Below are 71800 nucleotides of genomic sequence, written 5' to 3'. Positions count from 1 at the left end.
CCCTCCTGGTGGTTTCATGGGCTGCAAAATTGTTTCCTGAATGAAATAACAGAGGTTGGTGACATTGGCCATGTATGCAAATGATCACAGTGTCCTACAAAGATTAATTGGTTCATGAATAAAGATGAGGAGCGGAGGTGTGCAGGGAGAAATCATTTATCAATTATATGCCTTGGAAAACTGAAAGATGATGCAGCCTTAACGGCTGAATGGGTTTGAAAGGGGGACTTGTAAATTGAGTTCTAATTCTGTTCTGCCACATTCATAATAAAGAGCTGTTACACTAATTGCATCCTTGTGTGGCTCATGAGCAACAGCACTCAGCTGCATCACACAATGAGCAACAGAGATCAGAGTTTAGTTAGATTTTAGTCCTCTTCTGCCTCATGTGGGAGGGATGCTCACTGGTTACCTTTGGCCTCATCAGTAGTAATAATGCACCAAAAAAAATGGCAAGAGCCTATCAGTAATTTTCATGAGATTATTTTGCATTTGAATCTGAATTTAAAGAACCAGTAAGGACAGCACAGACTCGCTTGGCTTTTATGTTCTGCTTCAGTCACACACATGCATCAGCATGATTACCCATCCCTGGAGGGACTCCCTGATTAACTGGAAACAAGAGAATTCTGGAGGATCAAAACCATAACAGACTATGCTAATCCCAAACAAGGAAAAAGATCTGAGGGATGTGGTTGCTGATAACAGCTGACCTTTGCTCCCCCTGCCCCTTGTGAGTGCTTGTTAACAGGTTTACTGTTACAAACAGACAGCACCAGCCTAGCATGGGCCTTAGCACACACTGAAATACAGACTCGGATCTGAGAATCTTGATGAGACCTGTTATTTAAAATCTTGCTGCTGGATACTGTGCAAGACCCAGGATCAAAGAAGACAGTCACACTTGGGTCACAGTTGAGTATAAAGGAAATCTCGTGACACTTGGGTTGCTGAAACCCAGGGGTGAGTGACACTTATGAGAGTCACTGGAGATTACTCAGTGGCACGCTACGTCTGGCTGCAGCAGTTCAAGAAGTTTCTCCTTTGACTTTTTTAATCTGACAGCTTTCCAGGGTCTGGCTCTCTTTCACCAAAAAGAGCAGCCTGCAGGAGCCCAGGCACCGCCCAGCATGTGCTGAGGGATCTTGAGCAATGATAGATACCCTGACTTAGCAGGGACACGGGTGTTGATCTCTGCTGCTGCCACCATTTTGGGCACTGACATCTTAAACCACCACACAAAGATGTGCCAGATGTGCCAGATGTGCCTGGCCTGGCTGAGGTACAGCACCCAGTTTCTGGCCAGGGGACACTGGTGTTACTGCATGTGAATGTGCAGAGGGAGAGGAGAGACAGCATCCAGCCAAAAGAGTGAAGATATCTCTTTAGAATGGTCTTTAACATGTGATTATATTTTTTAAAGCAATATAATAATGGCATCAGGAGGCTATATATATATTACCAGTCCTAATTCCCAGATGCATATTTTTCAACAAAGAAATCAAGAGAATACTTTGTTAATTGTCTGCTCTGAAAACAAAGACCTGCTCATCCCTCTTTAAATGAAAGCCTGTGCATCTCCCAAAGCGACCCTAAAAGTTAACACAAACCAACACTGAAATTGTCCCCCATTAGTACAAGGCCTCTGGCCATATTTGCTATGGCAACACTTGCAAGTATCAGGGCAGCACAGCCCATGGATTACCCAGTGAGAAGGAATAGTTAATCCAAGTGCAGCAAAATCTTTGACAGAATTTTTGACCAAGCAGCTCTCCACCAGGGAATGCTGAGTTAGCAGAAGTGAAAAGGGTTGTTGGAAATGATCAGTTTTGATGAATTTCCCAATTAGAGAAAAATAGATTTGTTCAAGAAAGGAGGATTTCAAATCTCCTCAAATTCAACTGAAACCTCACCTTGCAACAGTTTCTAAATTGAGTCTTATTTCTGCCAGGTTTTTAAAACAGTCTGTAGAAATGCAAGTTAATTTTCAGTAAAATAATTAAAATGTCTTAGAAAAAAAATCAAGCAGCATTTAAAATTCTCAAAATTAAATGTTTTTATTAACTCAATTGTTTTGACGGTTGCCCTTCACAGTGCTTTTTAAGACTGCATTTTTTCTTCCCACATAATCTGAGAAATACTTCCCAGGTTCTCAGAAGTTCTCAAAGGTTATTAAAAGATTTACTGCTGCAGGTAGAGTTTCCTCAAACACCCTTTTTCTTCTTTTTTTGTAGGAAGTATTTCCTTTGCATTCCAGAAACCAAAAAGCAAGAAGGAAATCAGTAGCTTTCAAACACTGTGTGAACAGTCTCTTTGCAATAAATTGGAGAATCTCCTGGAAAAGCCACCAACACTAAAAAAATTCTTACAACTACTGTTTGTCTAAAATTCTCTTCTTGGGTAGACAGTAGAAGGTGCTCCCTTTTCCCACTGAATTCACACCCTAAAACACGTAGAGATATAATCCTTTCCTTTCCTTCAATAAGAGCAACCCAACTCCATCAGCTTTTCAATCTCTTCTGTTAAACCTATCTCAGCAGATCAAATTTTTTTTTCATATCTGTGCATGAAACAATTCCACATGAAAGCGTGTCTGGATGAGCAAGTTTTTTCTCCTGTATTTTACTTTAATTGACAGGTTCCTTTTGCCTATGTGAGGAAAGATCATCTGAACCACTGGTTTAAAAATCAACCCTTCTGGCAGAGTGCTGCCCACTGCCCTTGCTGGGAATGGCCTCTGTACCCTATCAGAACTTCCTGTTTGTTTGAACAACATCTAAAAAGATAAAATAAGAACTCAAAAGTCTAGGTAAGGCATCAGTGATTTCACTTCTCATGAGCCTTTCTTTGCCTTTCCTTCTGGTGTCTGGTTTGTGCTTAACCCCAGTTTGGTGATTCTCAGTGTTGGTGTATTTTCACAGAGACATTAACCCCAGCGTACCCACTGGGGAGCGTGATTCACCTCGGTTGGCTTCAGTCACCTAAAACTCAGCTGTCTGGCTTCTTAGGACAGGGCTGCCCTTCTGAAACAATCAAAACAACAACAACAACAACATCAAACAAAACAAACAAACAAACAAAACCCCAGGGCTGTGTTTGACTTCCAAAGGCTCGGCTGCCTGCTTAGCTGGAGAATTGGCTCTGATCCAGACCACTCCAGAGCTGTTCTAGAGGATGTTCATGGATGCAATCTACTCTGCATTACCTAATCTCAGCTGCAGGGCTTGTTCCCAGGCATTTTTACCCAGGGCAGATCTATAACTCTAAACTACACCAAGAGCATCAAATCATTTATTTCCCCCATTCACATCCAGCTCTTGGCTGCCTGGTGTCCCCATTACGTACACATTGATTCACTCCTCAGCCCTCTTCTGGAATTAATTCCCTCTGGAAGAGGACTTAAACCAGGATAATTAGCTGTGTCTTTGTCAAGTTTGGATTTTTTTGTTCAAGCATGGAACAGAGATGAAGATCATCTATTCTGGACATACCAAATTCACACAGCTTTTCAGCATGTCCTGTACAGATACCCATGGATAGAGATATGAGAAACAAATCTTGGGGGCATGCAAAAATTAATACTAATCAGATGAAGAGTCACTTGTACTTTTTCTTGAAAAGTAACGCTTATGACATCCATGAGGAAAGTACATGGATGTCAAAGCACCACAAAAATGTATGTCCCACTTGCTCCTTGTTTTCTCTGCTAGTAAATGGCAGGAAAAGAAGGTTTCCTGTTCAGAATTTTTCTGTTTGAACTTAACCTCATTCCCACTGCTTTGAACCAGATTCATGCTTGGCTGTGATGCCTTATAAGAGAGATGGATGCACAGCATGCTGCAGGACCTCCACAAATATTAGAGGATTACAAAAGCTTTGTGCTTGATGTTCTTTCTTATGACTGTGGTTCGTAGCTGCAATAAAATAAAAGGCTGAGATGACAAAGTGATTTGTCAATATGAAAATGTTCAAAATGTATTTTATCCTCTCGTACATGGGCGACATCAATATGAGCAGCACCTCCCCAGGGAGCTCTGTCATATTGACTTAGCCACCAGGAGCTTGGGGTTGAAGTGAGAAGCAATATTAAATTTTAACTACTCTTTAAATAACATTTTTTAAATCAATAATGGGGGTCCTGAACCCTTGGCTTTCCTATTGCATTAGGTTTTGTTGTGAATGCCATGAAGATGAAGTTTTACCTGTTCTTTTTTACTTTTTTTATCTTGGTTCCAAAGAAGCATGTCTTCACTATTCCAAGGTAAAGATATACTTATGCTACTGGGTGTTCTAGAGTGTGGTGTGTGGGACAGGGAAAGTACTGATGCAAAATAATTCCAACTTGCATGAGAAAACATTTGTCAAAGGCTGACATATATTTATTGCCCTTGTAATTGGATACGTGGTTCAATTTAACTTAAAGATGGTGGGGGAAATGAAATTATTTTAAGTCTTCTTTGCATCCATAAATCCTGTGTTTTTAATCATATTAAGACTACTCTCTTTGGTCTAAGTACAAATCAATTCTGTTCATTCAGTACTTTTGAATGCCAATAAAGGGCATTTTGAAACTTAATGGGAAAAATAATTTGCTTCATTTGCCTTAAAACAAGATCTTAAATGAATTACTTCTTGAGGTAGAAAGAGAAACCATTTCAGAAAGTGCTAACAATCTGTTTTCTTTCCAAAGCAGCTTTTATGATGTTGTTTCCAGGCATAAATCATTTTTGAATAACCATTTGGTATTTGTACAATGTTTCAGGAGCAGCTTTATTGTTACCTATTGATAAACTTCAGAAATGCCCTGAAACCAAATGCTTTCTTAAAACATGAGAGCATATGTCAGAGATGAAGACAGGCAAAGAGCTTTTATTTTCTGCATGTACTACTGGTTTAAAACCTGAAATGTTTTAATAAGTAGAACTAAAAGGATAAGCTCCTCATGTGGTGATTTTAAGCAAAGCTGAACAACCTAGGATTAAATGCAACTTCCTCCCAGAACTACAATATCTACACAAATAAAATGTGAATTTTTTCTCGTATCCCTTCTGTGATTTTGCACCACTCTGCAGACCTGTGAGAGGTGACCACCATTGAGTTCATGCCTTAAAAAGAGGGTCTTTCCTTTCCCTTTGTGGTGCAATCATATTTTGTTGTGGATTGCTATGGAGGTGGGAGGGTTAAAGGAGGGGGAAACAAATGTGGTTTTACGTGAATTCAGTGGAACAATATTGCTCTGTGCTACTTGAAGATTTATTTATTTCATGTTTAAATAGAACACTGAATATCTGACTCTTAAAGAAGAATATAGTGCTTCCCACTGGAAAGCAGGAGCCTAATCCCCCCAGCCCCAGTTACGAAAATGGCTAAAATAATGAGATTCATCTGACCAGACTGAATTTTTTACACAGCTTTGTGTAGGAACAAGTCCCCTTCACCTTTCTGTACAGCTAGTGGGGAAAAATATGTGGATTTAGAAGGCAATTCATTTCAGGTTAGCACACACATCTAAATTAGCTCAGGTTAACCCAACCCCTAAAGTGCCTGTTTCTTTATTAAGATTTGCCCAGCTCAGATGAAGATATCAAACCCATCTAAGATTAACTGAAATGTAACTTACTCACAGGGTAAGATCTGAGTAAGGTAGTATGGGGATGGCAGCTGGACTTCCACCAAGAGGTAAAAGGGAAAGGAAAAAGATATGGGAAACGGGGACAGAGCCCAGTGGGACTCTGGCAGAACGCTGGAAGAAGGAATGAGAAGGCTTTTTTCAAGGACAAGCTGAAAGCAATCAGGGAAGAGGGCATGAGAACAGAAAGAAAAGAGGTATTTGAGATGACCAGGTTCAGCTATATAGGAACAGCAGGTAGGGCAAGGAAACTGGGGGTAGAGGGCTGATTCTGAGCTTGGTATAAGGGTAATAATTAAAGCTTTTGTCTGGGTGTTTTCTACAAAGAATGGGAAAGAAGACAGATGAAAGAGGGTACAATGCCAAATCAAAGCAGGGGGACTGAGAAGGGCAACAACTACAGTTTTGGCTGTTAATACTTGCCACACTGAACTGCAGGGAAACTAAGAATTTTGATCAGCTTATTCAGTGCACTCAGGTCTTATCACAAGAGCTAGGAAGGAATTGTAACACCTGTTCAGTACCTACCACACTTGGATGAAATATTTGTGCAACAAACAGTGGGATACAAGTACACATCAGCTTCTCCATTATGGTGCTCTCAGGCTGTGGGAATCATGCAATGAAACCAGATGCAGCAGGCCTTTTTTTGGCTCCTGTGTCAAAAGACTCCCTCAGCTATGAGAAGACATTCATTTTTAAAGTAGCCTCAAACATACACTTCAGAGTGCACTAAAGAAACAGGCAAAGTGCCCACCTTGCCTATCCCTGATTGTTTTTTGATGTTCTGTCAAATGGTGGTGGAGGCAAAAATAAGGTTGGCATGTTGTTGGTTCTGCATAAGAAACAACAGCGATTGCTTGGAGCCTGGCTGAAAGTAAAGATGAATCACCTGGTTGCCAGATGCTGTCAGGTTTCTGCTTGAAATCAGTCACAGCAACAAGCTGTGACAATCATGTTATGCTGCTTGAAAACTTTAGTTTTGAGAGCCCTGCCTGTTTTCTTTTCGGGACAGTCTTTGCAGACAGGGCTGGCAGGGACTTTGATCATGCCTGGTTTAAACAGTGCCACCAGTTCCACATGATTAGATGGCTGAGAGCCAACCCAGCCCAGGAAATGGAAAGAGGGGTCTGACATTCCCCTGAGTCTCCTTCTTCTACACACACACAAATTATTTTAATTACCTATCCAATGCAATTTTTTACTGCATGACTTGCAGGACACTGATGATCAGGACTTAATGCAGAGTACTGGTTTTTTCTTTCCAGAAAGTGAATTTTACTTCTGTCATCAAGAGTGGTGTCAGGCATGGAGTAGCTGGGAAGCACCAAGTCATGTACAGCATGTCCAGACCACAGTTTTCAAATAGAAGGGGAATATAAATTACTGGGCAAAGATGGGGAGGACAGTGGTGCAGACCATCTGAAACAATACCAGCAGAGGGACACAAATGAGGAGACCAGAAAAACTCCATTGAAGTAGGAATGCACATCTACAAAATATCATGTTTGGCTTTTGCCAAACCTGTGAGGGCTTTTGGCAGACTGGGACGGCTGATGTCTCTGCTGAATGGTGGCTGAGAAACTCAGAGGACAATAGGAGAGCCATCTTCCTGTTCTCAGCGAGTTTTCAACTGCTGCTGCTGCACTGTGGATTAGCTGGAGCTGGTGGCTGTGGTGCTGGTGCCAGCTCCCAAGAGCAATCTCAGTGTTCAGCAGTAAATATTGGCTACCAAAGCCCTCCACCATCTCTTTCATGGATTTTACTGATTGGTACAAGCAGAAACTGGAACCAGATTCAGCACCTTCACTACTGGATTGTCTTTGGGTTCATGGCACCCAAGCCAGGGAAGATGAGAGAGCCAAGCCTGCTTTTTCCCTTTTGCATGAATTGGAGATGTTCCAAGAACCTGCGCTTTACCTAAATACCTTTGTTTTTCAGGGATGAAGTTTTGTGGGCTCTCCCAAAAACTGATGAACAAGTTGAAGCTCTTCAGGATTTACTGAACACCACTGAGGTGAACAGATTATTCTGTGTCTCTGAACTCTAGCCAAATCTTCCCCCCAAGTGCCTTAATACTGCTTCTCTCTCATAAGAAATATCTAGTCCACTTCCATTCATTTGTTCTAATACATCAGCTCAGGAAATTCTTGGTTTTAATTTCTCACAACCTTCTGGTTTACAGATGTTTACATGTGTTTACATAATGTTTCAGTAATGAATTATATTGGAGCTCATATTTCTGCAATTCATTTTGTGTATTAAGGCACTGCAAAACTGGGAAAACACCAACACACAGTAAGTAAAAATACATTTGCTAGGGAACCTCAGCACTTTTGACCAGTGTGATCATGACCTATATATGGCTTGCACACCTTTGAAGATCAGGACTTGGTTTTCGTGGTATTTTTTTTAAAGGTAGCATCCAGAAGATAAAAATATCTTAAATAATACTTTTGTATTATTATTACTTCTATCTTTCATTAGATAAAGGAGCATTTAATTAAACTGAGACATCTTTATCACCCAATCATACCCTCCAAATCTGAAGTCAACACTGCAACAAAGGTGTAACCATTCCATCAATCAATGTAATTTACAGGATGATTGAGGATGGGTTTCATATGACTGAGAGCTTTTAAAGGTGTTTACACCCAGTCTTTCTCTGTCTTTCTTGGCTCCTATTCATTTTACGCCCACCCCAAAATCCTTACGCTGTCCCTACTAGCATCTTCTAATTCTTCCCTTAAGTTCTCAGAAAGGTTTTGATAACCTTCCTTGCTCTTTTCCACCTTCACAAGTCAAGTCACATATACATCTCTTTTTCTGTACCAGTATAAACCTCCGCTCCTCCATCTTTTATTTACTACTGTGATTCTCCTTTCTTGTACACAGGAGCCCCAAGAAGTCAGGAAGAAGAGCTGCAGCACATTCAAGGCAGAGAGGCATTCTGGTGTTTTCTTCCAAGTCATTTATGGGAATATGCAAACCAAATATTTTTCATGGGTTATAAACCAGACAATTTGTTTCCATTACTATAAATTGGGGAAGCTATAAGAAAAAACCGGAACAGGAATAGCAACAGGAAAGGGAAAGGGAAAGGGAAAAGGGAAAGAGAAAAGGAAAGGGGAAGCGTAAACACAAACAGTACCTCCCAACCAATTTTAATGGTTACCATTTATTGTTCAAACAATAATCTTTGTACAACTGAACCGTAAAGGAAAAAAATAAACCCTATTGTCTGGTGACTTCATGCTCTATGCCCTAAAAATACATCCAATAATTATGCTGACTTTTTTCACACTCTAAATTTACGCCTAATTTACTGCTAACTGTCACCCCCAGATCTTTTTGTATTATTGGTTCTGAAGTTTCAGTCTTTTATTGAATATGCTGGCTTCTGATTTTATTATTGTAAAATATTTAATTTTACCAAGAACAGTCTAATTTTCTTACTTTTCTCCAATTTCTAATCTCTGTATTGCTTCTTCAACTTGACTTATATTCAAACCCCTTCTGGCACTTATTTCCTCCCTGATCAAAGTCATCAGAGAATACAATAACTACAAAGACTGGTCTGATCTTCATTAATTCTCCAAGTGCCCTCAGGGAAAATAATTCTCAGCAGACTTGAAAACATGTAACATAATAACCAGCTAAATATATCTATTATACTAGAAATACTATCTCAGAAAAGGTTATGTTCATGTCTTTGTTCTTGATTTATGAATTTCTGTGCAGAAGTCATTATAAACCTTTCTTAAATACACACATTTCACTTCCAGAAGTAGCAGAATGCTACACATCACAAGGAACATTAAACTGCTTGTTACAAGCGGTCTCTTAAATTGAAAACATATGCTTTGATTATTTTCAAAATGCTTATTAAATGTTAGTAAGAATATTTTTTCTTTCCTCAGTAAAAAAAAAATAAAATGTTTTTGGAAACTTTGTAGGTCATTCTCTGGCAACCTGTTGTGGTTGAAAACATCCAGAAGGACAGAGAAGTCCATTTCTATGTCAGGGCATCCAGCATAAATAACATAAAAGCTCAGTTAAGGAAACTGACCATCCAACACAAGTATGTATTTTTTATTTGTTGTCATGAATGATTCTGTAAAGTTGTTTGTCATTTATTTAACAGGAAGTTGTGCTCTTCCTTTGTTATTCAGAGTCTTGATGGGAGATGTTCAGGGAATTATTGAACAACAGACTGTCAATGACACAGTCAATGCTCGTGGATCTTCCTCATACTACGAAAACTACCATTCAATGAAAGAAGTAAGCTGTTTTTGTTGTGAACATCTGTAGATGCAAAGGGTGAAATTTATCTCATGGTTGAGAATGGATATAAAGGGAAAGAAATCATCAGCAGTTAATAATTACCACTGTATCGCACAGTTAAGAGTTCTATTTATTGTATCTATTTCTTTCGTAGAGATAGAAAGAAGCACCAGACAAAATCTCTCATACATGCATTGCCTCAAACTATCATTCAAAGGCAGTAAATAGAGAAGCAAAATGAAGTCACAAAACAAACATGTAAATATTTAAAACGTGAAATCAATAACAATTTAAACAAATAGAACTAAACAGGAATTTCAGGGCTACATTTGGACTGTGTTGTGACTGCATCTTACTGTTGGTTTTAACAAAAATTAGAGTCAGGCATGTGGTAGGTGAGCCAAATTATTAGTTTTTCTTTCCCATCAGATAAAAATTTTGGGAGGTAGAATGAATTTAAGTCTAGACTACTTTCAGGGATGAAGGAAAACAGTAAAGAGAAGATCCACTTACTAACATCACCCTTGCAGATTTATCGTTGGATGGAGGCAGTAGTGAAAGTCCACTCTGATCTCCTCCAGAAAATATATATTGGATCATCCTATGAAAAGCGACCGCTTTATGTTCTGAAGGTACACCTGTGACTTACTGCAAAAACTTTCCAAGTACTACTGTAAGCAAATGATGGGGTTTGGCCTGGACATTTCCTTAAATCTATGCCTACATTCTTATTTTTATGATTTTTAGAGGTCCAAAGTTGTTCTAGCAAGATGCATTACTGTTACAAATGCATTTGACCAGATTAGGTTGCTTTCTGGGTCACAAAGAAATTACCACATCTAGGCCATCATGCAAAGGCATGAAATACTGGATACCTTCCTTTGTTGATGATGAAGCAAATCCAGCTTGCTGCCCTGCACAGCTGATGGCAGACTCACCTGACCTCAGCTCTTGCTGTAGTCTTGGTACCTGTGCTGGTTCTTTGCAAGCAGCCTGAACAGCTCTGACTGTATGCAAACGTAACCAATGGCTGCATCCTGGCTCAGGATCAGTCTGAGCTCTCCTTACAAGACAGATGCTTCTTCTTCCATCTTGGTTACCTTTTCACTTCCATTTTATGTGGTACCCTTTATAGTGGTGACATTTGAATGCAATCTCTCTTTTGTCAGATTTCTAAAAGCAAGGAAAAATCAAAAAATGCCATATGGATTGACTGTGGTATCCACGCTAGAGAATGGATTTCTCCTGCTTTTTGCCTGTGGTTCATAGGTCATGTGAGTACATAATCACATCTGATTACTGTTTGCAAAGCAAAGCAAAAAATATTAATGCCATTTACCTTTGTCCAATTGCATTCTAGGATCCATAAAGCCTTAATCCATTTACTCCAACACATGATATTTATGTCTAAGCTGCAAGCATAGCAGTGTGTGTGTATGTGTGCATGCCAGTAGATAAAGGTATGTATGTGTGAGAGAAACAGAAAGTCATTGGGAGTGAATGCAAAGGAGCTCAAATGTATTATCAAGCATGAAAGAAACCTCAAAGCATTTGCAGCAAATTCCACAGAGACATTTATTGTTATGAATGGCCAGGGATGGCGAGGGCATGCCAGGAAAAGCACATGTTTGGTCATCTGCGAGGGCCATGTCTGTACTGCCGTGTGGATCGCAAGAGTGATCTTGGTTCAGAGTCATGCAGCACATGGTGACTTGTGTCCATGTTACTGCAACTGGCACTGCCTGGAGCAGGTCAGGAGACACACAGGGTGAGCTCAAGCTGTCCTACAACCCTTGGCTCTGCTCTACATGCCTCCCTAGAGCAATAGGTACCCCACACTTGCCTGCTCCAGACATGGCACAGCTCCATACCAGCAATCCACCAGCTGTGATGCATCACCTACTCCTGGGTCTGCTGCTACTGCTCCTCCTGACTCCATGTTTTTCATTGCTCCTGCTTTTTTCTGGATCTGCAGAGAATAAGTCCACATAAGCCACCTTCTTCTGAAGATATTATCCTTGCTAGTGACACCCTCATGTCAGATCTCCAGAACATGACCAACAACATCCAGCTGTAGTACCAGTTCATGGAAACTAGAAAATCACTGATGGGTTGAGCCTGTAGATTAATCACTGATAGGGCTTAGGTCAACCAGCCTTGGTGTGTGGCCACAGACAAATAGCCACATCTATCTTTAGTATCTTTATTATCTACATTGCTCAGGAGAGGGAACAAAGGTGCACCAAAAGAAACAACATCCACAATTTACAACTGGATTTTAAAATACATTGCCTTGGTCTTTTTGAACTTAAGGCATGTGTACTCAACTCCTTATGCTGAGCTGCTGATCCAGTCCCGGGTATGGACCAGGAAAAGGCTTCTGAGGCCCTTCTGACCCAGACAAGGTTGCCCATTTTGCTCAGTTAATATTCGCAGATATTATTTATAATTACTTTTTCACAAAAGCAAAGTTCACAGAAAAATAAACTAGATGACACTGAGACTTCACAGTCATGAGTACTGTAGTCAGAGGAACAACACAGATGAGTCCTTGAAATGTGAATTATGATTTGGCCATGATGGAACTAAATAATGTGGATGATGATGATAACAATAATAACAATAAAAAATAATACATGTATTTATTTTTGTTATCACTCACAGAACTATAAAATCTCAATGTCTAAAACATTTGAAAGGATATTGCAGGAGTTAGGGACAGATACAGCCGAATGTACCTCGTGACCCATTGATAATCCCAGCGTGCAAGGCTCCACTGCATAGAAATGCATTTGCCCTTTTCATGCTGCTCCAAATAATTACCAGCTGTGCTGTCATTTTGCCAGTGACATGTCCCTGCAGCATTTTTCAGAGGTAACAAGCTGAACATTTAGGTTCTCCATTCCTTTGATCTAATTTACATGGTTTAAATTCAAATTTTGTTTCTGTATCTCTTCATGAAGCAATGTTTTAAAATCTGACATTAATACACATCTGCACACAAGCACTAAAATCATCAGCTCTCCCTAGCAAATCCTAGGCATTCTTTATAATGGGTCCACTTTTTATAATTTAATTTTGTCGTTAAGATTGTAGAAAGATTGACATTTCTCATTTAGTCAAAGGAAGACCTTTGCCTGAGGATAACTAGGAAGGATTTAAAATGAAAAAAGGCGATCTAAGTAAGGCATAAAGAGAAAACAAGGATGATGAAGGACTTAGTCTATTTTAATAGTAACAAACCCACTCATCTAGATTAAAATTTATTTCTTTGTCATGGACCAACCACCAGGTTCAGTATCACTAAAGCCTTCAAAATAAGCTGTGAGGAAAATTAGCAATGTAGATCATACTGACTCTTGTCATACAGTTGCATTAAACTCACAATGCAACCAGAATAAATAATGTTGTGTATGGCAGCCATTTGAAATATTACTTGTTAATTTGGAGTTTGCTGTGTTTTGGGCAGGAGGGAAGGTTTCTATTACTTACACAGGCTGCAAAAGCTCAAACCTTCCAATTAATAGACTTCATTTCTGCCTCATGCCCATCCACTAACACTGAAGAAATGCAGTGCTTCTGACTGACTGTATCAATTTTTCCCCATGGCACTTCTGAGCAGAGAGCTACTTTGCTATTTAACCATTTCCATGATGTGATGAGCCTCATAGACTCAGGTAGACTGCTTTGATAATTGCACAATTATTTTATACATTCTACCAGGTACCTTTGCAGGAAGGTAAGAAAAATAACAATTACAAATGCTTTTAATATGTTTCCCCTGTGCTTTATAGGCAATCCATGTGCGTGAGAGAGATCGGACCATGACAACACTTCTGGAGCACTTTGATTTCTACATCATGCCTGTGATAAACGTGGATGGCTATGAGTACACGTGGAGCCACCCCTCTGTATGTAGACCTTTTCTGAAAGGTTGTTCAAGGTACTGATTTGCTATTTACGGGAATTATCATTGTGCATGTTTAGGGCATAGTTATAATCCTGAAACTGCACACCCCAAACTCTTACTCTGTGCTTGGAATTTCTGTATCTTTCCCCACAGAAAGTTGGATTTGTGCTCCTAAACTCACATACCTGGCCAAACGGTATGCCTCCTGCCCTCCTTCCACAGTCCAAATTCCATTGAAATCAGAATGTGACCACTTCTGATCCTACCCAACATTCCCTTTTACCACCCAGCCTTGCTGGCAAGCAGACTGTGGTTTTAGAATCTTCCTTGGTCCTCAGCAGCACAGGACTGTAGAGGCACACGTGGGAAGTCACATTTAACTAATCATTGAGGTGGTGCATTGACTTTTCCAGTATTTTTCTCTGAACATGGCTTGTGTGTCTCTTTCCATAGAATCGGCTGTGGAGAAAAAGCCGCTCCTCGCATGGTAACAGCAAGTGCATTGGTACTGATATGAACAGGAATTTTGATGCACACTGGTGTGGTAGGACATAATTTTCTTCCTATTCTACCCCTGCCTCACTTTTGTCCTTTAAATTTTTGATTTTGAAAACATTTTCATCTACTGTTCTGCGAAGCTAGTACAAAGACAAATGGCGCTGCATATCTGTGATGAACCGGTGACAACTTTCCCAGCTTTAGATATTTCTTTCTGGGACTCAGGATTTTTAATCCCCAGATGACACACCATGGAATAACCTCTTCTCAGCACAACAGAGCTCCTTGCATCACACCATGACACACCTGGGAGTGGCTGCTGATGGGAAGAAAGAAAGAGGGAAGAGGTGGCCCTTGCCATGTCACCCAAGCCCTGTTGCACTATCCAGCTGAGTAGATGCTCCACTGTGGCGTCATCCTTCCATAACGCGAGGTGGCCCTTGCCATGTCACCCAAGACCTTGCTGAGTAGATGCTCCACTGTGGTGTCATCCTTCCATAACGCCTAGCTGACCAAGATTTTTTGGCCCTTTGTGATTCTTATGAAGACTATATCATGTTTGATTACTGCAGGCACTTTAGTACTTGACAAGTTTTTTTTTTTAGTCTGCAGAATAGCTGCCTTAAAATGTTACCCTTAGATCAGATCTGACTTCACTCAGTTCTGACACTAAAGTCCTATAATGGATTTCAGTCATTCTAGCCCATTGCTAAACCATCCATGGCCGTTGTATCAAGAAAAACATGCTTTTTTTTCCCCCTAAAGATCCTGACTGCTTCCAGTAAGTTATTTGGTCTTATTCTGAAGATAGAAGTGGTGAATCCTATTTATCTTATTGATAATTTGTTCCAGCATCAATTTTTCTTAAAAATTTTCATTTTGGTTTGTTTCCTCAGCTTTCCATTTGGAGTTTGCTTTCCCACAAGATTAAATAATCATGTAGAACTGCCTTTTTCCTGTAGCACTTCTAGATTTTAAGATGTGATCTCACAATCATGTGATGATTTTAAATGAAGGATATTCATCCTCTCCTCTAAAGCTTTTTATCCAGTCTTTGAATACTTCTTTTCTACATCTTTTCTTGATTGTTTGTAAGAGCACAATAGGTGAGAAATCCTTGTAGGCTCACAGAGATTTCTACAAGCACGCAAGTTCTTTCCATAGCATGGTGGACTCCATGCTTTCTCGCGTATTAGCACCATACTCTGCTCTTTCATTTCATACTGTTGCATTTTTCATGAACAGAAATGCAGAAGGGAAGAAGTAAAGGAGTAAAACTGTGCACTTTTTCTTTGGTTAAAGGTCCAGGAGCATCTCACTCTGAATGCCAGGAGATATACTGTGGACCCTACCCAGAGTCTGAGCCTGAAGTGAAAGCAGTGGCTCGCTTTGTCAGAGACCACAAAGACACCATTAAAGCCTACATCACCATGCACTCCTACTCCCAGATGATCTTGTTTCCATATTCTTACACTATGAACAGAAGCAAGGACCATGAGGAGCTGGTAAGTCTTCCCACCTCCTGAAGTTTCACACTTATCTCAGAACTATTCACGCAGCTTGGTCAATCTTGTAATGAGGGAGTCACTGTGCTGTGAGGACCAAGAATTAGGAAATTACATTTTTCTTTATGCTCTTAACAACTTTAAAAAGTCTGGGCTGGTCTAGTGGTGTCCAAGTCAGCAAGCTGCTTCTGAAGGCTACAGAAAAATGAAAATATTTATTCCAGATTGATTGTACATCAACAACATCTAACATGTTGAAGCTGCTGTTAGAAGACCAGAATCTTGTTGTTCTGGATCTCTTGAAAAGATGGATATGTGCAAATTTTTCATTATGTTTTATGGTTTATCTAAACTCTGAAATTAATTGGGTGTGTGACTCTGAAAACACCTTTTACATACCTAAGCAATGAGGTATTCTGGTGGACACTTGCTACTTTTATTAAGGTTTTTGCTAGGGATTTTACTTTTTTAACTTTCTTGAGGCACCAAATGACACAGCACAAACTCTAACTGAAAACAGCGGAGTTCTAAACAGAATAGTTACTCTTTCCCTTTAAAGCAGAGAGACGTGCACTGATTCTGGGCATTTCAGTCTTCTTCATGGCTTAACAGTAGGTTCTCTAAATTAAAATATTTTCCTGCCATATTTGTCAATATTACTTAAATAGTGACTTAAGTACTGTGACAGAAAAGAAAAAGTATGAGATGAATGAGAACAAATGGTTTGACAGCAGTTTACTGCCAGAAGTGGGGATAAGGTCCCATCTACACTTTTTTTATCTGTCTACAGCAAAAATGCAATCTGTAGCATGGGCATCTGCTGAAAACTTTTACTACATTCATTGGGTTTTCTAGACCTTTTATATGATTATTTAACTAATGTGAAATCCTGAGCACACTGTAAGTAAATTCTAACTGTGTACATTTTAACTATGGTCACAAAGCCCTAAAGGAAATAATGTTTTGTTTAATTTCAGGAAAGTCTGGCACAGAAAGCAGCTAAAGCTATAAAGAGGACAACTTGGAAAACTTACAGACCTGGTGCTGGTGCACAAACAATCTGTAAGTATGACTTTAGGGCAATGAAAGACATGACAATATATCCTTGCTAAGATCAGAAGACAGCTTTTGAACAGAAAAAGTTATGGCTTCAGGCAATTTTTCTATTTTCCCTTCCTCACACAGATTTAGCTCCTGGAGGGTCCGACGACTGGGCTTATGACCTTGGCATTAAATATTCTTTTACCTTTGAGCTTCGTGACACAGGAACTTACGGATTTTTACTTCCCGCTCGAGAAATCAAGCCAACTTGCTTAGAGGCACTTTCTGCTGTCAAAGAGATAGCTCAACATGTTCTACAAAATTTGTGATGTTGAATATAATTTATTCCAGCATGACTGCACTTAGATTACTTACGAAAATGTAATAAAAAAAAAGCTTGCTCCTTTATTAAAATTCTTTGTATATAGGCAAAACCCCAGAATGACTGCACCCCCTGTATTTTAGACCACATCAGGTTTTTCAGCCATACTTATGTACCTATATCTGCAATGGTAGCTCTCTGCATCACAAGTATAATAGAGTGCAGTGTAAGGGGAGGGAAAAAAGCACACACGTCCCACTAGATAGTGGGAATTCCAGGTGAAAGGGTCTCTGACTGACACAGGGCACGCTGGGCAGACTCCATCCACAGAAGAGATTCCCCCATTTAGGTAATTTGTGTTGTTACAGGATTTCATTGCAAGAGAACAACCCTACTTACCACGTCCCCTGTGTGACAGGAAGGGCAGTCACAGCCGGGCGAGGGCACACGAGTGGCCAAACCCCCAAGTGGCAGTGCCCAGGGGCTGCTCCACTGCAACTTGGCAGGACAAGGGACAATGGTTTTAAACCAAAATTGGGCAGGTTTAGATTAAGAAAGTTTTTTTTTACAGTAAGGGTGGTGTGGCACTGGCACAGGTTGCCAAGAGAGGTGATGGATGCTCCATCCCTGGAAACATTTATGGACAGGTTGGATGGGGCTCTGAACAACCTGTTCTATTTGAAGCTCATGGAAACACAGGTTCATTGAGGTTGGAGAAGACCTCTGAGGTCACCGAGTCCAAACTACAATCCAACACCACCCTGTCAATTAGACCAGGGCACTGTCACGTACAGTAGTATTTCCCTAAATACCTCCAGCTACAGTGATTCCACGCCTCCCTAGGCATCCATTCCAATGTTTAATCATCCTTTCTGTAAAGAATTTTATTCCTCACGTACAACTTGAGCCTCCATTGGTGCAGCTTAGTAACAGCTATTCTCGTCCTGTTACTTGTTGTGTAAAGAATTTTATTCCTCACGTACAACTTGAGCCTCCATTGGTGCAGCTTAATAACAGCTGCTCTCGTCCTGTTACTTGTTGCCAGGGAGAAGACCTAGCTAAATCTCCTTTCAGACGGTTATTGGGAGCGATAAGGTCACCCCCGAGCCTTCTCCAGGCTAAAGACTCCCAGTCCCCTCCGCCACCCCTCAGGGAATTCCGGCCCCCGCTGCCACACCCGGGAGGCGGAGCCGGCAGCCTGCCCCGCCCTCCCCAAGATGGCGGCGCCGCCGCTTCCGCCCTTCCCGCCACCGCCCTCCTAGCTGCTACGTCACCGCCGTCGTCATCGTCGTCATCATCGGCGGCGGCGCGGGCGGCGCGAGGGCCGCCGGGAAGGGCGCGCGGAGGCGGTGGCGGCGGCGGCGCTCCCCCGACGGCTTCCCCCGGCCCAGGCCCGTGGCCGCCGGGCCTCGGGCGCGCTCGGCCTGCGGAGCGCTGCGGCTGGGAAGGGCCGCGCTGTCGCCCGGCTTGGTGCGCGGCCGGGGGCGCACGGGGGCTCCCCGAGGAGGGTGGGGTGAAGGCCCCAGGCGCCATCCCGCCGTGTGCCCCGGGCGCCGGTCCGTCAGGCGGTGGTCGTGCTGGAGTCTGCTTCCCGTATAGTCGGGTGTGCCCTGATCGTGGGTTTGTTTGGTTGGATTTTGGTTTTCTTTGGGTTTTTTTTTCTTCCACTTCTGTAGTGCTCTTCTCCCACTTTCTGGCAGTAAAATAGTTTCCGCCCTATGTGCTCAAGAGGGACTACTAATTTCGCTTGTATAAATTCACGCATCACCATTCCTTCAGGTAGCGCCTGGAGCTGACTCCCATCCCTTCCAGAACTTGTAGCCGGGCACGTTGGGTTAGTGTGTTGTGAGTGGTCTACTTAGGGCCTCGCCTTTGGCTTCTCGGTGGGTTTCACTCCACCGTTGATTTCTTGTCAACCTTCTGCGAGAGTGCTTGAAGGTCAGCTGTTTGGCTCTCAGTGAGCTAGCAGCCAGCGCTTTGAGGGATCTTGGGCTGGTGAGGAAACACTCACGGCTCCTCTGTGCAGGCGGGCGTGGACAGACGGCCAATGCACCTGGAAACTAAAGACGTGTGGCTTTATGTGGCTGTGCCGGAGATTATGCACCCTGCTTCTCAGCAGGTGTGCTGAGAGTGACGCTGATGTGCTCATCCAGCTCACAGATTGGAGGTAATGTGGCAGAGTAAACTTGGACCTGTCCACGCCAGTCTTCACAGACTGTCCTTTAGTCTGGGAAATACTTCTTTGAGGATGAAGACTTTGTTAGACAACGCATGGAATACTCTCTATTTCCTCACGTGGTACTGGGGCCTGATGTTTTTATTCACCTGTGGAAAGCCAACCATGATTTTATACTTGTGCAAGCATAATTAGCAGTTGCTTATTGCTACTAATGGAGAATATCGTATATGAAATTATAGGAGTAGGTTCAAGTTACTGTGGTGATGGGTTACCAGCAAGGAGCTTTTCAATTTGGATTAATTTCTAGTTTTGTGTCAAACAGGCTTCTCTGTGTGAGTATTTGACTGCTCTTTTGGAAAGTTCATTATGAATGTATTTTACCATTTTTAGTAATATTTTTAGGTAGTAAACCCATGGAGCTTCTTCAAATATCGCTATTTTATTAGCGATGTGATATGGAAATATTAACATTGTAATAGGACCCAAAATACTTTCAGGTAAAAGCTCTTAATTTTAAAAAGTGCAGGGAACCATTCAAAAAGCTGTTACTCAGTTTTCAACATGTATTTAGTTTATCTAGGAGTGTTAATTATGAGTTTGTGTCTGAACATCTGTAGGACTTTGAAATAATTTCACTTGTTATTTGAAATGGCATATTATTTATCTCCTCACAGGTAGGATTTTCTGAAGTGACGTTGTGTGTAGCTTGTGTGTGGTGTGGTGTGCATGCGCAGACATTGACATGCTTATGAGTGATGTCTTGGACTTCCTAAAGAGATTTTTTTAATCTCCCTAAATGTTTTCTTGTTTTTGAACTTTGCTTTTGTTCTGTTACATCTCAGTTTTAAGTTTTCCAGTAGAATCCTTCAGGATTCATTTTTTCAGGTGGCTGAATTAGGTTTTTCTGACAGAAAACCAGGCATTTCAGATATCTCTTGATTATGACTTGCGTAGTATCACATTGATTTTGAAGAAAAATGTTAAGCATGCTTGACACCAAAATGGAAGAAATATTGGTAAAAAACCCCTCAGGATTTCAGTGAATGCTGTCAATCATATCATCCCTCATGGATTCCAGTTCATTGGTCAGTGCTTAATAGTGCACTCACTTCTCTCAAGTCTGTCACATTTTAGATGATTCATGTAAATAACACTGTAATATGTTCTCCTTCAAATGCTAGTGTAATTAATGTCATTAACAGATTGTCTCTCACCCTGGGAAAGTTACTTCCTTTGAAGAATAACATAGATGTATCCATGAATGAATTATACTAGTGTTATGGTATTTCTGATTTATTTTAAAGGTTGTCATGGATCTTATTTATGCATGGAAAAGTGATAATTTGCAGTTGAAATTTTAGGTTTAAAATTATTTTAGGAAGATAAAAGTTTTACTTTGCTTAGTTTCAGAAACTTCATTCTGTTTCAGAAGTAGCAGAAAGTTCAGTGCCCCTAAGCAGAGTCAGCAGTGCGATGTCATCTTCCTGAAATAGAGAAGTGCATAATATTCTACTTAGAAATTATTTAATTTTTTTTAAATCCTGTTAGTAATTATTTGAAATGTTGAGAGTGCTTAGGGCTCAGTCCACGCTGGTACTCACAGCTGTCTAATCCCCCATTAGTGTTTGATAAGGAGATGGTAATTCAGAGGCACAGACATCTGATGGAAAGTCACTGCATTGGCCATCAGCGTGGGATTGATAGCAGGGCTGTGATCATCAGTGGTAAAACAGCAGAAGGTGAAAATGCTTCTGAAGAGGAATCTTTATGGGATGTTCCATTTAAATTGTTTTTGGTTGCCCATTAATGTGCAGTCTGAGAAATTTGGAAATTAAACATGTAATTTTTTCCCCTTACAATACTTGTTTATGAGCAAGGAACCTTCTCAGAAACAAAAAACCTGTCATTATCCATCTGAGATTTTCAGTACTGTTTTAATAGTCTCTATTTTTCCAACTAACGTAGTCCTCAAAGAATGAAAATGGGACTGACTGCATTTGCGAACACAGTCTCTGAAATGCATTGTTTGACAGAGTGAAATTCCTCAGTTTGCCTCAAGATCATGTGTCTGGACTCTAATCCTGCAGCCTTTGACAACATCTGTATTCGCTGAGCAGTGGAATTGCAGTTCTTGTTACATGAGCGAGGCCCTCGTGTGACAATATGTGCATACAGAAATAATATGCTTTGCACTCATGGCATGCCGGGTTTGTTTCTTTAGAGCAATCTGTCATGAAATAACTCTTCTGTTAATAAAGGATCTGTTGTTAATTGCAAACTGCTAGATATGGGCCAGTCTATGAGGTTGGAATTGACAGATTGCTACCTGAAATAGCACAGGTTTTTGTTTCTCATTTTAAGTTGTTTTGGTTTTTTTAAAGAGGGGGTTTTACAAACCTTAGAAGATTTAGAGTTGAATGGTATTCTTCTTATTTTCTGTCTGCAACAATACAGGGGAAAAAAGGCGGTTGGAATTAAATTATCTGTTCAGTTAGGACGATGTTGCCTCTTCATCCTCTCCATGTTTGTAACTATCCTTTTAAGCTAGTCATCATCATAACTTCCTATACAAGTTAATTCCAAAAATGGACTACATGCTGCGTAAAAATTAACATTTAAAATGAAAGTTTTGCCTCTGTTTCTTTGAAAATAAAAGTACATTGGAATTGAGGCAAAATGAATGTGATTTTTCTGTATGCTGCTACGATGTCAGTGTGTATTTGTGTATTAGACTCATCTGTCCTTCATGTGTTGAGCCCTCTCCCTATGCCATTGCCAGTGTCATTTATCTAACTTTTTATTTCAGATATGGCTCTTTTAACTGTAAATATTTAATCCAAATTAGGCATTTGTTATATGATTGCCTTATTAAAAATGCTTTTGCATGTGTCAGTTGATTTTTATATCTTCTACTGAAAGACTGTGACTCTGTGAAACTGTAGAAATTTAGTAGCTTTTTTCTGAAATTCTGTGAGAATCCTGAAATGGAAGGGTGCTCAGCTAGGTGAGATGTGGTATTGTTTTGCTTTCTAACTTTAATGGTTTATCCTGTCAGACTTTTTAACTATTGCTGCACATTGAGCTGTCCACAATGACTCCTAATTATTTTTCTCAGAAGACTGGACTAATTTGGTCTCATCAAATATTTAGACAAAATCATTTCTCCTTGTGTGCATTGCATTATATTTATTTGCATTTCATCTGCTATTGTATTACTCAATTCTCTAATTCAATTAGATCTTTCTGGAAATATCTGTTCTCCACAGTTCTTACTAACCCAAATAATTTCATACTACTGGAAATTCTAATGTTTGACTGTCTGCTTCCACTAATTGATGTTAACCATTGTTTTTAATGTTTGGTATACACCGTATGGTTAACTTCTACCCTCCCTGAACATCTTGGTTAATGTCTTGATTATCTGAACCTTTTTTATGAGATAAAATTCTTCAGATAATCAGAGACTTGGAGTAGGAGTCAGTAGAGCAGAGTCTACTGAGAAATCTCAAATACACAGTGTAAACTTTCTTCTGTTGTTTATAAAAGCACTCAAGTGCTTCACAAGAGCTTCAACACAGCATTTTGTTTGTAGAAAATGCACAGGTGTCAGACTCCTAGGGAAATCTTGTCATGGAAATAACTGTAGGGTTCAGATAATGAAGTGTCCACGTTTTTACATGATAATATTTTGTTTCTCTGAAATGTAACCTTACCATATGGGTACTGTGGGAACATATTGCTGATCAGATGGGGAAAATGTGTATTAAATTGTATTAAATGTGTATTAAATGTGTATTCTACCTCTCTGGTGGAAGCTAGTTTAGATGTGTATTATTCTGGCTTTATGGATGAACTTTGTCATTTGTAACCTGTTTGTGTATGAGATAGTTTGTGTGTGTGTGTTCTAAATGTGGTGATGTGTGCTGTGCTTAGGAGCAGAAGGGTAGGAGATTAGTGTTTGGCTAATCATAATCTGCTGATTAATGAGAGTGATGGTACATTGCAGTGCAACAAAGAGGTGTGGTTTTGAGCTGTATATAAGTTACTGAGCACCTGGCAGATGTTCCCAAATTGATTTTATTTTTGTTTTCATCAAGTAGAATGTAAAGAATTGAGATCAGTTTTTGAGGCCCATTTTGCCCTTTTTGTACAATCTGTCTGTAGTGCTAAAAATAGATGCTCCTTTTTTTTCTTTAAATATGGTTTGGGGTTTTTTTCACTATAACTCCTTCCTTTCTCAGGTAAGATAAATGGTGACTTCTTGTTTATCAGTTATGCTGTATTTCCTTTCAAATCTGTTTTTCTTAATGAGAAGGAGCTACTTTTTGAGCAGATTAAGAAGTGCATCATCATTGAGTTGTTTTTTTTTCCTAAACTCGTGTAATTCCAAATAGTTGTAGAAATCAGACTGATAACAAACACAGGCTGTGGATGATAGCAAGATGGCTTTCAGTAGGTTGTCATACACAAAAAGGGGGAAAAATATAAAGCTCTCATTTTTTAAAAATTTGTTTCACAACTGGGAGGTGTTTATGGTGGTTGAAACTGGTTTCTGAGAGGTTGGTGACATAACATTAAAGGTTCTGTTCACTTTAAGTCACTTGAGTTCATGCACCAAAAAAGCACGATGAAAGAAAGAAAGCATCTGTCCTGTGTGGTGTTTGCTGCCTAAATGAATAACATGTCATATGATCTTTCCCAAGGGGAAGCTGAAGAATCCAAAGCAGATCATGAAATGAAATGAAAAATTATCATTACTGGTGTTCAGCTGACTAGTTCAAGTCAGAAGCATTCCGTGTTATTAGATACATTTCACTCACTTATTTTTCTTTCTTCATCACCTCTGCAGCAATTCTTGCAATGTATTTCATACTATTTTATTCATGTGAGTTCAGTGTCAATAGCCCCAAACTGAAGGATTTTACAGTTTTGCTTTTTTTTTTGGTTGAAGTAGTACAAAATGTCAAAAATTAGAAGGAAGGTCACAGTGGAAAATACCAAGACCATATCCGATAGCACATCCCGAAGACCCAGTGTGTTTGAAAGGCTTGGACCCAGCACTGGAAGTACTGCAGAGGTGAGTTGTAAAAATGTTCTTCTTTTCCTCCCCATCCCAGCATCTTCTTTTCCAGGATTTATATGGTGGGAAAAGAGTAGCTCACAAGCACCAAATGCTCAGATGTTACTGAGGTTAAGTAAAGGTGAAAAGAACTCTTTTTAACGCATGGGTGTTCAACACGCTAATACTAGAATTTTCAAATACCGTGTGTTATGCCAGCTTCTGGATGGAGCAGTAGTAGTGTGCATATTAATAATATTTCCACCAACCTAAATTTTTCTCTGCCAGACCTGATGATCTTTGTTGATTATTTTTTTAATCAATTATATTACTGGTGGACAGAAATTACAGATAAACGGGACTTAATGTGGAGTCATTTGTTTGTTCTGCCACACTCACACCAATGGAATTTCCAGAAAGGAGTGTGAAATTCACCCAGTAATGTCTGTCTCTTAGACACAGTGCCGTAACTGGCTGAAGACTGGCAACTGCCTCTATGGGAACACATGTAGATTCGTACATGGCCCTTCACCACGAGGTAAAGGCTATAGCAGCAGTTATAGAAGGTAAATCAAGAACTCACTTTGAATTCTTCACGTGCTGTAGGAAAATAGCTTTTGCAACTCTGTCTTTTGTTTTGTTGGTTTTTTTTAAGTCAGATGCTGTGGTGTGCTTAATTGTGTGTTATATCAATAACCAATTGCCTTATGAAGCTGCTTAAAACAATTATTTTGGCAATGTGCAGGATTTTTGTGTGTACACAGCTTTAAAAAATGAATAGTCGATTGGATGCAGATTAACTGTATTTTACTTGAAATGGGAAGTTCAAGTACCTTAGTACATTTTGTTTTGGCTTAGTGTCACTGCAGCTTTCTGGTATACTTTTCTGTCCTGTACTAAAATGCTGGTTTGCAATTACAGCAGTGCTCACACTCACAGCCCTTCTGCCTTTGCAATGTTGCGTGATAAATGTCTGTTGTTTCTCTTATGTTGTGAGAAAACACTTTTCTTCAAAACATGGCTTTGTGACTTTATCTGTCAGATATTGAAAAATGTCCTGTATTGTAGGGAGAGATCAAAAAAGTTACCTGATTTTTCAAAAGAGAATATTTTTTATTATGTGTTTCTTTGTATGTTTCTAAAATTTAATTTTTTTTTTCAACTGTCGCTTGTGTGGCATAACATCTAACTTAACTGAAACCAAGTATGGCAGTAAGCTTGTAGTGTTCTTTCTATAAATGACAGAAAGATGTTATGGTTTTAGCATAGTATCTCTTTCCGTGAAGGCTTCACAATTTACAAACAGCTGTCCTTCATAATGCCAATATTACCTATAGATTGTGGATGGGCACACTGAAGCATCCAAGAGTAAGGCAACAAAAGGAAGGTTGGCATGAGGTTAGAGTTCTGTGTTTGGTTCTTTTTCCTATTCATATGGCTTGCTCTTAGGATGATTTTGACTTTGCTTGTTTGATCTTCTATTGCTTGTGAGGTGGTAGCAGCTGGGATACAAAATACATAATACTGAGTTTAATGTTGCTTTTGGTGTGTAAAAAAATTTTACTCTGTTCTGTGCTGAATGTTCTAAATGAATACAGTGATTTTCTGTGAGGGATTAAATTTTAAAACCGTTAAAATGTCACTTTCTCCTTGCTCTCAGTGCTTGGAACACTCAGTGCGTAGTTCTGCTTGGTCATTTGAAGAAAAGTGACATTTATTTTAATGATTAAAGATGTGTTTCTGCTTCACTGTCACCACTGACATTTAAGAAAAATGTTGATTTCCTTCTTCTTATTGCTAACTTTTTTACTAGGACTATATGAAAAGTCAAAGGACAAGCCTTCCTGCTTATTTGCTTGGCACATTCAGCATCTAATAAAGGCGTTTTTAAAAGTAAAAAGGGGGAGGAAGCCCACCACCCCCACACAGTCCCCAAAACAGACAAATGAAAGAGCTCTGCCTGTCTTCAAAATTTTCCACTAATAGCTCTTGGCCAGGCATAGGAAAAGTGGTACATAAGATACACATAATAAAATGGTGTACAAAGGTATACATAATAAAATGGTGGCATTTTCATGCCATTTAACATTAGAGAGATTTTCACAAATGTTATCCAGGCATTTCAAATGCAATTTTATTGGCTTCAGGCAAGCCAAACTAATGCTGTTTCTGCATCAGTTCAGTTAAAGCAATATTCTTGTTCAGGTGTCTGGGATAGCAAAATGGCAGCGTGTCTGCATGTGTTCAGTCACGCCTGCCAGGGAAGTCTCATCTGCTTTGCAAGGAGCTGGGTAGGACGAAGCATGTCTTGCTGCCTTTGTTTCTTCATACCTTCTGCCTCAAGTTCCATACCTGCCTGCAGTCAATCCTGTTGTTAATGCCTCCCATATTTCAAAACATCAGCAGACAGTAGGAAAAGTTGATTCTGAAGTATGATAAAGATTGTTCCATTTTAGCACTAATGCTGCCTCTCACAGCATGAATTTTAATCTTGCTATAAAAATAAAACCTAATGTGTTTTTATATGAAGCTTAACTGATGATAGTATTGAGAATTCAGTATTAGACCTGCCAGTCTTCCCAATATCAGAATTAAGGAGAAGCTAACTAAGAGCTGTGTGTAAACATGCCATCCCATGAGTAATTTTGCTCTTTCTGCACTTGTAGATTGTTGGTTAGTTGTTTGGCAGCTTCCTGGCTGGCTCCTTCATGTAATTGTTGTGATCTGTGCCATTGCTGGGCCCTTTTCTTAGTCTGACTGATCCTCTTTATTTGGGATGATCAGACTGCATTTAAAAACCAAACCAGGCCAGCAGTCATACTAGGAAAGAATGTATGGATTTTGAAAGTTTCAGATATGGGAAACTGGAAAACATGGCAGTGTTTCTTGAGCAGTTACAATGTGTACATAATATACAAATATTGGTCATCTGCCTCTATGCACACGTGTGCTCTCACACAGGCACACAGCGATATCCTCGGGTAGGTGTGTTGCAAGGTATGCCTGTTGCTGGATAGTTGTTCCTGACACTGTAAGAAGTACAGGAGCAAATGAAGTCACTGTTAGGAATGTGCATTTCCTAAATGCTGTTGAACATTGTGAACTGAACTGTTGCAGGAGGTAATGTTGTTTAAAATCATTTAACTGCCTTAAAATTTGAAATGAGGAAATTCTTCATTTTAGGCTGTATTTAAAAGATGGGCCCAGTTCAAAATATTAAAAAGAAATTGCATAATGCCTTTTGTGTAAAAGGTTCTGGCAGTTGCAGTCTAGCTACATCATGTGAAGCTGCAGAGGTAATTTGTCGTGATGTGTTGAAGTTCAGTAGTGAGCATGACCTGGAATAACCAAAGATCCCTTTTGGAGTGGGCTGGGGAAAAGGTGTGTACAAATGAAGCTGTGGTACACATAAAAGAAAAATCAGCTAGTAGAACAGCTTGTTTTTCTGCACATTCAGCCAAAGCATCTGAAAACAGTCATGGCTTCCTGAATAATTATTTCTTATAATTTGGCTAATTGTCAGTCTTATTTTATTAGAGTTTCTGGAGGGTTATGATGTCTTTGGGGAAAGAGAGGGTGATTACCACGACTTTGCTTTGGTGTTCTCCTAAAGCTGAAAAAAGCTGACCCAGTGATAGCAAAACCAAACAAAAAATTGTCCAGCAAACCTGAGCCCTGAACGTGTACCTTTTAAATTTCTGTGGGTTTTTTTCATAGCTTTTATAATATTTAAGTACATTTGAATAATGCTTTAGCGCAATACCTTTTTTTTCAGCTTGGGAGGGAACAAAAAATGTATTGATTGAGGGTAAAATGGTTTGGATACTTCGTTTTTTACTCCAGCCTGTAACTTAAGAACAAAAAATATTAGAATGTCAGATGTCACTCTGTAAGGGACATGAGCTGCACTCAGTGCATGTTCTCTTACTTTCTCCTTCAGCTAATGGGATTTTTTCCTGAAGGTATTCCTCTCAGAGAACAATATTAGAAATACATTATTGATGATCTTTCTGCCTTTTAGCTTAATTTTCAGTTTCACTAATCCAAATCCTTTGTATTTGTTGCTTAAATGTTATTAAAAATTAATATTTTAAATAATATATTATACCTAGTGTTGAATTGCACTTCAGTGCTGAAAGACAGTTTATTTGTTGAGATAGCTGATGGTTGGAATGCTTCAGAGAGTGTTAGTAATGCAAAGAATTACCTTTTTAATATGGCGGGAGGGGAAAAATACCTTGAATTATAACCTTTACTAAATCCAGACACTTTAAAGATCATATAGTCACGCATGCAAAGAAGATAACTTATTTATATTTGTATGCTGGCTATTATTTGATCCTTAGTGGTGAAAAAAGCAGAGCTTTACTCTTCTGTACGTTTCCTCTGATCTAGATTAACCCGTACTTAAAATTTCATGGAGAATTAAATGCATTAAAAATTGGGAGCAGTCACTGATCTTTGTCTGTATAGGTTCTCATACATTTAACTCTGTGATGCAGTTTAAAGAATTAAGGTGCAGAGGAGGACATTGAGAAAAAAGACTTTTTCAAATATGTGCAGATTGAAAATGAAATGGTATTAGATTACATTTTTGTATGCATTGACAGTGAAAGCTTACCCTTTATGTATAATGTGACAGGAAGAGTGGGAGAAGTTATTTTCTCAATGGAAACTTACTCTGAAAAAAAAAAAAGAAACTCAAATTTCATTATTCATATATTACATATAAGTTTTCTAATCAAAAGACAGCATTAGTTTCTTTTTGTGATTCTTTAGTATGAACTGATAGGCACAGATGTAGTACTTGTATACAACCATTTCACAGAAGACTCTACTATAATTACAGCTAGCAGCCATCACAGAAGTACTAAACTCGGTATCAAAACCAGTGTATATGAAGAGAAAATTTGTTTTCTTCAGCTGAAAAGTCATCTGCAACAGTTGCTGCATTCCCTTAGCTTAGGAATTTGTTTGAATCATAGAATCACAGAATGGTTTGGGATGGAAGGGACCTTAAAGATCATCTGGTTCCAACCCCCCCCGCTATGGGCAGGGACACCTTCCACTCCACCAGGTTGTTCAGAGCCCCCTCCACTGCCAGAGAACATCTGGAACACTGCCAGAGATGGGGCATCCACAATTTTTCTGGGCAACCTGTGCCAGTGCCTCAGCAATGCAGTGGGTGTTCTCTTGTGACACATAAGGGGTGAATGAACTCATGAATCCACACTAAGAGGTGACGGAATTATAGTAGTGTAGGACGTTCCTCCTCCCACATCACAGTAATGTCTTTCACAGAAACTATATTGTAAAGGTGCATGACTAGCAGCGTTCATCCAGTATTTTGTAATTAAATAATAAAATTATTGCAAGATGGAAAATGGAAGAGGCCTCCAAGAGTTAATTTCTGCTTCATGGTCTTGCAGCAGTGTTTTCCTGTGTAGCAGCCTCACCTAGACCATGGGAGGATGGTGCTTAGGTTATCTCTGTTTGCAGACTTCATCCACATTCAGAGTTGTGCTTCTTTGTGACTGTCATTGCTAGTCTAAAGTAGTTTGATTCTGCATTAATTGCAATTTTACATATATATATATGTAATATATATAGAGAGACACTTATATTTATGTAATATATATAAAAATTGTTGTGGCTTAGGAAAAGGCTAAATCTTCAAATATTTGGTAGGAGTGATTGTGAAACATCTGCATGATGGTCAGAAAAAGGTTATTTATTCTGGATGGGAAGCTGATCTAGAGTAGTAACTGAGTAATGCCACATACACATACAAATAATTTTTCTTCTTAGAGTCAAGTCTTTCTTGACTTTCTGAAAGGGTTGGGGTTTTTATAATGCTTAAGCCCTTTAGAATGGAATATTTTCTTACTCATCCACCTTGCCTCTTGAGTGGGAGGTTTAGATTTTTCTGGATATACTAATAAAATAATAATTGAAAGACAGATAATATTCCTTTTAAAATAGTCCCATAGAACTGGTTATATTATGTTTCTGTATTATACAGGTCACCAGAAAGACCCACTGGAGATCTTCGGGAAAGAATGAAGAACAAACGTCAAGATGTTGAGGCAGAGCCACAGAAACGAAGTACAGAGGAATCATCCTCTCCTGTTAGGGTAAGAGTGGAGTTTGCAGAACTCCAGAACCCCTCAGTAACAATTGGGCAGTATGTCATAGAAACATTATCGCTGTGACTTGTAATATTGAAAATGTTTTAAGGAGCTGATCATTCTGTACATAGCATATCACATTTTTTGTTATGAAGTGTCTTAACAATTGTACTGTTTTGCAATTTTGTAGTGCTTTCTGGTGTCTTGGTTCCCAAAGATTTTATAAACCCCACAGACTTAAAATGTGTTACAAATACTGATAAACAGGTATTTAATAACAGTGCAGACTCTTTAATTATTACCAAGAAAGTGTACTAACCATTGTTTCAGTCGTCCACTATTTTTCCCCCAACACTTATTCATGCATCCCGACTTAAGTTGTTCACTGCAAATTTGCTTTTGATGAAACCATGCAGTTACGATTGTGCTGGTTCATTTTGCCTTCCTCCTCACGTACTCATCAGGCACCCCAACTGCTTAATTAATGGATTTTGCAAAAAATTCATTATTGTTCTTATTTTGTAAACATCTTTCTGCAACCCTGTGGCCCTCAAATATCGAAATTTAATTATTTTTAAATTGTGTTATCTGTTTCTGATGTTACAAACAAGTAGGGATAGAGTTCGTAGTGTGACCCTGTACCTATGTAGCAGTAGCACCACTGTGTTCCTGCACCATGTTTAAGACCATCTTTATATGAATATTTTTAAAAGGTTTTATTTGTAAAAAATCAGTTTTGCTTCTGCAGGTATTGACAATGTTCTGTCATTTCCTCTTGGTCTGTTCCTACTTGTTGTGTAAAATAAATCTTTTACGTCAGCTGTAAATAAATCAGCAGCAGCTGCTATCATTAAATTGAACAGAATGGCTTACCTTCCAATCATGTTTTCAGTTGCTGTTAATTTTTGTAAAGTCTCAATCTTTTTACTGAAATGTGTTTCTTTTATTTTCTAATAGTTTGAATAAACTGTTCAGTTATTGAGTACATGGTTGGTGGGAAAATTTTTTTTTCCAACCGTCATTAAAAATTTGCTGTAACTTCTGGTGCAACTCTAATTTTGATGTAATTCTTACTTTTGATTAGTTAACCTTGCTTTTTATAGTGTTCTCTTAATACAATAATAAAATACTTCTAAACAACTAAAACCCAAGTGAAAGTGAACTGGAAGCAAGAATCTAAAGGAATTGGAGAATTAGTGTTAACATATCAAAGAATTATTTATAGATTAAGCACACAGCAGAGTAAAAAATGCTCTGCTTCAATCTCATAAAATGGAAGATTGAGGAAACAGCTGAACTTTTGTTTTAGTTCCATGGAGGCAACTCTCAAAATACAGGATATCAAAGAAAATATTCTGGAGCAAATAGATGAAGAGGGACAGTCGTCAAGAGTTGCTTTGCAAAGAACCAGGATATCTGAAAGGACAGAAGACTCAAGTGACTGAACTGCTAAGGAAAATATTGCTCCATTGGTAGAGCTGCTGTTATGGTGGGGATCTAATATGTTGTGTTTCCATATTTTATTAAAGCTTTTGGGTTATCAGCAGAGCTTGATAAGAAAACTTTGAAGTAATGAAAGGTAGCTTGTTCCATAAGAAGTTCCATAATTTTGGTTAAAAATAAAAAAAAAGAGACCAGTCCAAAACATTGCTGCAGACAAAAATCTGTGCTTCACCAGACTACTAGACTGAAACTTCGATGGAGAGTAGTGATTAAGAGAGAACTGCCTGACATAGGTCAAACCTGTTTTGAAACAAGAGTTCTGAGGCATATGTATAGATAGTCAAAGAATAGAAGGTATAGTATTTTAGGTCTAGAAGTCAGCTAAGGGGAAAATTTTAGATTAATTTGAAATTGAATTACATAGAATGCTATTGTAATTCATTTAAAGAACTATAAAGAATGTAGAAAAAAGTTGGACAACGCAAATGTCAAACTTTGCAGAAGATTTGAAAACAGTACTTGGGATTACTGAAGTCTGAGGAATGCTATGTGGGTTGGGAAAGATAGTTTTCGGCAGTACAATGGCAGATGAAACTTGGTGTTGGCAAATGCAAGGTAATGCACAACGAAGAAAGTATTTAAAACAAAAAATGAATGAGTTCTTAAAAAGCAACTGAAACCACGCAGTAGAAAAATAAGTTATTGTGGACAGCTCAATGAAACCATGTGTTCCAAGTGAAGTCACAGTTGTAGAAGCAAACATTCAGGTATATAAAAATGGAATAGAAAATGATTGATAATATGCTGTAGAAATTCATGGTCCAGTTTCATTTTGAAATGCTCTTTGGTTGTCATCACCTGTATGCAAGAAAATACAGTCAAAGGTCTTCTTGAAGTGGGCAAAGAGGTGAGAAATAAACTGGAGGGAAGAAAGGACATGGGACGAATGCATATAATGTATGTTTGAGAGAATGTGAGTTAGATGCGTCATATTCATACTTTATCCCAGTAGAAAGAGTGGCAAATTTGAAAATAACAAGGGGAAATGCTATTTATGTTATATATAACAATTCTGCCTGCTTGCCAGAAGATAGACACACAAAGTTGAATAGGTTCTGCAAGAAGCTAAGACAGTATAACTAGTATAAAATCTTTTCAGAAGAGATTTTTTATTCTTTGGAGACATAACTAGTACAATCTCTATGTATTTAGGAAGAAACTTCCTATACTGGCAGTTTATAGACTATATCCCTTTTTATTTCTTCATGCTTTGTAATACTATTTGCAGTGACACTATGCTGTGTTATGTGGACACCTACATTAAACTCAGTTGTTTTTATGTTTCTTGGATTTGTGTTTGGAATTACTTCAGCACTGTATGTAATGTATGAATCATTATACAAATAATTAGGTGAGGTTCCTGCTGTTATTATATTCAGTTGGAAGATTTTATTTTAAATTTTTTACCGTATTATGAGAAGACAGTTACATTGGTGTGTATGAAGCCTTACCTAAGGTGTTAACGTGGAAGGTGTGTGTGATTTGGGAGAAACAGTGGGAGGAGCTTAACGTACATTTAGGAAGGTTTTTGTAAGGAATGTGTATCACTTGTTTTATATCTGTGGATTTTGTCACTGTAGCTTTTATTTCCACTGGAAATAGGACTCAGCATTGTCTTCCATCTCTGAAATGGGAACAAATACTTCTTAATGTCAGGGGAACTTCAGATTCATTTACTTATATATTTCTGTAGCGTGGTAGTAGTTTACACTACAAAGATGTTATACCTAGAGCAAAGTAGAACTGTGCTTGCCGAAAAGGTTGTAGCTGTAATATGCATAGTTTACTGTAGGTTTAAAGGAATCTGTGCTTTGGAGTACGTTTGTTTTGCTGCTGCATGTATATGTGCAACCTGATAAGGTTGAAACCGAGATTTCTGCAATGCAAGAATTGTAGGTTGTATCAGTCTTCTGTTCTTTCCATCGGTGTTGTCAAAGTAACACTTCTTGGCTAGAAGCATGTTTTACAGATTGGATGAGTCCTTTTGTGCTTGGCCAGGCTTTTCTGGCAGTAGTGGGAAATTTATTCAAGTAGACGTCAAGTCTTGTGCTGTAGAGTGCTGATCACATGGGACATCAAACTTCAGCTTGAATAGACATCAAATTAAAATCTCAGAGAAGTCAGCCATAATGTCATGGGTTTTCCCTTTCTTATGTGGCATCTCTCTTAAGCATCAACATAAAACTGTAAACATCTACCCAACACCTGCTATGTTTAGCTGTTAGCATATACCTAAAACAGCATAGACAAAGTCTACTAAATCATTTCCTCTTAAGACAAACTATAATGTTTTTTAGTAAATAAATATATAATTATGTAAATGTAATGCTTCTCATCTAGTAAATGGCATTTTTTCAGTCTGCAGAGAAGTTGTTAACAAGAGTGAATATACAGCATCTTCAGGTACCAGTGACAGTCATGCTATTGGCCTTTAGGAACTCAACTTACTTTATTCTTGGCTTGTTAAGGGAGAGACAAAAAAGGTCTGTAAGAATATGAAGGAAATATTTCATTCCCATAGTATGAGGGAATCAAATGTGTTACAAGTGTAACAAGTAAAATAAAAGGAATGTGTTGAAGATTTTTCAGTGAGAAAAATTAGGTATGTGTTCTAAACCATCATAAATTAAATTCTTGATTAACATGCCCCAGGAAAAATATACTCAGTTTCTAAACTGGTTTTTGTTTTTCACGGTGCAATGTTGTCAAAATCTTGTTTCTTGACAACTGAACAACCTTAGTGTAAAATACCATGCTTTCCCTATATTCGGTATTTAGTTTGATAGCTTTTGTTCTCAGTTCTTCTGTAGAAATATGATTGTGCCACTACTGAATCTTTCCTCTGAAAGGAGAAATACAGGCTTTTGCAAGCTGCTTGTATTGGCTTGTAAGTCTGAGGAGGTAGGCATGATACATGCAGGTTGTGTAGTATTTTTAACATGGGTTATTAAATTGGACTTGAAGCATTGACTTGCTGCACATTCTTTGATGACAAGGTATTTGATGAATTGTCTTTGGGAGATTTTTTTTAAATCAGCATAGAGAGGTTGTCCTAGTGTTCATATTTCAGTTTGCTAGTAAGAGGTAGTGTTGAATTAATAGAAGCTAGTATTCATATTTAAGAAATTATGGTTTTGTTTATGTTATAGGACTTAGTTGAAGTATATAGAAGAAGTATACAGCTCAGTAGTATGGCTGTGGCCTTCATGGAGGGTGGGCTAGAAAAATAACAGTCTTATGAAAGAAAAGAATGGTTGCAGAGAAGGCTTGTTATGTTTACAGATTATTAGATCGCATCAGAGTAATTTTCTTTTAAAGTAATTTGCTTTGGGGCATAATAGAATTCTGGCCCTTAGACTTAGTGGTCTGTAGTACATGTTGGGACAGTGGCTTAGTGGATGTAGACTTGTCTGCAGTTGATGTCAGCAACCAACACGACTCATTAACTTATGACCTTCTGCATAATTTTAGAGATTTACATCATTAAATTATAGATAAGTTTTTAACATTGTTACTGAATAAAAAGGAATAGTTGCATTTTACTCATTTTTGAGTGACTGTCTGCAATTTTATTTTGTTTCCTTAATGTGTTTCTAAGGTGATATTAAGGTTTTAAATTAAATCAAGATCTAAGTCCCGATAAGGAATAGCTAGTGAAATTCTCAGGCATCTCCTTTTCTTGGTGTTTCTCTCACATACCAGCATGAAAGAATCCCCAGAAAAACAAAAGAGGGCACTATGTGAGCTGAGAACAACAGGGCTGTGGGACAGATTTTGCTGTTCTTGTTTCCTGTTTAATAAATTAGCCTGAGATACTTCTAAGCTTGAATTTTCTTCTTTTGCTAGTAGTGAAGAAACTTTGTCCTGTATTCCACTTGAGCCCAGGTACATCACACAGAGAATGTTGCTTCAGCAGATGCAGAGGTGCAACTGTGTAGCTCTGTACTGGAATTTAGCAGGGGCACAAGAGCAGCACCACATCAGATTACTTGAAATTACACTTTTTCTTGTATGGGTAGTCTCTGGCTTTCCTAGGTGTTCCCAGGACATGGGAAATGGGTGCTGCTGCATTAGACAGACTTTTCTTGGAGACAGTGAAAGTCAAACACAAAGCTGTCAATGGAACTTGATTTGATTGTGTTGCTTTAGAATTTTTCCCCTTCTGCCAGCCAAGGATCTCTGGGTTTATTTATTATCTTCTCCCCTTCCACATTCTTTATCCTCTGAAGAGTTAAATGGTTCCACTTCTGAGGCCCATCTGCCTTGCATATAAATATTCTTATTTACAGCTGAGAATTCTTGCTCAGGCTGTTAAAATTATACTCTTTAGATGTTCATTAAACTTCTGGTCTTTAGAACTTAATCTCTTCTTTCGATGCGTATTTTAAACTTTATTCTCTGATACGTGCTTGACTCTTGCCCTGCCTTTAAGCCGTCTTATTTTATGAATCCTTTCTTCTCTTTTCCTCATCTGCTCTTTGCATTCTGATTATATGAAATTGCATTAGAACATGTAGCCTGTGGAGTCTCTGCTTGTTTAGAAAGGTATTTGTTCAACAAGCTAAAGGGGAAAATGCTTTTTGTACTATGAAAAAACCCCAGCCAAAGTACCATGTAAAATACACCTGCTTCTTCAGGCTTCTTTTAAAATAAAGTTGTTTACTCTAATGTGGCATTTTTCCCTTTATAGAAAGAGTCCTCACGAGGAAGACATAGAGAAAAGGAGGATATCAAAATTACAAAGGAACGAACACCAGAAAGCGAAGAGGAAAATGGGGATTGGGAAACAAATAGAGAAGGTACGTATTTGAAGTGGCAGTCCTCTGATGCCTCAAACAGCTGTGAGATTTCTGAGCTGTGTGTCAAGTGGAATGCTTCAAGATTTGGTTTCTAATCAGAATACTTTCATGCAGTAGTAGTTTTTGAGGTTTTTTTTTTGAGGAGAGGTAAGAAGTTACCTGAGTTGGACTGCTACAGTGGTTAAACCAAGTAGCTTTAAAAACACAGGCTTTTTTTTTTTTTTTCCCCTCCCCTCTTGACTACTCAGGCAACAAAGAATTTTGGTATAGTCTACACTGTGGTGAATCTTTCACATTAAAGTCACTAGATGAATCCAAGTTGCATTTAAAGTAATTTTGGAACCTGTCAGTCTGAGAAGAAAGTGTAACTCCTTTGAATTCAAAAGTCAGCCATTTTTATTGCATAATTCATAATGTCATTAACAAGGTCTCCATTAGAATGACAACAGTTGAAGGTGGACATTGGTGAAATATTTGTGTTCTAAAAATATTTGAAGAATGCTAAGTGTCTTGCATTTCCTTTGTAGTCACTTCTGTATGAGTTGATGGGTAGGAGGTTTTGGGTTTGGAGGACTTCTAGTACTTACTAAAAGTTTCATTGTTGCTGTTGGCAGTTTTCTTCTCTCATAAGTTTCACTTCTGTTAGAGTCCAGGTTGACCTGATAGTGATGTTACAGGAGCTTCTGCTGAACTGTGGTGTTACTGTAATTTTCTGAGCATCTGTGTTTCAGAAGTAGTTACAATGTTGTGAGAAAAAAATGGCAATTCTGATCCCATATGAGGGAATTCACATATAATGAATATATTTGCAATGAAGAAACTACCTTTTATGTAGTTCCTGTATATATAAAGGGAGTGAAAGCTAATAGCTTTTTGATGGAGTCATCTTTGCTCTGACAGATATTTTCCCAAAATGCTTTTTGAATATTAGACTTAAATAGCCATAAACAAAATTAATATAAACAGAGTGAATAAATTCAATTTTCAGTAAGATTTCAGTTGCCATGTTGGAAGCTTAAGATATTAGCTGTCCGTAACTTAATGAAAAAGTGAGAGAAATAGCATTTTTTCTACTATGAAAACCAAACAGTGATAATGTTGTAAAATCATATGTAAACTCTTGAAGTGTATGTTCATCCAGTGAAAGGGTTAATACATAACTTCTCTCTTATTTCAAAATCAGTGTTTACATGTAATTAATTAAGTATATAAATTGATTTGTAAGACACTCTTTTAAATAAACCCCTCTAGTATCGTGCATCACTATATGAATCTGTTTCATGTGAGTTCCCCACTTAAGTAGTGCTCTACATCTTTTTACTCCTCGTGAAGACACACAGTTTTAATTTTTTTTATTTAAATATAAAGTGGTTTACTTTGTTTGCCTTGCTATCTCAGATGAATGTCCATGAGAGAAGTTGAGGTGTTCTTTTTAATGAAGTTTAAGAGTTGAGCTTCAGGTTGTATGGAACTAACTGGAATTACTTCAGGTTTGCACACAGAACTGGAGAGGAAATTTGGCATTCATTCCTTGGTCCATTCATGCAGTGCTTAAAAGTCATGGAAATATTTATAGTTGGCATCTAGTATGCTGAATGATATTGTTGTATTTTCATAAGAAATTGTCTACTAATCTATTTACTTTTTTTTCTTCAAATAAAGACTCTGATAATGGAGATGTTAATTATGATTATGATCATGAGCTGTCTTTGGAAATGAAGCGCCAAAAGATTCAGAGAGAACTCATGAAATTGGAACAGGAAAACATGGAGAAACGAGAGGAAATAGTAATTAAGAAAGAGGTTTGTATTATGTAAATATGAAATAAAAAAGGACAAGTCCTCAGCCACTTCATAGGCTTCTAATTGTTTTCCTGAAGACTTAAAGTTTTTGAGCTACAAATGCACAATTGTGTTACGTGATAGTAAATAACTGGCAACTATATAATTAGTATGTGACTTGAGTACTTGGTGTGACTATTTGGTCAGTCATCCAGCACAGTAACCAAGTTTTCTCCTTTGTGAAGTCAGCTATTAAATGAGTAGGATTTAATGCATTTTAGTGATACAAGATTAGCAAGATCTGTAACAGAGAAGATTGGGAAATGCCTTGTGTTTTCTTTTACCTATCTCATTTTCCAGCTTGCCTTGTAGTAAGAGAATAGAATGACAGAGACAAAGCTGTAGGTGTTAGAAACTCTAAAATTTTGGGGAAGACTAAAAAAAATCCTCTAAGGATGTCTTTCAAACAAATGTGAGTGTTAGTTGTGAGAATACTGATTTTAAACCTTAAGTTACAGTTTTTGTAATGTATTACAGAGTGCATCACCTTCTCTTCCTCCACACTTTATCTGTTGTCTTCCTTTTATGCTGTTCTTTGCAAGTAATGTGATGAGGTTGAAGTAGAGATGTACATGGTTCTCATACTCTCTCACTTGCTGAATTTACATGTTTTACACGCATATTGGCCTACAGTTACACTTTTGAGCATCAATATCTTACTGGTTAATTGTATTCTTTCCCTCAAGATTTCTCCAGAGGTGGTTAGATCTAAATTATCACCATCACCATCACCACGAAAGTCTAGCAAATCTCCAAAACGAAGATCCAGTCCCAAATCATCATCTTCAGCTAGTAAGAAAGACAAGAAAGCATCTACTGTCTCTTCACCACTTTTGGAGCAGCAGAGGTCAGTATGTAGATGCATCTTGCAAGAGAGTGAGAACAGAGGACCACACATTAATTACTGGAGTTTTCATAAAGAATGTTTTCTACTTTCCTTCCTTTCAGTGCCCTTGATTATATAAATTTAGGAGAAGATCTCTAAATTGTGCATTGTGAATCATCTTATGCAGATAATTGTCATATGGATGTAGTTTTCAGTTGATTATTTTCATGGTTTACAAGCAGATCTTTTCTCTTTGAATCTCCAGAATCTTTGTGAGGTGATGAGAAAATAGAAACCATTGAAAAGCGGAAAACACTTTTGCTTGAAATGCTGCAGCCTGTGAAGCAGCCTCTCTAATTGAAATGTTTAAAATTTGACCAACTGCACATTCTGTTGGTGTTACATATTACTGTTCAAGATACAATGTGTGACTTTCAAGGCAGGGAATTTCTCAGAATTCAGGAGAGGATAAGAAGTGAGGGATGTGGGGGGGCAGAGAAGAATTAAGGGTAAAATATGTAAAAATCACAGGATTTTAACTGAGTGCTGTGCGACCAAAGTCAATCTCCAAACCTGCTTCTAAAGTTCTTGCTGGCCACGAGACATTTTGAATTGTTGTTTGCAGCTTTTAGATAGGAAAGAAATTACTGCAGCAGTGTAACCAGACACATCAGTGTTTGGTAAAATGCCCTATTTAACCTGTTTGTTAAAATCGCCTTTAAAATAGGGACAGAACGACATTGTTTCTGCTGCAGGAATGGTATAGCATGCGCTGGTATACTTCTGACATATGCAGTGATACCTAGTTGATAGGATTTATTGTAGTGGTAAATTATGCAGAAAATACATAATGTTTCAAATTGTGAGATGCATACTCAAGAGTATTTAGATGCTTCATCCTGTCAGGTAGTTAACACTAAATTGAAAACATGAGTAGTTCAAGTAATTTTGTGTATGTGGTTGGGGTATTGCATTGCAGAAATGGGAGTATAAACAGATAAGGTATTGTATGGTTTTTGTCTGCTGATGTACACAGTTCATGTAAGGGCATTTTATCTTTGAAAACTGGTTGTGTCTGAACAAGAGCAATTCCTATTTTTGTTTGCTTCCTTCAGAAAAAAAAGGCTATAAATTGAGGAGCTCCATATAAATTTTTACCAACTCTTTTCAGCTTTCTGTCAAGTTCTGCTATTGAATGGTGCTTGCTAAGGGAGTTGGTAAATCCCATCCCAAAATCTTCAGGGCCTTTTATTTATGACTTTCCTGTCAACGTCTGAGAAATTATTGTTTAAAATAGTTGTCAACTCTTCATTTTTATACCCTGCCCCCCCACCCTGTTAATTTCTCTCTAGGAGTTCTAAAAGTACCCAGAGTAAAAAGAAAGGTCCTCGTACTCCTAGCCCTCCTCCTCCAGTACAAGAGGAAACTCCCCTGGGGAAAAAACACAAAGAAAAACATAAAGCAAAAGAACGTTCAGAAGAAAAGGCAAGGGACGTGAAAGAGAGAGGGCGTGACTTTGAAAGGCACAAGGAGAAAAAAGAGAAGCAGAGGTAAGTTATGTTGCATTATTAGCTTTTAACTCTAACCTTGCTTTTAAAATTATATAGAGCACTGAATAATAAGGGTGGTATTACCTACTTTGCCAACAACCTTTTCAATACTCAGTGAAGTATTTTCAGTATGTTATGTTGGGTTGATAGACTATAACTAACAGATTGGTAGGTTTTAATTGCATAATTTTGTAAGTTTGTTAAATGCCTCTTTGAAAGCTTCATTACTTCTCAAGAATTTGGATCTTTACCAGTGGAGCAGGTTGTTTGCCAAAATCTTTATTGAAGTAATTCACTGGTCTGATTGCATGGTTTTCTGAAATCTTAGAGGACTAATATCTTTACAAGTTGTCAGTGTGCATTTAAACTCTCCCTAATCTTCAGCAGGTTAAAGTATTTTTGAGGTTGTCAAAGACTAGTGACGTTTTAGAATTGCTTCACTTTTGCATATATACATATTTATATATTAAAAAATGGTGGACTACTATGACTTTTCTGTTATTTCCACTTTTATTCTATTACGTCCACTTAAGCTGAAAGATATGATCTGCATTTTTATATCCTGAATTTTCTTGATGCAAATAGGGTACATGTTCTTAAGTCGTACTTTGTAACTGGCATAGCAGACTAAGGATTGGAAGAGCAGTGAATCATGTCTTTTTAATTGATTAAATAAATTCCACTATACTTACTTGAAAATATTTTATTTCCCTTATGATTGCACACTCCATTACTGGAAGGAAGTAGCAAGCAGTAGAAAAGAACATTCTAGGTGGTGCTGAAAGCATCATGACAATACTTGTCTTATCATTGTACTATAACCATTTGCTGTATTGCTCTGGTGACCAGAGCCTTGTATTTCACTGTTGGGTTTTTGTCTTTTTTCCCCCTACATAACAAAAATGAAATTGTAGTGTCTAATCTCTGTGATTTGTGTTGTCAAATGTCTACCTCTGTGAGGTACAGTCAGTGAAATAGTTGAAGGTTTTGACAGATTACTTTCATTCACTTGCTGCTGGGATTAGCCTTTAAAAATGTGTCTGAGCTTGAAGCTGCTTAAATAAAGTTCTGATATTACAGAAATTTCTTAATAAGGTAGCAAAATATTTCTCCATTAGTATGAATTCTGTTTTACCACCACATGAAATGTTAGGTAAAATTGCAATAAGGTTTTTTTATTTTACCTTGTTCTAGTTTTCACAGTCCAGTGCATATCTTGCATTCTTGTGTTTTGCTAGCTTAAGGTAATTTCATATGTGAAATCATAGGTGGAACAAATGATTGTATAATACAGCTCTTGAGTTGGTAATCACAGGTTCTGTCTTGGAGGTATCTGTAGTTTCTTAGAAGTGTGCTAATGCCATTTTATCCCTATTAAACAAGCTGTTGTTTATATTTCCCAGGGATCCATCTGAAGGCTCCCGTAGACAGAAACGTTCTCCTAGTCCTGCAGATCACTCTGGCAGTAATTCTTCCCCTTCCAGGGAGTACTCCCCACCTGCTGCAAGGCGAAAGCAAACCTCCCGAGCTCCAGCCAAGTCAACTACTCACAAACATAACTTCTCACCCTCTCGCAGGTGAGAGGTCAATTCTGTGGATTTTATTTCCTTTAATAGTCCCCTCTTGGTTTGACTACTTGTTTATGAGTCTGTTGTGAATGTTTGTGCCTCAAACACTTGAGCTCTGAGGCTTTTTTTATTTGCCACTACATGAAAGGTATCTGTCACGTCAAGAACACAAGTCATGGTGAAAGATTCTGTTATCAGTTCCTCTCAAATGTTTTGCCTTCAGGTTGAACTTCAGAAGTCTGATATGAGATACAGTCAGCCTGTGAGCCTTCAGGAACTTCCTTCCTCCCTTACTTTCCCCTTTTGAAAAAGTGGAACATGTAAAAATATTTTACCTTTGAGATTGGAAACGGGCAGAGTTTCTTTGTACTGGAATGGGTAAAGTGATACACAGATCCTGGTTCTGCACCCTTTTCTTGAGAAACTGAGAACTGGCTAAACAATGCTGTACAAAGCTTCTTGCAGGAAGTTTTAGGGAAGATATCATATCTGTTAGTTCTTGAGGCTTTGAAAAAAATGTTTTACCATCCATTAAAAATGGAGTAGGCTCCTTCTTTTGGCCTTAAAGAGTGTAAGCTCAGGTTTAGAATGGCAGCACTAAATACTACTGTCGTCCCATGTTTGTATAATGGAAAGCAAGGCATTTTTATTTTCTGCACCTCTGTTGAAGGGTGGGGGAAGCTCCAGATGCCATACATATTTCTGCATGCTGATAAAGCAAGTGAAATAAAACCCATCCATTCAACAATCCAAAGAGTTGTAAGCAAACTGTTTGGCTTTTGTGGTGACTCCGTTCAGCTGGAACAACATTGGATTGTTTTGTTATAGATGTGAGATGAGAAAAGATACTTGCAAGTTACTTTGATGCTGATAAGGGGAAAAATACGCCAGTACTGAGCCTAAAGATTGAAGTGTATTTTTGTCCATGTTAGTCATATTATGAGGAAATTTTTTACTGTTGTGTAAACTTTGTAGCTGGTGACAGAATTTCAAAGATCAGAAATATTTTGTATACATTTTCTTATTCTATGATATGTGAGTTTTCCATGTTTGTGTAAATACTCACGTTGGCTAACATTTTAAGTAGATATATGTATGGTTTTTCTGAATCTGAGAACTTGTTTAAAGATCAATCCTTAAAATAAAAGGTTTTTAGAAGTTTATAAGGAGGAGACACTGTTGCATCGTAAAAAAAAATCAATGCTGTTGTAAACAAAAAATGTTACACCTCGTAAAAATTACCTGTGTAATTTTATTATGAACTCAAAAAACTTATTTTATGTTGAAGAAAAATCTGTTTTTGTTTGGGAATGGAAAAGAAGATAATGATTTTTTTTCCTGACTTCTCCTTCCCTTCCCCTACATTTTGGTAGCTGTGTAATACAATTTTGATTGGAGAAATTTTTCCTGGCATTAAATAAATAATAATAATTTTAAGATAAGTGTATTTTGAAAACATATACTTGGCACCCTGGTTGGAAGCCAAGTTTGTTGTTTTATAGAAACAGCGTGTATTTTCAGTAGTCAGAGGTTAGAGAATACAAAAATTATTTAAATTGCTTTTTTGTATGGTACAGCAAGAATCTTTCAAGTCAAATTATTACACGTTTGCCTGTTTGAACTCTTCCTTGCAGGTCTGCTTCTCCATCAGGTCAGCATCATTCTCCCATATCCTCCAGACATCACTCCTCGTCCTCGCAGTCAGGCTCCTCTGTTCAAAGACATTCTCCTTCCCCACACCGCAAAAGGACTCCTTCTCCAACCTATCAAAGGACAGCTTCCCCGCCTGCAAGGCGGTCATCTTCCCCCTATCCCCCACACTCTTCCTCTCCACCTCAGAGGAAACGAAGTCCTTCGAGACACCGATCTCCTGGAAGAGACAAGGGAAGACACGATCGTGATCGGACTTCGCAGTCTCATGACAGGCGCCACGAGAGGCGGGACGGTATGAATGAAAATAGTACTTCAGAATCATTTTTATTTGTTTGCAAATTGCATTTTGAAACTTGATTTTCAAATTGTACCATTGTGTGCACCCATCCCAGTGGAGGGGTTGAAGAAAATACTGGCTGTGTTTACTCTGGCTGTGCTGGTGGTGCTGTTTGCAGGTGCTGTGTAATAAAGTACTCCTGGCAGAACTGCTTATGTAGGCTCAACTGATTATAAAGGTGGTTGTAGGTGTCTGTGTAGGTGTTCCTTGTGTAATGCAATGGTGGTGTCAGTAGGAAAGTGATTTTCACAGCAGGCTACACTTTAGTAACTATTACTCTTTTCTGTGAAATGCCCAAATCCAGTTCCCACTGATTTCTTTCTGTTGTCTTTGTAATTGACATTAAGTGAGGTGTGTGCAAAGAAACAGTTATTTCCTCTGTTTGGATAATATAGGATGAGCAAACATGCTGTTTGCCTCGAGAGACAGAGTACAAAGAGTATATGTCAGCTCTATTTCAGACTAGCTGTAAACTTACTTTCCTATTGCAGTAATATTATAAAATATGTTGTAGAAAAAACCCAAAACAAAACAGACCCCCAAACTCTAACCAACAGATTTCAGCAGGGTGCTGGGGCCTTACAGTTGGTCTAAATATAGCACAGATATTTTGGAAGTGTCTTCTGTGTGTGTCTAGAAAATAAGAGGAATGTATGATCGGAAGAGTGATGACCCTACCTTAAAATTTTTGAAGTGCACTTGCTCTTTAGTATATTTGACATTTATTTTTATTATTCTTACTGTGTTTTGAATGGGCAAATATCTGTAGAGATTCATATTTAGAATAAGATCATTAAAACTTACTAAATGTATAGATGGATAACCCGGCATGATCTTGTCCTGTTTATGTGTTAATTTTGATTCGGTGCCTGTATTTTGAGTATGTTGTTTTAGTGTTATTTGTGTGCTAAATATTTGCTTGCTCAGATTGAGCCAGGTATATAACATTCTTTTGAATGTTTTACAGAAACAAGAGGGAAAAGAGAAAAAGAAAGAGAAACAAGAGATGATCGTGACTATGACCAAGAGCAGAGTACCTCCAGGGACCACAGGGATGACAGAGAGTCTCGTGATGGGAGAGATCGGAGGGACACAAGAGACACCAGAGATCGGCGGGAGCCGCGGGAATCCAGAGATACTCGAGACTCCAGAGACACGCGGGATTATAGCAGGGACACCAAAGACAGTCGTGACCAGAGAGACTCGCGCTCCACGCGAGACTCCCACGACTACAGAGACAGAGAGAGCCGTGATGCCCATAAAAAGGATGACCAGTATCAGGATGACTTGCGCAGCTATGGAAGATCCCATGGCAGAGAGGAGAGCTCTCGTGCTGAAACAAGGACTGACTCCAGAAGTGACTCCAGAAATGAGAGCAGAAGTGATAGAATTGGCAGAAGTCGAGGCCGAGGTCCAGAATTATCTGACAAAGGTATTGTGTAATTTAAAAAATCCATGTGTCCCTATCGTTGAAGATTCAGCATTTGCATTCATACTGCCTTGTTTGATATTTGATATGCAATTATTGCCAAATAGTTCATGCTTTTAAAGCAATATTCAATTCTGTTGTCATTAAATTAAAACTGCTGTTGAAATTTATAGCACTTCTGTCTTCTTCATTCATTAAATTGGCATAACATTGGTATTCAGCCATCTCATTTTAAAACAAAGCCTAGCCGTACATCACTCTAATGTTTCTGCAACCCTAGGTTCTCTCATTGACTACAAGCACAAGAGGCTGATGTGTAGTGGAAAATTCATAGGAGATAGTGCATCTCAAAGCACTGGGCAGCAGGTTTCTTATGCTCTTTCAAAAACATGAATGTCTCTAGGTGCCTGGAAACCATTTCTCACACATACAGCTCTCCCTGCCTCACCACCCTGCCCCATCTGATTTCCCAAAAGTGTGATTTTATTCTTTAAAGTGGTTTCTGGAGTCTGATGCATTAATAGTAATAATTATAAAAACCAACAACTTTTGATAATCTAGTATTTATTTTGTTTTTTCAGGCTTGTAACATTTTCATTAGGGAAATTATGTACAGTTTTTACAGGGAGATTGATTTCTGCTTTCTCTGGCCATTCTTGCTGCACTGTTAGCTTACAGGATACTCAGAGCAATTGTGAACTGGCTTTTGGACTGATACTTCTAGTCAGGAGACCTTGTACTATGACCAGGGCATGAGGATTTAGAAAGTCTTTATTTTGCAGTGTGCAAATAATAACTTTAAACAGTTAAAACATAAGAAACTTGAGTTGTTGGTTAAGTAGAGTTTGATGTTACAATCTCCAGCCCATGAACAGCTAATTCAGATTTATTAGATGTTAGTACATCAGTTGGTATAAGATACCAGTGGATTTCCTTAGGTGTGGAAGCTCATGTTTCGTGTTGCTACATCTCCATTAGGAAGTCGGGGGACTAGAGGATCCCAGGCTGATGGTCACAGCAGTAGTGGAAACTACCACGACAGCTGGGAATCGAGGAGCAGCTACGCTGACCGGGATCGCTATGACAGTCGGGATCAAGCAAGGGACTCCTCCTTTGAAAGAAGACACAGCGAACGGGATAGGCGTGACAACAGAGAAAGAGGTATTTTAATGTCTGTTTTTACTCATACATCTGTAGTCAAATGTACCTGTATGAATGTGTGTGTTTCCCTCCTTTTTTTACCTTGTTCTGCTCCCACACTGATTCATAAATAGCTCATCTGGCACCACAACCACACACTGACACTACTCCTGTCCTTGATATAACTTCTGTTCAAAGATCATTCATAGGTATTGTATGCACAAATGCTGTCAGCTTTTCTCCAGCCCTGTGCCTAGGTTTTGGCATCTTCTGTGTCTATTCATCCAAGTATTATTTAAACAAACTAAACTTCAAGGGATTTCATTGTACAACTTCTTTGTAAAATGGTTTTGCCTCCTCCTCCACTTCATGGTTCATAAGTGTGTTAAGCTTAGAGTCATGATGGCATTTCATTACTGATTCTTTTTGCCTGTATAGAAACATTATACTTTTGTTCTGTAAATTGTTTGAGTGTGTTTTGGGGAAGGCCTAAACTAGACTGACAATCACGGGCTACTTGCTACTAAAGTAAGTGACAGTTTAAATTTATGCTTAATTCAAATATTTGTTGTTTGGGGGGTTCAGTAGTGATGAGTGCTTTGCTATTGTCAATAATTATTAACTAAGCTTTGATACAGATACCAATGATCATGAAAATAGCATGCAAGACTTATTTTGATGTAGTGTGCAAGATGTCAGGCTTCTGTACCAGAAAGTGCACTGTGTTAGCTTGAAGGAGCTTAGTATCAGCTTACACTCTGGAATATATTTGTATTGCTCACCAATTTAGAGAACAGGAGGAGTCAGGGAAATGAAAATAGTGTGAAAATTAAAAGAGGAGCTGTGAAGACTAAACATAAAATTACAGTGGGTTATTTTCTGTCTTGAGTTTTGATTTACAGGTGACAGATACATTCTAGCTGCTGTGTAATTTCAGTTTTTCAAAGAGATATTTTGTGTGCCACTTCAAAAGATACTTTTTAGCCTATTGAAACAGACCTGTTGTTGCTTGTTCTTGTGAAAGGCTCTGCTTCAGATTTCTCTCTCATCTTCAAGGCAGCATTTCAACAGACCTAAACTCCAGGCTTCCTTTTTCATGTCAGCTGAAAAATCCTGAAGACTGAATGTGTCCTGGGGGTTGGCTTTTGCCGTCTAGCTTTCATCTCTTTCACCTCCCCAGCCCAATAAATCCTACAGATATATATATAATATAATTCTGTGCCCTTCGTATCCTAGCAAGTTCTTAATTCATTAAGAAAAACAACAAACATCCACCCCAGAAAAACCAGAAACAAAACTCCAAACCAGCAGAAAAAAACTTGGAAATAAAAGCATGTAATCACAACAAAATAAAAAATAAGGAGGGAAGTTGCTTTGAATGGGTTGTGTTTCCCTTCGGGGGGAAAAATATAGAGCATAAATTCAAAATTTGTTGTCTTCTTCCTTAAAAACTTAGATCACTGAGAGTTCTAATTCAAGACAGTTTCCGTAGTTAGACCGCAGTTTTAATATCTGTCATTTTGAGAAAAATTGAGATAGATTTTGATTCTGTGATATGCAAAGAGAATGATTTTAAAATGCAAGCTTGCAAATTTGAGCTGCCTTTATTCAGCTAAGGCAAATATGCGAGTGTTCCAAACAACCACTGAAACAGTACTTCAAAAAATGAAGTCACATAAGAAGTGCTGACTATCTGCATTTAATTGTGTAATACACTTGCAGTGTTTGATTCACATAAGACTTCCATGTGGATGTTCTGTCACCAAAACTGACATAACAAATAGGAGTTACAGAACTTCTTTATAAAATCTAATACTTGGTATGCAGAGTAAATCATACTACAGTGCTGTAGGTCCCATTAAAGGAATCTGTTCACAGAACCTGTTCACAGAACCGATTGTGTGGATTGATGGTTTACCTTTTTAAAAAGGCAGAAATGTCACTCAGCTTTGCTTTTAATTTTACGTGGTAACAGGGGAACACTAAATCAATGTTAATTCACTCAGGGATGAAAATTGATTAAACTGATGGAAATGCACGTTTTATTGATTTAGTTCTGTCCAAACTCTGCCTGCTCACGCCTAGTGGACATTGTCTCAATTTAAAGCAAAGTGCACTCAGCCTCAGAGTAATGGACCGAGAAATACCAATCTCTGTTCATGCCATTTTTCCCTCTTTTGTGTAGTGTTTCTACATATATATATGTTGTAGGAAAATAGTTTTATTGATTTGTTGTGGCTCAAATACTACTAACACGAGCTTAGAAATTGCTATGAAGTAGTCAAAACTTATAGAAATGCTCAAAAATATCCAAAGTACAATGAAGGAATATGTAGATAAGTCTGTGGAGAGTAAATGCAATTGGACAAATCAGATTTCACTGTTCTTCTGGATCAGTCATTTTTTAGATGTTTAGTTTTCCCTCTGACTCTAATCCACTGTCTGAACAACAGCAAACTCAGATTCTAAAATGTAAGACTACAGTGAACACAAATGAAAACTTCTGGCAGCTCTGCTTCCCCTATCTCATCGTTGCCACTCCCTATCTTGTCGATTTGGTCGTGTGTTTCTGTGCAGGGATCTCGACTGTGATGAGACAAGCCAGTATTTCTAATTTTGCAGAGACTTTTACTCTGTGTTGTAAATAGCTTGAGTCCTTGTAAAGCACTTGACTCCTAATAGATTTAGGAAGTAAAATCTTCGTACAGAAGTCTTAACATTTCTTATGCATGCCATTCCCAGCTTTTTAAGATCTTATACCAGATTTGGAATCATTGGGTAATGCTATAGTAGTAGCTACATTGTGAGGCATATATTTGTCTTTTGAAGCCATTCATAAAAATCTGGTAGAAAATTAAAGATTTTTTTGGGCAACTTTCGGTTAAGTAAGCAAAGCCTGTTTCCTAAATGTTGAAGAACTCTTTCAAAATTAGTTCTGCTTTTTGTCTTTCCTCCTCAAAGCGAATATTCAAGTTTCTGCAGGGAGTTGCTTTTCTTTTAATGCAAACCAAGATCTAGATTGTCAAGACAAAGGCTCTTTTTTTATTAGTGCGGTAGAAACCGTGTATGTCCATTTAGCACTTGGTGATCAAACCTGCTTCTGTTTGCAGATCAGAGAGCAAGCTCACCGGTACGGCACCAAGGACGGAGTGATGATCTCGAGCGGGATGAGAGGAGAGAGGAGCGAAGGGTGGATCGGTCTGATGACAGGAGAGATGAAAGAGCCCGTGAGAGAGAGCGGGAAAGGGAGAGGGACCGAGAGAGAGAAAGAGAAAGAGACCGGGAAAGAGAGAGGGAGAAAGAAAGAGAGTTGGAACGAGATCGTGCTCGGGAACGGGAGAGGGACAGAGAGCGGGAAAAAGACAGGGACCGTGAGCGGGACCGAGACAGAGACCATGACAGGGAAAGGGAACGAGAGAGGGAGAGGGAGAAGGAGCGGGAGCGAGAGCGGGAGGAACGAGAAAGGGAGCGAGAACGAGAGAGAGATCGGGAGCGGGAGCGTGAAAGGGAGAGAGGTCGAGACAGAGACAAAGAAAGGGACCGCCAGAGAGACTGGGATGACAAAGAAAAAGGAAGGGAAGACCGCAGGGATAAGAGAGAAGATATTCGAGAAGAAAGAGGCTCAAGAGATGTCCATGAGGAAAGAAAATCAAAGTGAGTGGATCTAAATGTTACTCCAGTCAAAGAAAAAAAAAAAGGGCAGTCTTTTACTGCTGAATTTGCTAAGTAGTAAACAGGGGAGTATCTTAAGAAAGAAGACATCCTGTTTATGCATAGACTTGGTCTGGAGCTGTCTCCTCTGCATCTGTGTGGCACATGCTGGTAGCCCCCAAACTGGTACTACGCTGCTGAAGTTACTCCAGTGTTTTGTTAGTGCTGAATCACGGAACTGCTCAACTGAGAGTTGAGTCGGAAAATGTAATTTTCCCTTTTCTGTATGCTTGCATTGTCTTGCCTTTAATAATACAGTCACTAATGGAAATGTAGTAGAAAACTGTGGTATGTTATGAAGTCTGAAATTCAAATAGCAGCCATCTAGGTCAGGGTTTGTGACTTTGTTAATTAAATTTCTTTGGAACATGCTTTACCTTTGCACTACCAAATTTCCAACATCAGAAGGCTACCAGTGAAGGTGTGAAAAATATCCCCAGTGTTGTGTTGTGCTTCCTTTAAGTGCATAGCGGTTACTTGGAATGGCAGCTTAGAAAACTGTAGAACTTCGTGGCATCTTTAAATGTTTTCTATATGAGGTGCTTAGACTTCAGGAATTGTATTGATGATAAACTCAAAACATCCTAAAGAAATTTGATGGTGCATGTTCCTTTTTCAGGAAGCGTCACAGAAACGAAAGCAGTCCAAGTCCCCGTCAGTCACCCAAACGTCGCCGGGATCATTCTCCTGATAGTGATGCTTACAACAGTGGAGATGATAAAAGTAAGTGGGAGTGGGCTCTCTCTGCAGTTGGACACAGGTTATCCTCTGTGCTTATGGAAAATAACTTGCAATTTTAAACAGAAAAAACATGGGGCGAGTTTTGTAAGTGTTCTCCATATTTTTATGAGCGCTACCATTTTTCTTCATCTTTGTTTGTCACTTATCTTCATTTTGTCACTAAGTGTTATGTCTGCCAGGTGATAGTGACTTCCACATCTTCTGTGTAAGATGCATGTTTACCAAATTGGAAATTGTCTTTTGCTGCTGCAGCAGTACAAAAACCTGAGAAATCTAACTGAAGTAATGGGTTGTGTGTTTTAAGGGACACCTTTTTGGCGTGCAGAAGACAGCAAATGCTCACATGTTCTTCCTACACAATAAAGGCTATGAAAAAATGTTCTTTTCAGAACAGGATGTTCTTTTTCTCATTTCCCTTTCATTGAGAAAAGAATGTTCTTTTTCCTGTTTTGCAGATGAAAAGCACAGACTCCTGAGCCAGGTTGTGCGGCCGCAGGAATCCCGGTCACTGAGCCCCTCTCATGTCACGGAGGAGCGGCAGAGCCGCTGGAAAGAAGAAGAGCGAAAATCAGACAGAAAGGAAAGTTCCCGGCGCTATGAAGAACCAGAGTTTAAAGAGAGGGTTTCTTCAGCAGATAAGCAAAGAGAGCAGCCAGATACTTCAGAAGGTTCCCGGTCCAGGGTTCAGGAAAATCTTGGACACCGTCCTTCTGAAGAAAGAGATGCTTCTGATAGAATGCATGATGACAGCAAGAAGAAATCTAAGATACAGAAAAAGGCCACGAAGAAGAAGAAAGACGATGACAGTGGGGTGGAAAGGTATGCCAATGAACCAGCAACTGAGGAAAGCCAGGTCTTTTCCCCTAAGAAAGGTCAAAAAAGGAAAAATGTGGAGAAAAAGCGGAAGAGATCCAAAGGTGATTCTGAAGTTTCGGATGAAGAAATTGTTCCTCATCATAAAAAGAAGAAAGGCCCAAGAACCCCTCCTGTAACTAAAGAAGAACTGGTTGAAGCACCAGCTGAGAAAGCAGTAGCAGAAGTCCCCACAAAAAGAGAAGATACTACATTCAGTGACTGGTCAGATGAAGATGTTCCTGAACGTGGTGACATTGTTGTTCCAGAAAGAACCACTGAGGATTCCCATAGAAAAAGTCACAGGACGAGGGTAGAAAAGGTGGAAGCCCCTCATGTTACTATAGAGGATGGACCACACCGTAAGCCTGTGGACCAGAAGCGCAGCAGCAGCCTCGGTAGCAATCGGAGCCATGCCTCCAGCAGGCTTAGATCCCCCTCCAATGAGTCAGCGCATCGCAGTGGAGATGATCAGACTGCACGGAAAAGGATCCTGCACAGTAGCTCTAGGGACAGGGATAGGGACAGGGACAGGGAAAAGAAAAGCCTAGAAATCACTGAAAGGAAGTCCCGAATTGATCAACTGAAACGAGGGGAACCCAGTCGCAGCACATCTTCAGGTAATAAGATGTATTTTAGTGAGACTGACCTATCATTCTGTGTAAAAGTCCCAAATTGTTCTTCATGGCTTTAATTAGTGTGATAGGACGGGGAGGTCCTGTCTGCCTTTCATTCTGAAACTAGAATGAATTAAAATTTCTGCAAGTGTTAACATATTTGAAAAGCTGATTCTCAGTGGGCAGGATTACCATTTCATTTACCCCAAAACATTCAGTTGGATTTGGTTCATACTGTCTGGGGAATAAAGTAATTTGTAAGACAGAAAAACCTCATAGAGGAAATGCTTGTACTAGCAGAACATTGAGGTAGTTCGATCATCTAAATAATGTTCTTAAATTCATTATTAGTGTTAATTTAGGTATGGAAATTTCTGAAATTATGCAAAATGAGGTAATTTTTTAATGGTTTCTGTTAGGCATACTTTTAATGCACATAGAAATCATCTTCATTGCAAATCAAAATAGTCACATTTTTTTAATGTGTGTAGTTGCTCTGAAAAAAAAATAGGTAAAATATTTTAAAACTGAAAGAGTATCAATACAAAAATATCTTCTTCTGAAAGCACTTCAGCTCTCTGTTTTCCTCATGGTTACACGCCTGGAAGTATTTTTCAGAATTCATCATTTATTAACTAAGTCATTCCTAGCTTTTAGAAGACACATTTAAAAATTGTATACCTTTAGTTGGTTTCTCTCGTAGTAGAAGGTTGTCGCTAAAATTCTTTTTTGGAATTGGGAAAAGTTACCTCGTGTTTTTAACTAAGGTTAAATCTTCTAAGGCAATGTGAAAGCATTATTAATTTGAAGATGCTTCTTTTGAGAAGTGTATTTTCATTCCTGAATCTTTAAAATGCTTTGGTCTAGTAAAATGGTACTACATTTAATGTGTCATAGTCATGTTTATATATATATAATTTTTATGCAGATCGTCAAGATTCAAGAAGCCACAGCTCAAGAAGAAGTTCCCCTGAGTCAGATCGTCAGGTTCATTCCAGATCCGGGTCCTTTGATAGCAGGGAAAGGCTTCAGGAGCGAGATCGACATGAACACGATCGAGAACGAGAGAGAGACAGGAGAGAGGGGAGACAGAGGGACTGGGACCGAGATGTGGACAAAGACTGGCCAAGGAGCCGGGAGCGAGAGAGACTCAGGGAGCGAGAGAGGGATAGGGAGAAAAGGCGGGAGCTGGAGAGAGAGAGAGACCGGCAGCTGCCTGATCCTGCTGAAAGAGAGAGGGAGAGAACTCTTGACATCTCCTCTCAAAAGGAATCAACAAAGCACAGTGAAACAAAACTGGACAGAGATCATGAAAAGGAGTTTGATGGTGTTTGCCGGGACTCAGTGGCTTCAGAGAAGGAAAAAACAGACAAAGATTTAGGACCTTTACAAGGCTTTGAAGATGGAAATGAGGCCGAAAAAATAGAGAGTCTAGAAGGTGAGCTACTCTGGGAAAGAACCAGTGTTTTATTCTTTCTCTTTTATCATAGTGCTAAATAGAATAGTTTTCTACTGTAAAGCTTATTGGCTTCAGCTTCTCTGCTGTGGAAGCAGACAATGAGAGAAATCTGATGAGTATCTTTCTTATTGTTAATTGTGTTAGTGCTGTTTTTTAATTTTTAGAGAAGTCTTGAGGCAAAGAAGCATAAATTATCTGAGATAATTCACCAAAATGCAATGTTTCTGAATAAGCAGTTTACTAAAAGATAACACCAAATTTTAATTGCCTTCTATCATGTTAAGATCTATTTCTTATTTTGAGAGTGACAGGTAATGATTGAAAAAAAAGAATGTGGACTTGGAACTGTTTCTTTGAGATTTTTTACTAGCAGAGCCCAATTATCATAGAACCATTTGTCTGATTAGTAGGTGAAACACAGGTATGGCTTGGGCCAGTAGTCCCAAAATAGCTTTCCTGAGGTAATCTTATAGATATTTCCAGATCTAACCTTATCTGAGTTGATCTCAGTAATATCAGCTGAAAATGCAGCTTCATTTTGCTGGCCCTAATGATACTGGGGTAAGTGTGTTTAGAAAGGGGCAAACACTGACAAATTCCTAACAGTTTGTCACATGGATTAGAAGCTTGAGCTTTGCAAGAATAGGGAGTTGGGAAGTGCTTTTACATGAACAACATAAAAGAAAGAGTCTAAATCCAGAGTAACTGGCGTGTGTTACGGTCATGCTCATTGTGTTTGCCATTCTTTGTAAGAATTACCTGTAGTGTTCCTTGTTAATTCGGGCAGTTAAATCAAATGCTGTCTCAAGAAGATTGTGAGGAATATTTAGTACTTAGGTCTCCTACCTGATTACTCACAAAGTGGTCTTTGGAGTTGAGAGATCCTGTTGGTAAGGTTTCATTTAAGGAGATTATCTGTTGAGTGGAAGCACTTGACAAAGATAGTATTTGAAATGAGCCTGGAAAAGTCTGATTTTGCTACAATAGACAGAATTAACTACTTTTAAACTAGAGGAAAAGCATGGTGTGATAAATCTGAGAGTACCATGTAACTTGAGAAGGAGGTAATGAAAAGCCATTCTTGGGTACATGACCTGTTTCCAAGAGGGCACCTGTAACCATATAGGCTGTGCGTGTGAAATGTGTTCTTAGGTCTAGCCTTTCAGCGTACTTGTTTTGATGTGTATTCTTTTGTCTGTTTTTCAAAGATTGTGTTCTAAATTCTCTGCAGGTTATCATCTCTAGGGTGTTATGGTATATTTAGGATTTCTTAATTTTTTTAGGAAAATCTATTTTGTAAAATATTAGATGGCATTCCATATTATTAAAACATATTCTATATAGCATGGTTATGATTTTCTAAGGTTTAGTATATTTCATTATCTTCATTACTTTGTAATTCCTCTTTACATTGCTCCATTCAGCTGATTAGTGTGTTGAGTTTTTAATGCAGAATTAATATAAAAGTACACTTCCACATAAGAGTGGTAAAAGATAGTCTAGAAATTCTCAAACTTTTACTTGAAATTCAAAATATAAAATAATTTTTAAAAAATACTATTGAGAACTATGAATTGTATTAATTTAAATTTCTTAATACAGTAAATTTTTAATGGGTCCGAGCATGTAGTACTGGTGAACTATTCTATCTGGTACATCAGTGTGGATGGAGCAGATGGATCTTACAGGCAGTGCATATTTAAAGTTATAAGATACAAAATGAAATCTAGTGTGGATCACCTTCTTCTCCTTTCTAAAAAGGAAAAACCTGTTAGAAAACTAAGTAAAAGTGACATTTACTTAGGCAAATTACTGTTGTGTATTGTCTTAACAAAATATGTCAGGATATTATTAAATTATCTTAATGTTTTGAACCTAATGTGTTTGCTTTAGGAGTGGGCTTAAATAATACCTAAGATGCTATATGTTTCCTCCAAAGCATTTCCAGATGGTCTGAGTAGTTTGTTTATGCTCTACTGGTTTCTCTTTTCCTTGCTTTTTCCTTGCTGATTTTTAGGTTAGTTGAGGTGACTACTTTTTCTTCCCCCGAGGAAAGCCAAAAAAAACCCCCAAAGAACAGTGGGAAACTTAAAATGGAAGCAGTTTCACTCTGGCTAAGGGAGCTGGAAGGTATCAGAATAGTCATCCACAGAGGAGGATCCCTGTAAATTCTGTCCAGTTTGTGTGGCACAACTCATTGTTAGTACCCATGGTGGAGAACCATAATAAAGCCTGAGTTTAGAGCAATGGAATTTTTAAGTGCTTGAGTCAGATCCTTCAGTCTTGGAGGTGAGAGGATGTCCCTTTTGTGAACTGCAAAATTCAGTGTTTGAGTGTCTTGTGTTCTCAAGTCCTAAGGAATGTGTTTCCACATATGCACACGTATTTGTGTTTGCAGATAGTATGTGGATGGAAAGGAGGGTATCAGCTAAAAGAAGGTTGGCGTGGTTTTCTGAAAGCTCTTCTTGTGACTGCTAAAAAGAGTCTAAAATTCTGTACATAATTGTTTCATTCAGGATACCTGTTATCTTTTGTGTTTTGGAGTTTTGTTACTTATTTTAGGACCTTGGACTGAATCCTGATTTTAGATTAATGTGCTAAAGCATCTGTAAGATTTTGTGGCAGTAAGTTAAATTTTTATAAACTATTTATTATTATAAACTGCAAGTCAGATATCAGATAATCAACATGTATGTGAAAATGGCCTTCTCTGAGCAGTTTGACTAATACTGCACCAAAAAATTAACCAGTGTATGTAAAATTCAAACTGCCACATTTTGTATGGGAGGCATAACTTTGCTGTTTCTCTATGTTAATACCAGTTTTTATGTTGAATATACTTGTTCCTAAAAGCTAACAGTTTAGTTTGCTAAACCTTTTTGTCTTCAGGCAGTGTACAGCATGTTTAGAAAACAAATACGATTGCTTTAAAGCTATAGTGTGTATCTGTCTCTGTAGGAGGAGAGGATGAAACAAAGACTAATGATGTGCAGTCACTGGGGTCTGGTGCTGGAGAATATGAGCCTATCAGTGATGATGAACTGGATGAAATTCTGGCAGGTGATGCTGAAAAGCGTGAGGATCAACAGGAGGATGAGAAGATGCCTGGTAAAAGTATATCAACCCCCTTTTGTTATTATTTGAATATAAAGATTAGATCAGTGTGCATATAATGCTGTTGGGATGTTGACAGTACTTCTGAATTAGAAGTGCAGTCTCTGAGCAGATTCTGTCTGTGCTTGAATGCTTTCCAAGTGTGTTGGGAAGAATGGAATTGCCTAATTGTCCTAAGTTCAGCTGGATAATCTGGGCTGTGTGAACTAGCTTTCTGAGCATTTAATTTGGATCTATCTTAGCGTGTTCAGTTGTACTGTGACTTTTCTGGATGCATAAGTAATATCTCCAAACTTGCTGGCTAAGCAGGATCTGAGCAACCTTTCACAAAAGCATTGCAATAAAAAGCAAAATATTAGGCATGGGTTGGGTTTTTTTAATCCATATAGCTTTTTATTTCTATTTTTTTTTTGTATTTCTCCCATTTCCCACTCATCCAAGTGAGTTTTGACATTCTTATATGAAAGGTCCAAGAGGTCTGCAGAACAATGTTAATCTAATATATTGCTTTCAGGAGACAGCCATGTGCACAGCATGTGAAATTAATCAGCTGTAGTAAGGGGTGGTGATGTGATAACTCATTTTCTGTCAATGCTTTTGCAGATCCAGTGGATGTTATAGATGTAGACTGGTCCAGTCTTATGCCAAAGCAGCCAAAAGAACCACGTGAGCCTGGGGCTGCGCTCTTAAAATTCACACCAGGTGCTGTTATGTTGAGAGTTGGCATTTCCAAGCGATTGGCGGGACCGGAGCTCTTCACCAAAATAAAAGAGACGTGCCAGAGAGTGTTAGAAAAACCTAAAGGTAACTTCTGCAGGGATTAAACTGTGTAGTGAAATTAAACTTTTTTGTGTAGTGAAAAAGTCCTTATGAAATGTGCATTAGTTAATTTTTTTAGGTTTCAGAGACCACAGAAAGTGTATCGTGAATATTGTGTGAAAATTACAGAAATGTAATACAGCAGCATGTCAGTCAGATTAGTGTTTTGATTCCAGCAATGGTAAGGAGGTCTAGACTAATAAACAAAACAAAATTGCTTTTATTTTAGTGGAATATTCTTTTTTTGAGACCATTCATGTTTTCCTAGACTCAAATGTATTAGCAGTTTCTTAGAGAGCTAAATATCTTTTCCAGTGAACTGTATTATAACATAGTAGTAGTATTTCAAGAAAGAAACAAGATTTCTTGTTTTCATTCTAAGGATCCTTTCTAGAATTCATAGATAGGGGTTTTGGATCAGAATGAAGGCACTAAGTTAAATATGTACATTATACCTCTACTAAAAGTGGGAAATACAATAATTTACAGGTTTGGAATTTGACCAAAGTGTATGTCATAAGACATGCATGACAAACGGGATAGGCATCAATTGTACTAGTGCTGTTTCCTACAGTTCTGCAACAGCAATTGCACTGTAGGATCACTCCACCTGGCTGTTTGAAATGATACCTGAACTACTCTCAGCAATCTTTGCATGCTTCCCTAGAAGTTAAGTCCTTAGTGATGATAGGAGGCTCTCCAGCACTGCCTTTGGACTGTCTTGAGTGTACTTGGATTCAGCAGAACCTTGCTCTGGAGAGGATGGAGGATTTGAAGTGCCTCTCTTGATTTTCCTTTGGTGTGTGTGTGCAGTCCCTCACACATCAGAGTTCCTACACTGTAGGCTTTCAAGTGTTTGCTCTTCCTCTGCAATCTGCCAGGTGAATGTTCTCTGTATAGAGATTACACAGCCACAGCACATATAGTGTAAAGAAAGGCACAAATATGGTTCCCTGAAAACTGAATGAATCTGAGCTAGGTGTGCTCAGTTCGTGTAACAGTGAAAATGCAGCATTTTCACTCTGGACTTCATGGTTGTATAATTTGTCTTCCTGTCTTATTCCTGAGGCTGATGTTCCCATCTTTGTTCTTATTGAGGAACAAATTGAAATGTTTCTGGTAATACTATTAAATGCAGAAAGTAGGGAAATTATACCTTGTTTCAGGGTGTGCTTTTTAAATTATTTTTTCTTTGGAAGCAAAAATCTGTAGTATGTGATGTGGTGGTATTGAGATTTTTAGCTGACTTGCCCTCTATTATATGCAATTGTTCCTCTAAGGATATGGACATGCTTACTTGCCAGATACGCTCAGCAAGCATCTGGCATCTGAGAAGACTCTGCAAGCTGTCCATGCTACCTTTGAAGTGGCCTTTTTGTGTCTTGCCACTTATTTCCATTTTTTGATTGTCCATTGAGGTTGTCTTTGACTTCAGTGCAGTTCTCTTTAACCTGCCCTTCATTTCATGTAACTTTCTTGTTTCTTTTCACCTTACTTAAAAACTACTGAGTTTCATCCACATTCTGAGTGATTTAAAAAATGCATCTTTGTCCTCTTCTGTGTTCATACTGCCAAACTGCTGAAGCAGTCTTTGCTTTTGCTTTTTTTTTTTTGCTTTGCTGTATTTCCCCCAGGGTTCTTCACATCTTGAGTGAGGTGTTAAATTCTCTGCTGAGCACCCAGCTTTACTATATAGAGGCAGGTGGATTGGACTCAGCCACGTACCTTTCCATCTTTTTGTCTATTACATGATAATCTTCCTATTTACTATAAAAGGGCTATAAATCAATGAGCTCTGGTCCAGCCCTGTGCACTCTTTTTGTCTTTGCATTTCATAGAAACAGACTTGTTGCAGAGCAAGATTCACCGCAGGATCCATCTTTTCTACAAGTGTTCTTTCTGCACACAGTTTCTTCTGGTAAATGTGTTGGAGGACTGGTCCTGTCACTTGAGTTCTGTTAAATGCTTTAGGTGAGCCAGTAGGAAGGGGTAGTCCATTGGCAGCTGCTGACTTGTTCTCCAGGTTCATCCACCACAAATGAAAAATTTATTCTAGATAGTTGTATTTCACTTTTTCATAGCCATACAAAAACAGTGTTGGCACTAGCACAGTTACCTGATGTCTTGCAAGGAAGTGAAACTTGGGCTACTTTATGATTAATGCAAGTGGTAAGCAAACACCTTTTGTCCGTCACATGTCTGACCATAAATCATACCCCGTCTTATGTCCAAAGCTGTCTCTTGATTTTTAGGTTTCCCAGTGATTGCTGTCTCAATATTGCTTTCCAGTGCTGAAACTAAATACAAGGGTATCCATCCTTCCCTTTCAATGGTGAAGGATTTATTCATGTTATTTTATAAACTCAAATACTCTCTTTCTTTTCCAAACCTTGATATTGTTTAGAAGGCAGAAATACAAATAGTAAAATGTTAAGAAAATTCATATTACTGTATGGTGCTATTCAAAAATACCATGTCTATATTGATCTCTGCAAATCTCAATTCTTTCTAGATGCAGAAAACCTTTTTGAACATGAGCTGGGAGCATTGAACATGGCTGCACTTCGGCGAAAAGAAGAGAGAGCAGGTCTTCTCAGCAATCTGGGTCCTTGCTGCAAAGCGCTGTGCTTCCGCAGGGATTCTGCAATTCGGAAGCAGCTCATGAAGAATGAAAAGGTAAGTGGTCTGCTTACAGTGCTGGGTCAAAGTGTGGGAACACAGATGCTCCTAAGCAGAGCTTTTCTCTGGGAGATAATTTTTGTGTTTGTTGTTCTGAAGAAGATCTGGTCCTTTAAATAATAAGCTGACTTTTATTTAGAGAGGTTGTAGGGTATTTGCTTTTTATGTGAAATGAGAGATTAATTGAAATTTGAGACTAGAGCTAGTTCGTGTTTCTTATCATTTTGGTGTTTAAATTCTGGAGTTGCATTTTCTATATTTAGAGAATACGTAATAAAAGTAATTAGGTATTTCAAAGGTAACTGTTGAATAACTTGCTTGCTTAAGATTCCATGTGCTTTCATAAGACTTGTAAGAATCCAAGTTAAAATTAAAACTTCTGCAGTGGGTTTTATGGTTTTGTATGCTAGTAGAAAAATCATTAATTCTCCAAGTCTTTTCTAGTGGTATGATGAGAATGATTAAACCTGTAATCATTGAGAGTACTTGAGGTTAATTTCCCAGCTTGCATGTTAAAAGACGTTGTTTTCAGTTCTTCCTTTTTTTAAATTCTGTTTTCAATTTCAACAGGGTGCAACAAAACAAACTTACACAAATTCCGCAGCTATGGACAGTGACTTGTTACGGTTGAGTCTACGGTTATTCAAACGAAAGACTGTGTGCCAAGTTCCCGGGCAGGAAAAGACAGAGGACAGCAAAATTCCACAGCCAGCTCTCCAGCAGGAAGTATGTGTGACTTGAGGAAATGGCTGCAGTGGCACTTCCTTGATTTTGAGTTGATTTCTCGCTACCAGTGTTGGTGTTGCTGTTTAGAACTGGTGGTTGTAAAGTGGCTCTAGAAGATGAAAGGAAATACTCCATTTGTACACAGTTAAGAGTATTGGTTTTAGATGTGAATAGGAGTGAAAAATTAAGACTTCTGTGTGGAGGTCTCTGCAGTTTTTGTAATGTTGAACCTTACACTGTAACATAAACCCGTTTTATGGTGCATCAAGTGTAATAATGTGAAGATGTCTGGGTTTAGCAGTTTATAACATCAAATGATATTAAACTGAGGAAAACCATCGATGTATCTTTTTCCTTACTATGAATGGGTATTTCCACCTTGGTCCCTCAGTACACTTCTGAAATTTGTTAAATAGCTGTGAGTCTGTTTGCATTCTTTTTTCCAAATTCCTTTCTTATAGTAGCCTCTGGTGTGGATTTGGATCAAACTCTAGCTCTTTTCCATCTTTAACGTAATGTAAAGATTCCTTTAATGAAAAGGAAATTTCCTTTAATTCCTTCTGGACACAAAACCTAGTCCAGTCAGTTAAGGCTCATTTTTTTTGTTGATTAAAGAGAAAGTTTTAAAAAACAATAAACCCAACAAAAAAACAACAAACTCTTGAAGAGATTATTTATGCCAGTTTTAGGTGTCTATACTTACGAGACTAACTGCATTTTGGACATGCTGCCTGCTTTCAAAAAGGACTGACTGGTGCATATTGAAAAGCATCTGAAGAGGAGCGCAGTCATTGCAGCAGGGCTTTGTGTGGAAACCTGCTTTTCAAACCTGATTTCCTTTTATAACAGGGTAATCTACCTGGTTGGTCAAGGAAAGCCGGTTGATGTAATCTTGGATTTCAGTGAAGTTTTTGGTGCTGTCTCTCAAATACCCTTCTGGAAAAAAAGGGTATCCAGGACACAGCTGGATAAGCACATCATGCAATAGGTGAGCAGCTAGCTCATGGGTCAGGTACACAGGGTTATAGTGAATGGGGTGACAGCAGAGTGGCGACCTGTCACTAGTGGGGCTCCACAGGGCTCCATCCTCAGCCCTGTGCTCTTTGTCATCTTCATTAAGGGCTAAGTAAGCTTCCCAGTGATACTAAGTTGGGAGGAACTCTTGATTCCCTGGAAGGCAGAGGGGCCCTGAAGAGAGGCCTCAATAAATTAGAGATGGGCAATCATCACCCATATGAAGTTCAACAAGGGCAAGTGCCGGATTCTGCACTTGTGATGGGACAACCCTGGCAGTACGGACAGACTGGGGAATGAGAGCCCCATGGAAAGGGTCCTGGGGGCCCTGGTTGATGGCAAGTCAGCAGTGCCCTGGCAGCCAGAAGGTCCAACCCTCTCCTGGGGTGCATGAGGCACAGCATCACCAGCCGGGCCAGGGAGGGAATTGTCCCGCTCTGCTCTGAGCTGGGGCGGCCTCACCTGCAGTGCTGGGGCAGTTTTGGGTGCCACAATATAAACAACACATTGAACTATTAAAGAGTGTCCAATAGTGAGGATAGCGAAGGGTCCTGGGGGGATGCCATAGGAGGAGCAGCTGAGATCACTTTGTCCATTCAGCCTGGAGGAGAGCAGAGACCTCATTGTGATCTTCCACATCCTCACAAGGGGAAGAGGATGGGCAGGCACTGATCTCTTCTCTCTGGTGACCGGTGACGGGACCAGAGGAAACAGCATGAAGCTGAGATGGGAGGTTTAGGTTGGATGTCAGGAAAATATTCTTCACCCAGAGGGTGGTTGGGCACTGGAACAGGCTCCCCAGGGAAGTGGTCACAGCACCAACCTGACAGAGTTCAAGAAGCATTTGGACAAGGTTTTCGGGCATATGGTGATTCCTGGGGTGTTCTCTGCAGGGCCAGGAGTCCAACTTTGATGATTCCTGTAGGTCCCTTCCCTCAAAGGACATTCTGTGATGGATTTTGCATTCTTTTAATCTGCTGCAGATCAGTCCCATGCAGCAGCCTGAGAGTCTTTCACAGTTGCTAAGTTTCAGGAGGTTTTGTATGTTAGCTGTAGAGGCAGCGATCAATGATGTTTTTGCTGGTTATTAAGATTTCAGAGGCATGTTAGGGACTTGTCAAGCCTGGGCTCAATATTGTAAAAATTGTTTTATTATAAAATGGGTGAGGGATCTTTGGATCATACCAGTAAGTTATCTTTAGGCAGTCTGTGTTGTCCTCGATATGAAACCAAGACTTCTAAAACCTCAGACTAAGTCTCTGTATACGCCTCTATACTTTTCCTGGCATTAAACTTGAACTGTTACTTTGAATTCTGCTCATAGAGGATAAAAAAAAATCCATAGCTATACCTTGATACTGGATTGTTGCAGAGCAACTTGCTTTCATTGTTCTCACGCAGCTTGAAAATGAGTTATGAACCACTAAATTTTTTTACAAGTTTACATCAGTTTCCTATCCTTTTTCTCCACTTGGAACCAGCACACTGTGGTGGGATGTTGAGTGTGCCAACAGCAGGTCTGTCTCACATCTGTTATGACTGCTGACAGTTGTATTGGCTTCAGGCAAAGGCCTAACTAAGAACAGCAATGCAGTTCAAATACAGAGATTTTTTTACTACAATGCTTTCTGCAACACCTAGTACCTAAATATTCTTACACTACATTTAAAGAATTGTTGAAGAAGACATGAGGAAGTTTTTAATTCTGTTTTTTTAGGTGCCCACACAGCAGTGTATAGTATTCGTATCAAATATAAATGATGTGAGAAATCTCTGCCTTCTTTTTTAAAATTCTTACTAAATTATGTGACTCAGGCAAAACTTCGTTTTATGTTTTTCATTTGCAGGATATTTTTAGCTTTCTAACTATTATTTGTGATGTCATTGATGATTTTATATACGCTTATAAAAAATAACATGTCTTAAACACTGTAGTACCTGAGCAAGAGTTAACAAACTAATTCTATTCAGCATTTAAATGTGTTCTCACCTGTTTTATAGCTACAGTAATGCTGCCTTTAAGCTGAAAGTATCAGATCATTGCTACCAATTATGTTAATGCCTGTTTTAACCTCTGTCTCTAAAAGACATAAAAATATTTGATAGCTAGAAACAGCCTTATCTAAGACCACAGTACACAAAATAGATCAATGGTGTGGCATTTAATTACACTGTGCTTTAAACCATCTTCCTGTAAAACGGTCAAGGTGTATATATGCACTTAGGTTGGAGAAGAATATTTCACATTACCCTAGAAAATGCAAAATAAAGTAGGTCTGATGGGCTGCAGTAAGTATCTCCTGAAGTGATAGGGCCCTGTCAAATCCAGTGCTGACCTGTACCATTATTTGTTGGGTTTATACAAAGAGCAGTGTTGAAATTGCCTCTTACACACCTTTGCTTTTATTCAATTTGCAGCACTTATGACTGCAGAAGTATGTTGCAGTACTAACAGAAAACATGTGTGTTCCTGTGGGAAGCTCTAAGATTTTTTTTCAAGCATTTCCTTTTACCTGGCAAGAATTACTATACAGGTAGAGCCCAGTAAGTGGAAATTCCTGTGTATGAGTATTTTGGTCTCTATCATTTTAACTAAAAGTAATGTTTAGTTTGCAGGGAATATAAGTTAAAAACTGTCATCAGGTAGTTTTACAATAGCTTTAATAAAAGGAGAATTGCCCACATCCCAATTTCAGAAAAAGGCATGAAATTTGTCTGAATTGCAGACCTTGTTTTAGGAACCTCCCATCTTTGGACCCTCCACACCTCCCCTGCATTGGTCATCCTTTCTGTGATGGGTCTTCTTGCATCTTTCCCTTCTCCCCCTTTCTCTCCTAGCTTGATTTTGTGTGGAAAAAGAATGGGTAGAAGGATTTTACATTTCACATTTTGCAAGGCTTCAGGAGGATATACAAAAGCCTGTAATGCATCCGGCAGGGTGGCTAAATGGCTGCCTTGGGTGCCCCTTTGTGCTCTGACTTTAAGTCTGAAAACATGGAGAAGCATCTCTCCCTCCTCAGTTTCACCTTTTAAGCTGTGGCAGCGACTTTAAAGTGGTCCCTGAACCAGATTAGAGACATCTGCCCTCTCTGCTGCTAAGCCCATGCTGTGCCTAGTTGGATGATAAATTAGTTTTAAGCATCCCTGAGGTGCCACTGGCACGTGGCGCTGCAGAACAACGAGCTGTGCCTGTGCTGGTGGATGAACCAGGCTTTTGTCCCAGTGAAAAGCTGGGCCCAGCTCCTGCAGCCAGAACAGATTCAAAGGCAGAGCAGATTTTTTAAGAGCCTTGAGACACAAATGGGACTATGACCTGTATCTTAGGGTAGTGTCACATTCATTATCCCAAACAGTACTTTAGGGCTGTTGCTGCTTCAGATAGTGGAGGGAGATAGGGATTTTGACAGTGGGCCATCTGCACAGCACACTCAAAAGGCAGAGTTTAAACAGTTTTGCTAGATTAAGGCTTTTATTTGAATGGCCTTGACACAGTTTTGTTCTCCTTTTCCTGCTGTAGGGATGCCCTTCAGCAGGGAACAGTCTGGCTGGAGCTGGACACAAGCCTGTGTGTTCAATTCCAAATTTGCTACCAGCTAAAAGAGTTCAGGAACCTCTTGTTTTGCAGTAGCAGTCAAAGTCTGTTTTTCAAAGGGTCCTTTTACAAAGCAGCTGTTTTTACTGTGCAAGTCTTTGTTTTAGTGCCAATTGGAGGCCCAAAGTTTTAGTATCAAATGCTTGGTCTCGCTGCACACATTGTGAAGTAAGTAAGGGACTGTGGGCAGTGTGGGTGTCCAAGATGTTTTTGGATGCAATTTGGATTTAAAATTAACAAGGAAACAGAAGGTAAAATAGAGGATTAACTGGTCACATCTCATCACAAACAGCCCACCATGGCTGACCTCCCTGTACATTTGTGATTTGGGAAGGAGCTGACTGAGAAACAAGATGAGAAAATTTGCAAATCACAATTACACCTGGAGGGAAACCCAAAGAGATGTGTTTTTGCTGCCATGTGGCCCATTCATTTATCTCATTTCAAGTCCTTCTGCCCATCAGCAATCAAGATGTCCAAAAGTGACTTTATTTGGTTTGCTCAGCGTGGGTTTGTTCACAGGGGTCTGCAGGGATGGGTTCTGTGAGAAGCTGCCAGAAACTTCCCCCATATCTGGCAGATCCAGTGCCAGCCAGCTCCAGGACAGGCCCTCCACAGCCCAGCAGTGACAGTGTGGTGCCTCTGGGATAGCAGAGTTAGAAAGGGGAAGGAAAAAGCCTGTACCATTGTAGATGGAGAGAGGAGTGAGAATACATGGGAGAAACTGCCCTGCAGACACTGAGGTCAGTGGAGAGGGAGGGACAGAAGGTGCTCCAGGCACCAGAGCTGAGATTCCCCTGCAGCCCCTGGTGCAGAGCATGGGGAGGCAGTGAGCCCCTGCAGACCATGGGTGTCCTTGGGGAAGCAGAGATCCACTTGCAGCATGTGGAAGAGCCCACTCTAGAGCCAAGGGATGCCCAAAGGAGGCTGTGATCCTGTGGGAAGTCCGTGCTGGAGCAGCCTCCTGGCAGCACCTGTGGTCCTGTGCAGAGGAGCCCACATTGGAACAGGCTTGCTTGCTTGCAGGATTTGTGACCCTTGTGATCCTGTGGGAAGTCCGTGCTGGAGCAGCCTCCTGGCAGCACCTGTGTTCCTGTGCAGAGAAGAGCCCACACTGGAACAGGCTTGCTTGCTTGCAGGACTTGTGACCCGGTGGGCACCCACCCTGGAGCAGTTCTTGAAGAACTGCAGCCCATGGGAAGTTCTCAGGTTGAAATTAATAGAGGACAGTCGTCAGAGGAGGACCTCACTCTGGAGCAGGGGAAGAGTGTGAGTCCTGAGGAGGAGGAGGAAGCAGCAGCAGAGACAACAGAGACAACTGATGAACTGTGAGTCCTTCTGAGGAGGAGGAAGCAGCAGCAGAGACAACAGAGACAACAACTGATGAACAGACCACAGTCCCCTTTCTCCATTCATTGGTGCCACTGAGGTGGGGGAGATAGAGAATCCAAGAGTAAAGTTAATCCCAGGAAGAAGGGAAGAATGAGGGAAGGTGTTCTAAGACTTGGGATTTATTTCTCATTGTTCTACTCTGATGATAAGTTAAACAAAATTAAGGGAAGAATGAGGGAAGGTGTTCTAAGACTTGGGATTTATTTCTCATTGCTCTACTCTGATGATAAGTTAAATAAAATTTCCCCAACTTGAATCTGTTTTGCCCATGACAGTAGTTGATGAGTGATCTCTCTCTGTCCTTACCTTGTCCCACAAGCCTTTCATTATATTTCCTCTCCTCTGCCCAGCTGAGGGAAGTGAATCCAGTGGCTTTGGTGGGCCCCTGGTGTCCAGCCTGGGTCAACCCACTATATTGACATAACACTGAAGCAGAAAATTTAATCAATGTCTATACCTTGTAGGGCCATAAGTTTGTGGTATTGGTGCCAGAAGGAAACATAGCTCACAGAAAACTTAAATGTGATGTAGAGAGATATGTGTAAAGCCAAAATTAGAAGAACATACAGAAAAAATAATGTATGCAGAGATAGATACTGCATAATGAGTAGGTTTCTAATGTAAGAAAGTTTATTGCAAAGCAGGTGAGAACTTGGGGAAGGCACGTAAGATCATATATCCATGATATTAAAATTCTTAGGAGTATGCCCTTAGAAAGGAAAGGAGTAATAGTAGATATTATTAAATTATGTGAAGTAGTGGTCTAGAAAAAGAAGCATGGAAGATACTTTTTTCTGCTCCTTATGATAAAGCTCAGTTGATATGAAGTAAAATTGAAGACTGGCAGAACTGAACAATTAAATAGAAATTCTTGTTTTCCTCACAGTGCCTAATTAAGTTTAGAGTTCAAGCTGTAGGACGTGGCAGAAGCTAAAACTTACCAAAATTTTCAAGAGATTTAGGCATGCTGTGAGCATATACACCTGTTTCTGGGAGGTAAACTAAGACTGTGTCTAAACCAGCTTCTATTATCTGAACTTCTACACAATGGGGAAGGCTGTCAGGCATTGTGAGCTCCTGGTATCCAGCAGTTTGTTTCTGTGTGAGCAAGCTGTTCTGACTCGTGAAATGGGATAGCTGCCGGTTGGGAAAAGTCCCTGACCCAGCTGCCAAATCACATGGAGCATTTGGTTGGGAAAAATTCATGTGAGGGTGAGCGAGGTTCCATCACACAGTCATTCAGACTCAGACACGTTCCTGCACTTGGGAACCATCCTGGGCATGTTGGAAACTTTCAGGGTATCATATGTGGGGCTTAAACAGCTCATCTCTTGGAGACTAAGAGCTTCTGAGCAGGCTATGTCAGCCTGTGTCTAACTCTGGTAGAAATTAGGAGACTGTCTGATGGTTTTTGAATTTCCCTTTGAGGTGTCTGGTTAGGACCACCGTAAGAGAGAGATAAATTGACAGATAACATGCCTGACTGTGACATTTTCCCTGCATGATCTGAATTTCTATGTTTTTTCTTTAGGGAAATGGCTTTTTTTTGCCAGCTTACCCAAAAGCAAGTTGTGCAAATAATAAATGCACTTTTAAATCCACACTTAGCAGCAACTATTTTGTTCTCCACTTCCCCAAACAGTGGTACCCCTCTTTGAAAATCTCATTTGATGCATGAACTGTCAAAACATAAATGGGCAACTGTGACTTCTCTACTGTCTGCTCTGGAATGATAGCATAATCTATTTTCTGTATTCATGCCTTTAATTTCCATTTTTATTGCTATAATCTCACCCACTTTTTTTTTTCTTTCTTAGTGCACAAATTATGAATATGGCCTTGCCTATACATCAGTAGAGTCTAAAGTGCATTCAGTGTGTGATGCACAATCCTGTCCTGTTGTTTGGTCTAGTTAATGCTGCACTCATAACTACACATAAAAAATGGGAGTGCTGCCTGATGACAGCTTGGTGTAAATCATGGCATCTTCTGGCCGAAGTAGGAGCATGGAACCTCAGCAGATCTGAAGCTTAAAACAAAAAAGAAGAGGGATAAACAGTGCTTTAAAAACATTTCTAAACATGTGAAAACCAGAGTTTTTCTGCTGTTCTGTTTGTGGTACAGGTTTGAATGGACACATGAGACTTTTCCTGGAACAAAGGACCAATGGCATCACCATTTACATTAAAATGTTATCATGGGAGGGCTACATAACCACAAGATTTGTTCATAAGGAAACACTTAAATTAGGGTCCCACTTCAGCATCATTTTAGGAAAAGCAATTTAAGCCTCTTCAAATTCAGTAAGAATAAATCAGCCTGCTTTTGCTTAAATTGCTGGAGCCTATAACAAAATATATTGGGTAGTTAATAAATAAGGGAACTGGATAGAGTTTGAGAGTCAGACTTTTTTTTCCTGGCAACAGGCATATATCAGTTCTAGGCTCAGCTCAACCATGCACATCTGGATAGAAAGGAAATATCACATTTATGTATGGGAGATTCAACTCTAATTTTCACCTGTATAAACCAATGTGAAGTGTGAAGAGAATGACATGATAAAATTGATGTACTACCGAAGTGATAAATCCAATATCTGGAAAGATGTTTTCCTTCCCTGCTTGCTTCTGAACCGTAGAAATTGGTTTTCAGCTCTTCACCCGAGAACAGCAGAGGAGGATTTATCACGTGGTGTTATTTTTTTTTCTTTAGAAGTATTTTGTGTTGCTCTGAAAGCACCTAATCACCACGGTATTGATTTCTGTATCAAAAGGGAATATTAGTTAAAGAGCAGGAGTTTTCTTGGCTTTTGTCACTGATTGTTACTGGAATACATATATTTTTTTTACTACAGTTTCCAGAGGGTAATTTCTCTGATCTGGCCATGGGCCACAGGCAGTGGAGTTGCTGCCATCATGCTTGAGCCTGTGGGGTGCCCCTGTGGTGGTCTTGGTGCCATGGAGGGGCCATGGGCTCAGTGTGCTGCTCCTGGCTGTGCACAGCTCCAATGAGAAGCACCAGCATGTTGGCCATGGCCCAGGGGGCTGTCACACCTCAGGTATCCTAAGCTTGTTTGCAATCAGCACCCTTAGGAGGATTTACGTGATGTCACTGTTTTAAAGCACTACACAAAAGCACAAGGTCTGCAGCTACAAAAGAAATATTTTATCTGCAGACATTAATCTGATAAATGCTGACACGGTCCCATAAAGGGATGGAGGAGAAATCAATGTAACCCTAAATTAATTTGAAGTGTTGGGTTTTTTTTCTTCTTGCTTTTTCAAGACGAGGGTGGCTTTGTGATTCATTGATTAAGAGCTGGGAAAGTTTCTTTCCAGACTTACAAAATTAAATTTCATGCTGCTTTTGACCTGGATCCCAATTTTTTCTTTATTGTCACCACTGGCCTGCTCCATCCCTCCGGTGTTGACATGTACTGCTGTTTGTAGGCTGGCTGCTGCACAGAAGCTTGCTGGAAAAGGAGTCATGGAAGGGTTACTAGATAGCAATAGAAAGCTGTTTTAAACAAAAACATTCAAAAAGCCAGCAGAAGTCTTAAGCATGTCTTAAAATACATTGTAAAGAATATTGCAAAGACCATTTTAGAGATATAGTAATCTTTAATATGGCTTTCCTTCTAATTGAGTCTTAGACCCCCACTGGTTAAATGACTGACTTTCTATCTACATGGTTAAATGTACTTTTTTTTTCCAGATAAAAATTTATGAACACTGCTCCTGTTACAAATCCTGAAGTACAATTTACATTGACAATAAAACCTTTAACAATTGCTAAAACAGTTAACCAGCACACTAGAACATTCCTCATCATGGATCTAGCCTTAGGAATTCAACTAACAAACATGTTATTAACCACTGATGAG

At 39.0% G+C, this 71800-nt stretch overlaps 2 protein-coding genes across 3 annotated transcripts; both read left to right on the top strand.

The window, feature by feature from the left end:
- Window positions 1-4184: 4184 nt before the first annotated feature.
- On the top strand, window positions 4185-17196 carry CPB2 (carboxypeptidase B2). The gene is made up of 11 exons (XM_041407351.1): window positions 4185-4261; window positions 7571-7646; window positions 9586-9710; window positions 9802-9910; window positions 10444-10545; window positions 11083-11187; window positions 13708-13824; window positions 14277-14367; window positions 15624-15826; window positions 16804-16888; window positions 17012-17196. Exons 1-11 carry the CDS (start codon window positions 4185-4187, stop codon window positions 17194-17196), a joined length of 1275 nt encoding a protein of 424 aa, XP_041263285.1.
- A 6733-nt stretch (window positions 17197-23929) lies between these two features.
- Window positions 23930-62334, top strand: ZC3H13 (zinc finger CCCH-type containing 13). Of its 2 annotated transcripts, none has more exons than XM_041407199.1 (19): window positions 23930-24445; window positions 24884-24993; window positions 30450-30561; window positions 36749-36857; window positions 38520-38659; window positions 39385-39545; window positions 40877-41074; window positions 42478-42651; window positions 44277-44587; window positions 45600-46064; window positions 47040-47222; window positions 50312-50855; window positions 51532-51635; window positions 52109-53125; window positions 54051-54560; window positions 57540-57689; window positions 58299-58499; window positions 61027-61190; window positions 61764-62334. In XM_041407199.1, exons 1-19 carry the CDS (start codon window positions 24329-24331, stop codon window positions 61932-61934), a joined length of 4941 nt encoding a protein of 1646 aa, XP_041263133.1. In that variant the 5' UTR covers window positions 23930-24328; the 3' UTR covers window positions 61935-62334. The 2 variants fall into 2 exon arrangements, with proteins under 2 accessions (XP_041263133.1, XP_041263132.1); XM_041407198.1 differs by having other exon boundaries at window positions 23932-24445; window positions 57540-57695.
- Window positions 62335-71800: the final 9466 nt, after the last annotated feature.

This window comes from Onychostruthus taczanowskii, unplaced genomic scaffold, assembly GCF_017590055.1.
Source record: "Onychostruthus taczanowskii isolate IOZ18803 unplaced genomic scaffold, ASM1759005v1 scaffold26, whole genome shotgun sequence".
Classification (NCBI taxonomy): domain Eukaryota; kingdom Metazoa; phylum Chordata; class Aves; order Passeriformes; family Passeridae; genus Onychostruthus; species Onychostruthus taczanowskii.
This window is presented reverse-complemented; position numbering and strand designations above follow the sequence as displayed.

What these genes read in the sequence shown, in the direction of transcription:
- CPB2 (XM_041407351.1), top strand. Translation starts at nt 4,185, where the DNA reads ATGAAGATGAAGTTTTACCTGTTCTTTTTTACTTTTTTTATCTTGGTT. An exon ending in ACTACCATTCAATGAAAGAA is followed by an intron (nt 9,911 to 10,443) that starts GTAAGCTGTTTT and finishes TCACCCTTGCAG; the next exon opens with ATTTATCGTTGGATGGAGGC. An exon ending in TGCTGGTGCACAAACAATCT is followed by an intron (nt 16,889 to 17,011) that starts GTAAGTATGACT and finishes TTCCTCACACAG; the next exon opens with ATTTAGCTCCTGGAGGGTCC.
- ZC3H13 (XM_041407198.1), top strand. Translation starts at nt 24,329, where the DNA reads ATGTCAAAAATTAGAAGGAAGGTCACAGTGGAAAATACCAAGACCATA. An exon ending in AAATAGTAATTAAGAAAGAG is followed by an intron (nt 38,660 to 39,384) that starts GTTTGTATTATG and finishes CTTTCCCTCAAG; the next exon opens with ATTTCTCCAGAGGTGGTTAG. An exon ending in CAGTCGCAGCACATCTTCAG is followed by an intron (nt 53,126 to 54,050) that starts GTAATAAGATGT and finishes ATTTTTATGCAG; the next exon opens with ATCGTCAAGATTCAAGAAGC.